Here is a 72,089-nt window from a genome sequence, read left to right on the forward strand (position 1 = left end):
GATGGATCAAACAAACACAGGACTTTCACCCAGGACACTGTGTTTCTATTGTGAAACCAAAGGTCAATGTTGACTTATTTTAAGTAAACTTACGTAACTAGCGATGCACCCATACCACTTTTTTCAGACCAAGTACAAGTACTTGCATTAGAGTACTTGATATCGCGTACCGGTATGAGTACTTAATAATACCATTACAGTTCTTTAAAATCATGTTTTATTTTCATCAGATGTTCTGACTTAAATATCCAACATGATGCTGTTGCTGACATTTTAACATTCAACTTTGTGTTTTCCTGATGCAAACAGAGCAAAGTTCACAGACGGTGGAATGCGGTGGAAAGTTACTGGGGACTCGTACACTAACCCTCGTACCCTAGCTGGTGATAAATGATGGATTCAACCTGTTTGTGCATCGGGTTGTTATGGCAGCTGGTCGGCTTATTCGGCTCTACCGACGAGAGGTTAATGTGATGTTGCTGTAGTGGTGTCAGGTGTGATCGTATCGGAGTAGTTTTACGAGTACATAAGCACAGTATCGGACCCGATACCTGATAACATGTACGTCACATACTTAACTTAGGTAGCATAACTTAAGACCAGGGGGTGGATGGATCAAACAAAGAAGGGAGTCTGATGTTAGTGTCCCGTGCGACCAAAAGTTAACGTTGAGTTATTTTAACTAACATACATCTAGTATGTAACAAACATACTTATCTTAACCCAAACCATGGCTTGGTCAGCGTTGTTCTGTCTGTTTCTAGCCCCGGGACTGAATAGACAGTTGATGTGTTAGTTATGCTCCACACAGGGTCTTGATGCCAACCAACCATCGTCTTTGTTTACCTGCAACACAGATCAAGTATGGAGAATTGGCTTTAGAGAAATATAGACTTACATATTTGGAGTGAAATCTCAAACCGTCTTAAGCGTTCAAGACAAGGGAAAGACACCGTGAGTTTGATGTCTCGGCAACCTTTGACTGGGTCGTTTCTGTAGTTAAACATGGTCAACCCTTCTGTCAACTAGTTATTGACTGAATTAATAGTCAAAGTTACACATTTATAGTTTAGTATATTTTTCTGAGACTACATTAATTGGCTTTCAAAGAAAATTCAAAATAAATAACTATTTTTGAAAATGAATACTTACTTTTGCTAGCCATTTGAATGTCTTATGGCCTGAATAAACCACTACTATGGAGTCAGTCAGTGTACAGAAGATATCACTTACTAGTAAACAGTCCACAGCTGTGTTTGGAGCTGAATCAATGCTGATTAACTTAATGTGGGCTCTGAGAACTGTGAGCCTGTGTTTGTGGAGACAGGTGAGCCCGGACGGTTTTGATCTTTCAAACATGTATTCCATCTCTTCTCTCACCACGAGGGAGCCTCCTACCAAGGTCAGCGCTCAAAAGGCCGGGTGCACCATGGGAACTGAGCCTGAGCAGAGCGTGTGCCAGCCTCCTGCTTCCGTGGGATCAGCGCGGCATCAGAAGGATCGGACTGACACTAGTGAAGTCTCCCGGTATCGCCTATCACTACCTGTTTCTGCCACAGAGGGAAACCAAAGGCCTGTTCTAATTGTATCATTAATATCATTGCAGTGTGAGAGCCAATTATTCTCTCTTTGAGTTTCACCTGCCCCAACCTTGAATCGGGCTCTGCTCCGTTATTTGAGCACGAACTGGCTGTGTTAGTGATCGAGGAGCTTTTCCAGTCATCTGTGATCAAAGCCGTGTGGATACTGGATTCTAGCCCAAAGACGCAGCCAAGTTTAACATGCGACGGTACAACAAGCCTCAAATGGCTCCTAATAAGGAAACAATGCAGTGTGATGTACGGTGTCTAATGATGTACATGCACGTGCTGACCCATGTCTGCGAGCGCCATTCTTGAAACTCACATTTTGGTTCACTTTCTGAACTTAATTTCAATTTTAAATACAAATTAAAAGTGGGTTGATTGATTGAATATGAACACTCTCATGTAGTGTGCGGCTGACCTGCAGTTCACTGACACGCTTCATGTTGACAGCTGAACAGAAACATCAGTCCTGCCGTGTGTTCAGTTCTCTGCTGCCCACTGAACAGTCTGTTTCTATTACAGCTTTTATTATATTATCATATCCACTGCTGGAAGTATTTGTTTTATTATTATTTCTGCTATTACTATGGCAACATTACATTACAGTCATTTAGCAGACGCTTTTTTCCAAAGACACTTACAGTTCAGATTCTATCATATTCCTACACCGTAGGCACAGCTACAGGAGCAATGCTGGGGTTAATGTCTTGCTCAAGGACACATCGACATGCGACTAGCTGAGCTGGGGATCGAACCACCGATCCTCTGATTGAAGGACGGCCCTGCTCTCCACAGTCTCCACAGTCGCAACATATACAGGCTGCGGTCCATAGCTCCCATGATTGTCTTGATTTGTTGTTTTATCACTAATGGCATATGAAAGAATACATTTGAAAATCTGAAAAGGAAGCGTGGGGATTAAGTGCAGCAGACTTTGAGACGATCACCGCCGACGTACCAGCCAGACCTACAGCACCAAACGCCACCAAACTGCCCCAGGAGGAGAGGGAGGAGAGGGAGATCGGTCAAAGTTGAGGGACAATGTTCACTGATGTAGAATTTTGAATGTGAAGATGTCGGCCATATTATCTGCCCAGAGAATTGTTTTTGTTGCTGCTGTTTACAATTATTATGATGCAAATTAACCCATAAGAACCCAAACCAATTTTTCCTTAAAGGAAAATGATAGGGAATATCAAACCGACTAAATAGACCACATGGAACACATTTCTGAAAATGTTTTCTAACTACTACCCCCGAGAGCCAAAGATCTGAAATGTTACATAATATATGTCACATTGGGCGTTTACGTATAAATGTTTTATAAATTTGAAAACCAATCAACTTGGCCTATTTTTTGCTTGGTAACAAAGATATGCTTTTTAAGCTCCACACCCTCCTCACTCTACCTGTCAGCCTCCCTCCTCATCAGCCCAAATCCCCTCACCTGTTCACTCACCTGCCTCTGTCCAGCCACTATATAGACCCCTGCCTCTCAGACACACTTTGCCAGATCATTGTCATGTCTACCCGCCTGTTTGGCTCGTCCTGCTCCCGGTTTCCCCGTCTGCCTGCCCTGCCTCGTCCTGCTGGATTTCCCCCTCGTCTCTCGTCTTGTCCTTGGATTCCCTGCTGTGTCTCTGTAAGTTTCCTGTTGTGTTCTTGGCTCATTAAAACACGCTTCACTCCGCTTCTGGTTATGTCTGCTGTTGAGTCCTCCACCACACCCCGTGACACAAATATGTCAAATTGTTTTTTCTGAAACAATTATAAGTTTAAAAACCTGATGTGACATATCTGTCGCGAGGATATTTTCAGAACTTTTTAGACATAAATTAGTTTGATAAACGTGGTTAGAACAGTTTACATGTTATCAAAGCATTAGAATTGTATTGAAACTTAACTTTAGCAACAAAAATAGCTAGTTCTGTCAAATGTGCTGACCAGCCAGGCAGCCATTTTGGAAGTGATGTCATTAGTACACGAATTACCTCACTGTCACATGACTTCATCAGGATGTTCCGTATGTGTCACTTGGGGAAGTCAAGAGTTAAAATCAAGGATAAAAGTGTATAAGGAACTTTCCAGGATATTTAAAGTGTCTGTGTCACCTGTGTCACCGTGGGTCCTTGTTCCGTGTTCAAAGAATGCTCGACAGGAATGTACAACTGATTTTGTGTGTTTGTTGAGTTACAAATGAGCTACAACTGAATTTTGTTGCGCATCCCTGTGTTGCATAATGACAATAAATGATTCTTGAATCCTATTATAAATGATATTACTATTATACACTCATATGACTATGTTGTAATTGTATAATGTTCATTCTGTACACTTGACATCCATTGCTGTCCTTCCTGGGAGAGGGATTTTCCCAATCAAGGTTTTTTGAAGGGAGTTTGTCGTACAGATTGTAAAACTCTCTGAAGCAAATGTGTGATCTGTGGCATTGGGCTATACAAATGAAATTTAATTAAATATCAGCTTACTAGTTCTCCTCCTACCGACATGAGAAACCACGCCCTATTGATGTGAGCGCTCGGGTCAGTTTGTCATTTGCGAAGCGTTAGTTCTACATATATACATATATGCATTTGTATCAAAAGAGGAACAATTCATATAATTCCGTAGACTCCTGACTGAAGCAGATGATTGATTGCTGGTTGGTTACGGGTAGTTTGGAGTCGGCAGTCAATGACATAAAACAGTCAATCAAATGTTGTCAATGAAAGGTTTTCAAAAAGTGTGAATCACCGCAACAGGTTCTTGAGCATACAGTCATGAATGAGCACGACAATATTATGCTGATGGGACGAGCAGAATGCGAGATTAGCCGTGGACAGACACGCACGACTGAATACATAATCTCCTTGCGGAGATAAAAATGAATGCCCTCCAATCAACACGGTTTCTTTTTAAAAATGGCACTAGCAAAATGCTACGCCGGCCAATTCATCATTTCATGCCGTGTTCTGATTGGCTTGTTTGTAGATGCCATTTGTAGCAGCATCTACAAATAATGTCATATCAAGCATATATATTTTTATTCCCATAACTAGATGTAAAAATTATACTTAAACCTTAGAATTACCACTCACACACACTGACATCCTTCTTCTGCTGTGCCGGCCAATAGCAGCGCTGCATCCCAGGATATTAATAAAAGCATGCACAGAGTATCTTCAGCATGACAAATCAGGGCTGTGACTCATAACGGATAGTCAGGCCATTACTGACACTGCTGTCCCCCGCCAGGCCATTTTTTTCTCCATTATAAACTACGTGTGGGGTGTTGGTGGCTCAGAAGTGTTGTTTTTCACACCTGCTTCAGGCTAAAGAAACACTGATGAATTAAACAACAGGAAACCAATCAATCTGAGCGAGCCGATTTGTCAGGTGTGAGCGACTGGATCGGCCCCGACTGCTGCTGGGTGTTTATCCAAAACCAATGGGAAGCTCTGAGAGAGTGAAAGTGCAAACAGACCTGCACACTGTCAAATAACACACTGTCCAATTCACATCAAAGACCCACTTCAAGTGGTCCAACAAGCTCATGGTGTCCACTGCAGCAGCTCCATTGGAAGGTCAGAAACTTCCTGTTTGGTCAAAATGTAACCGTGTCAGTCGTGTGGCATATGAATGTGAGAAACAAGCTTCTTGTTGGGTAATTGTGAAATACATTTCCAGATTCAATGGTAACATTTGTTTTGTCATTTTAAAGAAGCAGACTGGATTCATCTTCTGGAGCAACAACTGAACAACTGACTCAGTGTGTTCAAGTGTTTTATTCTTGCTTTAACTAAGTTGTCTTTATAGCTGTACTTAGGCTTGCCTCAGTTGTGATTGGACTGTGAGTTTCTGCCTGTCTGAGGAGGTGTGATTTAGTCTCAGCTGCTGAATAGCTTTGCTAATTGCAAGGGAGGAGCCTGCACTCCTGGCAGACAATCAGTAGATTGCTGTCCTTAAGCACTTCTGGAGGTTGGAAGCGTCAGGCAAACAAACGAAGGCTAGGGCGAACAAAGGCAACAGGGCGACTTCGTCAAGCTAAGACTTCTCAAACGTTACCGCGTTTTTATTTGTCAAACCATGTGTTTGCATCTGATTTCGGACCGCTCCTCTGCTCGGTGGTCACGTAGACATTGGGCCACTCCCAGGTGCCGTGATCCCACTAACCTCATTTATCCTACTGTCTCAGCTCATGTTGAGCAAGTGGTGGCGGGGGGGGGCTCTGGAATTGCCAGTCGGCAGTGCCGAAAGCTGAGTTCATCTCAGGCTACGCTTCCTTGCTCTCCCTCAGCTTTCTTGCTCTAACTGAGACCTGGATCACGCCAGAAAACACTACCACACCTGCAGCTCTGTCAGAAGTGTACTCTTTCTCTCACACTCCCAGAGCTGCGAGGCGGGGTGGTGGTACTGGCCTACTACTCTCCCCAAAATGAAAATACTCTCTTGTCTCGGTTCCTCAGTTCTCCCCGTCCTCTTTCGAATTTCATGCGGTTACTGTCACTTATCCAGTCAAGCTCACCATTGCTGTTGTGTACCGCCCACCGGGGCCTCTTGGTGAGTTCTTGGAAGATCTTGACACATTAGTCTCGCACTTCCATGACGATGGCTCAGCACTCATCCTGCTCGGTGACTTTAACATCCAGACTGATAAGTTAGAACCTCTTCTTTCCTTCCTCTCCTCCTTTGACCTTTACCACTCCTCTTCTCCTCCTACCCACAAGGCCGGCAACCAGCTGGATCTTATCTTCACTAGACACTGTTCTACTGCTAACCTCTCTGTCACTCCCCTCCAGCTCTCTGACCACTATTTCATGTCCTACTCCCTCTCCTCTCCCCCCGTACTTCCTCCACCTACCCACATGGTTTCTACCCGTAGTGTTCTTCGATCCCTCTCCCCGGCTGATCTTTCCTCTTCTGTTACCTCTGCTCTCCCTGACCCAGAATCCTTCTCTCTCCTATCCCCCTGATATTGCTACTGACCTTCTCCTCGCCATCCTTTCCTCTTCTTTGGACAACCTCTGTCCCTTCACCTCCAGGTCTGCACGGCCAACTCCACCTGCCCCATGGCTGTCGGACTCAGTGCGTAATGATAGACGGAGCTTAAGAGAGGCTGAGCGTGAATGGAGAAAAGGCAAACTCCCGGAGGACCTTCTTAACTTCCAAGCTCTTCTTTCCACTTTTTCCACCGCTCTTTCTACTGCTAAAGCTGCGTTCTCCTGCTCCAAAATCCTAACCTCTGCTTCCAATCCTAAAAAACTCTCCGAAACTTTCTCTTCACTCCTCCAACCCCCACCCCCTCCTCCTACTTCGTCCCTTCTCCCTGACGATTTTGCCAACTTCTTTGACAAGAAGGTAAACGATATCAGGTCCTCCTTCTCTCAGCCCCCCGGTCCCTGTCCATCCTCTCCCTCACTCTCTCAGTGTCCCTGTCCACCCTCTCCAGCTATACCCTCTCCAGCTCTTCTCCCTTAGCTCTCCCTCCCCTCTCCACGCCCCATCTTACCCTATCTGGCTCCCCTCTCCCCTAACAAGGTCCTCAACCTTGTTACATCTAACCGCCCCACCACATGCTCCCTTGACCCGATCCCCTCCCCTCTTCTTCAGTCTATTGCGACTGAACTCCTTCCTTTCCTCACCCACCTCATAAACAAATCCCTCATTTCAGGATGCTTTCCCACGGCTTTCAAGACTGCCAGAGTCACCCCCCTTCTGAAAAAAACATCACTTGACCCCTCTGATGTCAAGAACTTCAGACCGGTTTCTCTTCTACCCTTTCTTTCCAAAACACTTGAACGTGCTGTCTTTACTCAACTGTCTTCCTATCTCCACCAAAACAACCTCTTGGACCCCAACCAGTCCGGATTCAAAGTGGGTCACTCGACAGAGACAGCCCTCCTTGCGGTGACAGAGTTGCTTCACGCCGCGAGAGCAAACTCTGTCTCCTCTGTCCTGATTCTCCTGGACCTGTCTGCAGCGTTTGACACAGTGAACCACCAGATCCTCCTCTCCACCCTTGAGGGGATGGGCGTCTCAGGCTCTGCACTCTCCCTGTTTGCATCCTACCTGACAGGTCGATCCTACCAGGTGACATGGAGGGGGGGCGTGTCGGAACAACGCATGCTGACTACGGGGGTTCCACAAGGCTCAGTCCTGGGCCCCCTTCTCTTCTCGCTCTACACAACATCTCTGGGTTCTGTTATTCGCTCGCATGACTTCTCTTACCATTGTTATGCCGATGACACCCAGCTGGTCTTGTCATTTCCCCCCGGTGACACTCAAGTGGAGGCACGCATCGCTGCGTGCTTGGCTGACATCTCGAAGTGGATGATGACACACCACCTGAAGCTCAACCTGGACAAAATTGAGCTACTGTTCCTCCCGGGGAAGGGTTGCCCACACCGAGACCTGTCCATCACCATTGACGATACTGTGGTGACGCCAACTCGGACTGCAAGAAACCTGGGTGTGACCCTGGATGACCAACTGTCATTCTCAGCAAACATTGTATCGGTTACACGCTCCTGCAGATTCCTGCTCTACAACATCAGGAGGATTCGCCCCTTCCTCACTGATGAGACGGCGCAGGTGCTCATCCAGGCTCTTGTCATCTCCCGCCTGGACTACTCCAACTCACTACTTGCTGGAGCCCCGGCGTCGGCCATCAGACCTCTGGAGCTTGTCCAGAAAGCTGCAGCTCGCCTGTTGTTCAATCGCCCCAAGTTCTCCCACACAACTTCCCTTCTCCGTTCTCTACACTGGCTACCTGTAAGAGCTCGCATCCAGTTTAAGACTCTGGTGCTAGCCTACAGGGCAGTGAAAGCAACAGCTCCTTCCTATCTCCAGGCCATGGTCAAGCCCTACACCCCCGCCCGACCGCTTCGCTCTGCTGCCTCGGGGCGATTGGTTGCCCCGTCGCTCAGAGGTCCCTACGGCCGATCGACCCGGTCATGGCTGTTTTCTGTCCTGGCCCCACAGTGGTGGAATGAACTCCCCACTGACGTCAGGACAGCGGAGTCGCTGCCCATCTTTCATCAGGCTGAAAACTCACCTCTTCAAGAAGTACTACCCTGAGCCTTCTACTTAGCACTTATTGTATTCATACTAGTTTATTGCACTTATTGTATTCATATTAGTTTGTGGCACTTATTGCATTCGTTTGTTTATGCACTGTACGTTGGCTCTGCTTTATGCTCTTAGATGCTTGTTTGAGGAAAAGAGATGCACTTACGACTTCTGGTGACTAGTTGTTCTCTCGAAAACCGATGTTGAATACACTTATTGTAAGTCGCTTTGGATAAAAGCGTCTGCTAAATGACTGTAATGTAATGTAATGTAATTTTAATAAATGATACTGGTCTTGGTGTGGATTAGATTTTTATTTAAAAAAAATGTTTTGTTGTTGCTATGATTGAAGTGTTTGAGATGAAATGATCTCATCAGTACTGATCATTACAATTTAAATTCATGCTTTCCATGTATGGAGTTCAATACTAGATATAATAATACAGATTTGTCTTTTACTAGCAAATTGGCAAACAATAGAATTATTTTTTTTTTAACTGAGCTCATTATTATGAAATATCTGTAGAGTTTGTAGCAGCTAATTTATTTCGGGCAGTTTTTATTTCAATATCTTTTCCAAAAAAATGTTTTATATCAAAATTTCATGATGCACTTTTCCTCACGGTCAGTCGTTAAAGAATATACAAAAGGGTTCTCAGTCTAAATGATTAGTCACCCATTAACATAACTGGTTAATATTTCATAATGAGGGCCTGAGTCAAAAATAGTTCATGTTATTTCACAATGTCGTTATTTTATTTTATTATTTTCTTTCATATTTTGCCTGAATTTCAAAGAATATAGAAGGTTCATTCATAAAAACAGATAAGCCATTCTAAAAATGACTCAACCAAAACTAGTTTGATTGATATTAAGTTGAGGGCACAATAGAAAAAGGTCTGTTATCCAAACAAGCCAACATGAATTTGATTTGATGATTGGACGAAAGAAAAACATGATTTTGTCAACTAAATGAAAACAGAGATATCTACTTTTGCAAATGAACCCTTGATGTTTTTCATATTATTAATTCATATTTAACACTTTTGATCACTATAGAAATGTCTCAAACATCCTGAAATGACTGCACGATGACCGTCTGGTTGAAAAGAGATGCAAGAGGACGCAGTGAGTATGAAGGCAGTGATACAGACACACTGAGTGAGGTTGAAGTGTGTGTGGGGTGTGTGTGTGAGTGTGTGTGTGTGTGTGATAGGGATCTTTATGGCCGGGAATCATTCAAACAGAATCAAGTTCCAGCCTCTACTGCTCTGTCTTATCAAGTGGCAGTGTGCTGACCGATGATCTACATGCCTTTACATAAGTGGGACTATTCCATCTGCAGGCGCTCACTCCATCAGTCCTGCTTACACACCTCTCAAAGTGGAGCTTTGGATACATAAAGAAAAACTATTTTGCTGCAAAGTCATCGAACAGTTTGCATGATTCCGTTGACATCAGAGATGACATCATACTGTTTCATCCATCCATCCATCATCTTTAAGTGAGGTGCAGCCCTAGACTGTTTCAGTATTAATTAATAAATCACATCCACCTGTAGGCCATTTGTGCAGTTTGCGGATATGAAAGGCTTCCGATACCTGCCACTAAAAGTGACATCGGAAAAAGATCTGGTGGTAAAACTAGGAGAAAGAAGACAAGAAGTCAGCAATGTTGATTTATCTTCTCTCTCGAGCTTTAAAGACTAAAGGATAGTTATGCTTTCTTACAACATGGATCGTTGAGCGTGAAAGGCTCCGGTGGGACGAGAGGTGGTGGACTTTGTGTTTACATCAATGCTGCTTGGTGCTGCTGGTTACTGTCCTCCTGATGCAAATTCATGAAATGCACTCCAGGAATGCACTGTTCTTGTGAACTGCATTCCGTTGTGCAACCCTTTGTTGCTTCCGGCTAAATTGATTCTATGATATCTTGGTTGCAATCATTTAGCTGATGCTATGATCCAAAGCAACTTCAAATAAGTGCATTCAAACATGTGGATACAACCTGAATTGGCAGTAAGGGAGTAGCAAGCTGACTGACGGTAGCAGAGCCTAGTGTACAGGGTTTAAGGTGTAGGGTATAAGCTGTGACCATGTCCTGGATGTAGCCTTAGCCATTCGCACCACGAGTACACTTTGAGTCCAGAGTGTCCCCTTGTGTGAAGTATTCTCTTCAGCTTCCAAATGCAGGAGGAAGACGGCATGAAGACGGATGTGTGTGTCCACGGTGTGCTGGTCTCTGATGGACCTGCATGATTTCATCTGATTTAGTAAATAGACCATCTTCTCTCTGATGGTCTTGTTTACTGATGTAGGTCATATAGAGACATCAGTATTAATTTGAGACTATTTCATCACAGTAACTTTAAATTCAAACTTTGGGATAGTTGTGCATACACTGTAGATAGCACAGGCTTCATCCGTCAAACCACCACCTACAGGTCCTAACAGCATGGCCTCATTCCCAGCCCTTCCACCAGTGTCTTGAAGCAGACCCGCTCCCATGGGTTTTCCATCAAATCCCACATTTCCCCCCCGAAAAGCTCACACCCCCTTCCCTCCACAATGAATTCACTCATGTATCCTCTGTTCCAGTCAAGGTCAAGGCCTGTGATATCTTAATTAAAGAAGAAAAGTTTTCGGTCTTCAAATGAAGCCTCAAATTTGTGAGCTGTTCAATCAGATCTTTTAAACTCACTTAACCCCTGATTAATCCCTCGCGCTCCTCAGTTGGCCGAGCTTCCTGCTAATGAAATTAAGAGCAGAAGAAGCTGCATAACAGATTCAGCACACATCGCTGGGACACCGGCTGCGTGAGCCAGAGGCTTCACGGATGTGTTGGAACTCGGAACATGTCTCAGGACATCCGTCTGTGCTGCCTTATTCTCAGAGTCGTAGTTTACCAACGCTGAACATGAACACAAAGTACCTCAATGAGATCGCACAGCTCCGGCCGTACACAACATCTATGTGGTCATTTGTAAATTACCATCCACCAATTAAAGGACAGACAGATCTTATACACACAGAATGAACATTCATGTTAACAGCCTCTAAAGTCACGATGGCCATTAGGAGTCTCTAACAATAACTATATACAATTATTTAAGATGCGCTGGATTATTCACATGATATTATCATATGTGTATTATTAATGTGATATCAATATTTAATCGTCTTTACCACTATAAGTTTTCAGAACAGTGTGGTGTAATCTGGGTAACATTACATTTCTGCATGAGGGACGTTTACAAGTGATGTCTCTGCTCTGCAAAACAAGTCTGTGTTCAGGATTGTGACCCCGGGTGGAAGTAATGACAACAGGAGTGTTTCCAGATATACACTTTATTTTGTAAAAGATCAAAGAGTTCAAATTAAGACTTCCAGGATCTGAGGGACAGATTGATCAATATTATGTTCTTCACTCTAAATCTCTTTCCTGCTTCACATGAAACAAATGAACTTTAACTCATCACATCCTTCACAATGACCGTGAATGTATTGTGTGTGGAGCTAACTGCTGTGACTCTTGATAAGTACATTATACAGAGCAATAACAGCAGGGTTCTCTGTCTCACAGCACGGAACATGAGTGTGGCTCACAGAACAGATGAGTGCTGCCTGGATGCACACTGACAGGCCTGTGTGGTGAGTCTATGGTTGTGATTGGTCGTTAGAACAGGAAGTCCACAGCTTCAGGCCATAGGCAGCTCATGATAGGCAGCGTACTGTCCGGTCACGTGATGGTAGATCTGTACAAACAAGAACAAATGGAAGAAACTCTTGCAGAAAAGTAGTGTGTGTGCGTGTGTGTGTGTGTGTGTGTGTGTGTGTGTGTGTGTGTGTGTGTGTGTCCTCACCTGCCTCTCGATGTCTGCCAACAGGCTGCTGGCTCCCAGGCGGAACAGGACCGGACAGAGCCAGTCGTTGCCCAGCTCCTCTTTGATCAGAGCGAGCCACACCAGAGACTCCTGAGCCGTCCGGATCCCCCCCGCTGGCTTAAAGCCCACCTGAGGTACACATACAGCTCGGTCAACAGGACGACACGCTGCGCTGAGAGCATGGTTACACTTGGAATGAGTAACATTTAACTGCTGCATAGCCAATACCCGCCAGCATATCTCTAAAGTCTGATCTAAATAGTTTTCTCTCCTGTGAATATGAATATGACTTGAGAACAGGTGAGAAAAACAGTTTTGCCAGGATAATTGTTGAAAGAACTTGTTCCAGGTGATAGTTTTCTTTTTGTCAGGTTGAGTTTTCAAAGCGCCAGTAATTCAATTTCAGAGAAATTAGGAGATGATGGATGTTTATTCTTAATCTAGGTTAAATAAAGGCGTGTCCAAGTCAACCAAGCAATTATCTTTTCTTATCTCATTTTAAATAAACATTATTTACTAAAATATAAATACACAGGCCACATTACTGCATCACTGTATCATGTGCGCGATAGTCACACTGATCTGTCTTTGGCTGTTTTTATTCTATCCTAACAGCCTGTATGGAAGTAATAAATAGAGCAGACACGCGTCATCATTCAACAGGACGGTACCTTGTGGCCTGTGCACAGGAAGTAGTCCCGGATGGCCCTCACCATCACTATGGCGACAGGGTAAGTGGCGTTGACGGACTCCTTTCCTGTGGATGTCTTGATGAAGTCTGAGCCTGTCGGGGTTTAGACGGGTGACATTGAGATAGCGTCATGTTGCACTCATGGTTTCTATCTCCTATGTTCTCTATTGAGACCTGGAGGATTCAACAAGCTGCTGATGGAGACTCAGCAAGAAGGACGGCTGATGCTGGGCTAGTATATCTATCAATTTATACGCCCGATCTAAAAGAGAATCAAACATCTTGTTTTTTCTGGAGCAGATGATGGAAGTAGCTGAGGAGGGAGCATGTCGCTGCCTTCTCCTCTCCGTTGGGAGCTGCACATGCTCAGTCCCGATCGGGCACTCGTGAGAAAATGGCGGCGTGTAAAGACAAAGTTTAAGAGCTGAAGTGCAAGAAAGCATTTGAATTATCCGGGAAACAGGAGTTTAGATAGGCGCCGTTAGAGCATGAGGGTGAACCTTTAGAGCCATTTACTTATATACAGATAAAACATGTCAGAACTAACATTGTTCGTTGTTGCTATTTCATAACTGCTAATATATAAGAGTATTTTGTGAAAACAGACGTGTGCACGTAGAATTGTGTGCCAATGGAAAGCCTTGATGGTTGACCCTGCACACAGTGCCGGTGGGGGTACGGACAGGGCATCACTCTGACCGTCTGGCCCGGACAGACAAGAACATATGCTGCCGATGATGGCGAGCAGAGGGCAGCTTGCACGCTCATCAATAAAATCCTTCATTTTTCCTTCCCTTCCTTCACAGCCAATTATGTATTATCAGCTTTCCTGATAAAAATAGAAGATGAACTGACACTCTAATAGATTACCCACAAACTGCAGGAAAGAAAAAACCCATCCCTCCTGCCTCCCTGGTGTATAATGACTGTTCATTACTGAACAGAACAAGATGAACATTTTCCAGTTCATTAAAGACATGTTCTATGTATTCTTCCAGTCAGGTCTTCCTTTCAGCCTCTCTCCCCTCTTCCTCAAACTGGCATAATCCTTAAGATTCGTTATGGGGAGTCTTAATTACCAGATAATGGATAACGGTTATTAAATGCGGGTGGCGGTAATGAAGCTCTATTCATTTGCGTGGGCAGGGGGATACTGGCGAGGGACCGGCGGAGTAAAATAGCCTGCATCGAAGATTAATAGGTGAAATTATCATTCAATTTTAGGAATCTCATACGCAATTCATAGGAACAAGAGGAGATTAAGGAGCGAGTGTGGCGACAAAAGCAATGCATTTTAATAATGATCTCTATCAGAGCCCCTGACAATTTGGTTCTGTAATCGGCTTATTATGTGATGGCTAGTTAAGCGCGCGTGTGTGTGTGTGTGTGTGTGTGTGAGAAAGAGAGAGAGAGCTCCACTTATCAGGTTCACAAAAGAAAAAGCTGAGCAGCAGCACCACGAGCAGGACGGCTGCAGGAAGTACAACAGCTGGTACTGACTCCACAGCTTCTACAACCGCTTCAGTGCCAAATGAAGATCAGGACGGACACGGACACACACACACACAAACACACACACACACTAACAGACTCTTTTCACAGGCATGTGCAGCGCTGGAGGTAACAAGACTGAAATGGTGGAATGGTAATGAAATAGGGTGGGCTGTGTGGTGTTGATATCCAGGGTTTATTTGTGACATTTCAGTTTCCCCACAGAGATCCATCAGCCTGCAGACAAACTCCTCTGACTGAGGAGAAACAGCCAATCAGCTGACAATAAGGAAATATACCGTATTAAACAGTTCCTACATGGGAGGCGTAGCGTGAGCAGCATCCTCTGTCTGCGTCTACACGGGATGCGTTCAGGCACAATGTTGAGTATAGGTCACCTGTGTTTTGGCAGTGCTGCTCAGAGCCCCAACACACAATCACTGTAGTGATTACATGCGTAAAACAAGAGACAAGAGCCTGTGTTAGCAGCTTGATGTATTCAAATAGAAGCATCTGAGAGCAGCTGAGAGACGGCTGCAACGCCCTCCTGTGTAGACACGACCATAGTTTATTCATTTAAGGGTTAGATGTTTTAAAGTGGGGTTGTATGAAGTTCTTATCCATAGTCAATGTATTGTCTCCAGTAGACGATATCAGCTTATGTGTGTGCTATATTTACAATATGTCACCACTCAACTCTGCTGTCAGACGTCATCTATGCTCTCTTCAAAAGGCAACAGACACCCTTTAAGAAAAAACTCAAATTTGACTTTGCAACACGGAAGTTGCTGGTCTGTCGCTGCATTTGGTGAATCCCAACTAACTCTTTATCACCAAGGTCCCACAAACACACTAACTGGTCGAGAGGTAGACCAGCAACTCCCGTGTAAAATGGTAACGTTTCTGTTTTTGTCTGAGGAGTCTCGTGGCTTTGAAGAGAGCGTAGATAACCGCTTCAGTTGTCTTCTTAAAGCTGTTCCTTTATCTTCCACAGCAGAACATTGCTTTGCTCCTGTCTGTTTCTCCATCTACTGATACACTGACTACGGAGAATACCACATACAAACATGGAAGTCTTTCTTATTCTGTGCACATAAACATGTAATGTGTTATGATTATGCCTAATGTTCTATTAACCAACACATTTGTCTGACAGGAGCCGCTAATCGTTCTTAACACAGACTGATAAGGAGCTCCTCATCCTCCTCAATGCCAACCATTCCCACACTGTGGCGATGATGGACAGCTGAACCATGTCATGTGGTCAGACTCACCGGCCATCATGGCCACCAGGCTGGCCTTGTAGACGTTGGTGAAGGTGCCCAGCTCTCCAATAGCCAGGATGGTCTTCATGTGGCTGTCACCACAGGCCTGCCGAAACTGACGGATCTCATCGTACATGGCTGTATGGGGGGAGGGGGGGGGGGGGAGGGGGGGGGGGGGAGGGGGGGGCAAGTATGTTAATACACAGACCAGAAGTAAAAAGATTTTAGTTGTGATCAGCTGAGAAATTCACGAAACACTTTCAAGACCTGGTTAATATTTCAGTGTCACCACTGTGAGGACAACATTATTTGGGTTACTCAATATTTGGTAACTACTAGTGCTGGGCAAGTTAACGCGTTAATTTCGCATTAACGCATTCATTAATTAACGCTGACAATTATTTTATCACGCGTTAACACATTTTTTAAATTTATTATAATTTTTTTTTTTTATTGAAAGACAAGAGACTATACATATACATAACAACAAGAGGATGACAAGAACAGTGGGATAAAAGCCAGCAAACATCCTATAGTCAGTTGTGTGTGTGTGTGTGTGTGTGTGTGTGTGTGTGTGTGTGTCCTTCAGCCTTTTGAGATGGGAAAAAAAAAAATAATAATAATTAAAAAACAAAAAAAACCAGGTAGTATTTTTAATTTATTATTATTGTAACAGACTGTCTCATGTTTATCGTTTTGTATTGGAGATATAATGTCCCTTCAGGGTTGCCGTAGAGAAAAGGCGACTTCCGCTTCTGGTCGAGGGGGGGGGCAGAAATAAAGAGAGAAGCTGCACCAGCTGTTGCTCTCCCTGGAGACTACTGGACATCGCTGCGGTAAAGTCAGCAGACACTCAGATCTCAGTGGTCAACTCAGCAGACACTTACATGTTAGTGCACCTATATGCTGACATTCACGGTAAACGCATTTAAACGGCACAGATCGGGAGCGAGCGAAGGACTTTGAAAGTTAGCGGAAAGATTAATGTGAGACAACATCCGGTTCCTTCAGACGAACATCCGGTTTTCAGAATAAGATGCCAACAAAGTATGAATTATATTCACATTAAGTATAAAACATGCTACCTGCATCTCGTGAACCAAATGTTATTGCACTTTAGTTCATATAGCAGAACTTTTAAAATAAAAGTGCGCAATACACTACTTTTGAATTCATTATTGAACTTTGCCATAACAATGCGATTAATCGCAAAAAATCCATGCGATTAAATATTTAATCGTTGCCCAGCACTAGTAATTACATCACACAAAACATTCATTTTTGCTTTTTAGTAAGAAGCAGGAATTGTTGTCATGTTCTCTATGGTGCTTAAACCAAAGAATCTCAGAGTAAGACAATGATTCACTATTACAGTTAAAACATTTGACCATTCCGACCTCGACAACAAAAAACAATCTCCACTCAGCGTGCCCTTTCTTATATCACCTTCATCTGCTGATGAAGACCATGTGATGTGATCGAGAGCTTCAGAACAAGCAGATAAGTGGACCTTGAGTGGATATTGTTTCGTCAACTGTCGTTTCCAAGCTGGAGAACGAGCTTTCAACCATCACGGACAATAAATCCTAAACATATACATAACAACCAGTTTGATCATCTACAATTCCATGAGAACCGGGCAATGCCGTCTGCTGCTGAGGAGCGTGTGATACGGACTAAAGTCCTCCCAGAATCAGCAAACGGACTTTGAGCATGAACAGTTTAGTGAGTTGTTATTTTGTAACGGTGGGTCGTACGAGAGAGGCCGGTGTGAAAACTAATTCTGGATCCAATTTCTATGTCGGATCTTCATTTTCTGTCCCGTGTTTATGATTTAAGGTCAGGTGGAAAAAAAATGTCCCCCACTTGTTTCACATATGAAAAAAGAAATTTAAGAAATTCAGAAAGATTATCGTGGGAGAAACTTTTCTTCACCTGCTCTAAAGTCAAAAACACTTTGGATTGTGATTGACCTGTGGGACGCCTGTGCTAAACGTCCTCTCTGTCTTCCTCGTTCTCAGCGTACCTTCCCACTGTCCGCTGAGGGCGAGCGTCCTGTTGATGACGATGTCGATCTCCGTGGCACCGTCAGCCACCGCCAAGCGGACTTCCTGCAGCCGGGTCTCCAGTGGTGTCTGGCCTGCTGGGAAACCAGTGGCCACTGGAAGACGAGACACACGCTCACACACAGTTCATGTCGTTCCTGCAGGTGTGACTGAGTTTCAGGTGACTCACCTGAGGCAACGGGAAGGCTGGAGTTGGCTGCTTTCAGTGATTTGACGGCGTCGGCCACACGAGATGGATACACACACACTGCTGCTGTAGTAACTCCTGGCACATGACACACAACACTGGAAGCTCAGCAGAGAAGAAGAGACATGGAGATGAACTGGTCTGTGTCGCCCTCTGCAGGCTGAATTCAGGTCTGAACAGACAGTGTGACATGATCAACAAGATCTATGAAAGTAAACCGGTGCTATGGTTTTATGTACTGCTCAAACAACTATCCAATCAGTTAGTCAATCAAAAGAAGATATAACTGACCTGTTGTTAAAACAATCGTGTGCTCTTCTCTGTTTTATATATTAGTAAAGTGAATGTCTTGGTGTGAAGTTGGTAGAATGAGACATTTAAAAGGTGTCCGTTTTTCTAAAATACTTACAAACAAATGTGAATAAAGTGATGCAGTGCATTAAACGAGTCAAGTCTTTTTTCACTAAAATCAACTTTCCATATTGAATATAATTCTTTGGTTTCATCTACATAAATAAAATGATGCTGTCTTAACGCGTTATATTTTCAGACTTTACAACATTAAGTTGAGTTATTGTAAATGTTTGGATCAAATGAAACAATGCTACGCAGCCACCACTGTCATGCTACAGTAGTGTAATAGTATCATACTAAAATGATATTTGTTTTTTACTTTATCTGACAGTAAACTGAATGTGGCCGACTAAGTAGTAACATGTCTTTTTAACTTGATTAATACTATATTGACTTTTGTATAAACTATAGAGTAAGTGTGTTTTTAATATTGTTTGTTATAATGTCATAAACATTTCATTCTCCCTGTACTTTGCATAATAGTTACAGGAGGAATGCGTCTCTGGTTTATGAAGTATTTGTGCAGAGGTGTTTGTGAAAGAGTTCTCTGAATCTGTGACGCTGTAACGAAGGATTACACAATCTCCTTGGAGTTAAAGCCGGTTCCTCAGCAGACAGGAGGACTGAGACAGGACCTGGACCATGAAGCATTGACTAAGTCGGTTTGCTCCAGAAGTTATCACTTGCTTATTAAAGCCACTTTAACCAAAGGGTTCAATGATTTCTTTCTTTCAATTTCTTAATCATCATACAATCTACTCAAACCTCACGGTGGCTGTGAAAGTAAACAGTATGTTCACAGTCCAGCTGCAGTGACTGAACACTGGGCTGCATGTGGTGAGTCAGGCAGCAGACCTTTGTCGTGCATGTCCACCGCCCGGAGCAGGTCGTGTCGGACCGGCTGGATGGCTTTCAGGCACAGCCGGTGGACGTTGGACGGCGTGTCGTCTCCAGCGAGAGTCGTCAGGTCGATACATGTGACGGCCTTCAGCAGCCAGGCGGCCTGCAGGACAGACACACCAGACACGGTGCCCAACGTCAGAGCCCACCGCTTTCACTTTGTCTCCATCTGCACAGCTCAGTGTCAAACCAACAGTTATACATACCACCCATGATGCTGTTTTGTGATTCAGAATAGAGAAAAATGAAAACATTAACATGTATATTATGTATACTATGTATACACTTGGCAACATGATAAATGGGTATATATGTCATCTTTTAAAGTAGTACATGCTTTCTGGTCATGGTGTCCCAGTAGTGTGACAGTGGGAGCAGGTGTATGAGGAGTTCTACCTGCCACTGTTTCTTGGGGATCTTCTGTCCTTGTATGTGCTGAGCTCTCTTCAGGACGGCCTGTGTGTTCACCCTCACTTTGGATATCCGCTCCAGGTCTGACGCCCATGAGCAGGGAATGAAGGAAGAAGCGGTGCATTAGTTTGCTAAAGTGTGAATTTGGACCATGAAATATGGCAAATTAGTAGAAACTATGCTCCAACTTCAGTGATTGGCATCAAAATGTAGCTAAACACTGATGTTTAATTGGGCATTTAAGTAAGTACTATTCAAAACAAATGATATGCGCACAAAAATCTAAAACCGAGATTTAAAGAATGTTTTGGCAGCTGTCATGTTTGATATTTAAAGTTTCCCATCCTGCATCTACCCCGGTGTGTCAACTACAAACAAGGAAGTCTTTGACAGAGAATGTAAAGATATGCAAAGAAAGTGATGTATTTGAAAAAGAGTATCTTTACCCTCCACTAACAGACGTTAACTAAAGTACAACAACATGTCAGCCTGAAGTTAAACCAGTGAAAAGAAGAAGAGAGCTACAGTACAGAGGGCTGAAGGAGTGAGCTGAGCACAAAGAGCTGGGCTGTCATGAGTTCTCACAGGCTGCACTGCGTGACTGTATCACACCCCGTTCTGTTTCACTATACGGTGCCTTCATACACGTTGACGTTACAGTAATAAGGAAGTTAGCAAGTGAAATTTGTTTCTAGAACTGTCATTTTATGTCAACATGTCGCACGTTACAGTATGTATTTGACACAGTGTTACAGTGTGTATGCTACATATAGAGTTACAGTGTGTTACAGTGTGTTACACAGTAACATGTTGGTGTTCAGCAGGTCAGCTACCTCCTAAATGTTACTTATTAAACTGAAGTCAAGGCTACGCTGAAGTTAGCTTAGCTAGCCTACTTAACTGTTGTTTTTAATAAAACACATATTTCTATAAAACGGTGAAAGGTGCTATCTATTTTAGAAATTATTAACAAAGCGTAGCGTGCATAAATAATGCTGGTAAAACTAAAAGTTGTGGTAAAGACACAGCAAAATGTGACGTTAGATATCCACATGTGCAAAAGAAGTGACGTTAACGTTTTAACGGGAGCAGAATTTAGCTTTAGCTGTCAGCTTCTACTTACCGAGCTTTGTCCCCGGGTTCCTGGCCGACATGTCAAAGGACAGGATAGTCTTTATTTACGGGCAGATAGTGAAATTAACAGCACGAGCCACTGACCTGTCAACCCTCCACTTCCTGTCTACAAACAGCATGGAGCTATGGGGTTTCGGAAGAGGAATCCCTCCACAATAAAACACAAACAAAAAAACATCTCAAGCTTCCTGTGCAGCTAAATGACTTCCGGGATGTTCTCGTTTCCAAAGAGTACTTATGACCACACATGGCAGACCAATGTGTGTTAACAACTGGTACTTATCTCACAATAAATGCAGTAAATTCCATGCTACATAGCAGAACAGAGCAGGATCAGCTCAGAGAGGCTCCACACATCTGTGGTCAGTGGGGTAGTGGTGCTTTAGTAGTTGGGTTCTTATACTGTGGCTCCAACCTTAATTAACCATCAGTAAAACACTGCCTCCACATTAATGCATCAGTATGCTTGTAATAACCCAATAGTATACGCTGTTATAGTTCTGAATTTAAGTACATGTCGCTGATAATTGCAATGCATTACTTCTACATGTAATGGAGTATGTGTATATTTAAGTGTTGCTACATTCAAGATCTCAATACTTCCTCTACCCCTTACGTGTGTTTATATATTTTGTTACACTACATAATGTGAAAGTTGGCACCTCAACAAAAGCGTGAGAGGTGAAAACCCAGATAATTCTATATGATGCTTGCAACTCATGGACGGCAAGGTATTGGACATTTGTTCCCAGAATCAAAGGCAAAAGCAGCGATTCTTTTGACTTCTTCTTTTACACTGTGGTTGTAAGCCAGCCATTGGCCATGTATCACGTGTAACACCTTCTACCGCATGGCGCCAGTTAAACGTGATTATTTGGATGCTGAGGTAGATTACATGCTCCAAAACGACATCGCTGTACCTACATCATCTAGTTGGGCTTCTCCATGTATTTTGGTGCCCAAGCAGGATGGAACACCTAGATTCTGCACTGATATGAGAAAAGTGAATTCTGTGATGAAACATGATTAATTTCCTTTGCCACGTATGGATTACTGTATAGATCAGGAAGGGTCTGCAAAGTTGGTTAGTAATTTGATTTGCTTAAAGGGTATTGGCAAGTTCCTTTGTCCAAGCGTGCGCAGGAAATTTCAGCATTTATCACACCGTTGGGTCTTTACTCCTATAAAGTGGTGCCTTTTGGGTTAAAGAACGCCAACGCAACATTTCAGCGTTTGATGAATCGCGTTGTGTCCGGGTTAAAAGGTTGTACTGTTTATCTTGAGGATTTGGTCATCTACAGCGATAATTGGCATCCGCGCACCGTTTGAACGTTTGGCGGAAGCGCGGCTCACCATTGATTTGGCCAAATGTGACTTTGCAAGTGCTACAGTGACATACCTCGTCGTGTGGTATGTCAGAAGTCATGTAGCCCCAGTTCAGGCCAAGGTCATGGCAATAGCCGGATATCCACAACCCATGACAAAGAAGGAACTACAAAGGTTTTTGGGTTTATTGGGTTACTACAGGAGTTTTTGTAAAAGCTTCTCTACTATTGTGTTCCCCCTCACTGAACTGCTCAAGGCCAAGGTGAAATTTGCTTGGTCATCCGAATGTTAGAGAGCTTTTGATAATGTGAAATCTCTGTTGTGCTCTTCTCCCGTGCTAGCTGCTCCTTGTTTGGATCAAGTGTTTATGCTCCAAGTAGATGCCAGCCAGGTGGGAGCAGGTGCCATCTTGCTTCAGAGTGACGACCAGGGATTGGTGAGGCCAGTCAAAAAAAAGTAACCATTATCAGAGAAATTAGAAGGATTGATTGAGAAGGAGGCTTGGGCCCTACAACATTTTAATGTGTAGGAACAGGAGGGCCGATTTTGGTGTACACAGATCACAATCCTCTGATTTTTGTGCATTCCATCAGATGCCCAAACCAGAGGCTGACACGGTGGTTGTTGTTCCTTCAGGCTTACAACCTTGACTTTAGACATATTAAAGGAACAGACAACATTATTGCTGATGCGTTATCACGTGCACCTCTGCATTGATTAATCACCAGTGGTACTTTCAAACTGCATATATTGCCATGTCGTATTGTTTTATTCACCTGTTCTTTTTGTGTCTGTCTTCTTAAAATGCTTCTCAGTTAATGGGGTTGCTGATGATGTGGTGGGGTGCTACAGGAAGGGTATTATTTACGAAGGTCGTATATTATTTTAGCTATTTTTCAGCTCCTAGGGAATAAAAGCCCTGCTCCAGTGTTGCTCTGGTCTCTCCTGCTCACATGGACTCATCGCAGCCAGTGTCTGCCCGTTTATGCCTTGGTTTGGTCTTCTTTTGTTTCCGCTGACAACACCCCACACACATTCATGTTTACATTACTGATGTTACAGACTGACACACTTCACAATGGTAACCATTTATTTACTTCCTTATAATTTATACATTTAATTTACCATCCTCCATTGTGTCCTTTCCATATTTGTCATAGCTGGGTTATGACAACACAATTTTGTAATAAATGAGCTGAAACATGCAAAAACCCTGGTTAGTCCATTTATGCTTTGGGCTCAAGAACAGCATGTGTTTGGTGTGATTTATGACTGAATTGTGACTTCGGCCAAAACCACAGATTCACAGAAGTGTTCGGCAGACTTTTCCGTTGCCCAACCAGGACCATTGTTTGGTCCCTTCATCTTTCCCCGAGAAGCAACGGGCAACATCTGGATGCATAAAGATATAACCAGATAATAATCATCCAATGTCAGTGAAGCCACAGCCTGTTTCAATTTAATCCATTTTCATTTGTAACGTTTCACGTACAAGTAAAGGGCCCCTATGTATAGACAGGCTCTCGCCTATGTGTTTTACATGTTCGAGTAATTGTTGCATACCATACTTATGCAGAGGGCCATATAGGATCTGTGGCTGAGGGAGCACAGGGCCTCCGCCAAGCCCTGCCCGGTTACCATGGAGCTGCTGCATAATATTATGGAGACTTATATTGTTATGTAGTCCTTGTGAAAAACAACCTTCAATGGGACAGGAGAGGAGGTGTGACACTCAAAAACTACTTGTTTGTGTGTGTGGTCCAACACCAGGCATTTAACTGCAAAAAGATGCCACAGCATTTAAATGTAAAGATAATTCAACTTGACGAAAGTCCACAATCAAAACTGGAAAACTTGTAAAATAGCTCAAAATAAGATTGACGTCAGTATTCTTTCTTCACAGCTACATTAGCTGCCTTTAGCTATAGCCTTTAAAAACTACAGACACATGACACTTTGAAGACATCTTTTTATGAAGCAGCTTTGACACAAGGGAATAGATGTTAGTGTTGCAACAAATGATGGTGACTTCATAATGATTCTGCTTCTTCTGCAACGAGGAAATCCTCCGTGACGTCCCCTGAGCTTCCACTAGATGCCAGTGCAGTGCTGGATCGCTTCACCTTTTTTTAATGTGGTTCAGAACTCCAGCAGGGAGACCCAAAGTCCTATTTTTGTCTTCAAGTATTAAAATCGTGCTGCCAAACTTTGCTCGAACCCTCAAGACCCTGTTTTAAATTCCAATGGAAAGTCATCACATATCTGATTATATAGCAACGTCGGGCTGAATCTTGGGAAAAAGCAGGAGACACTGTCACTGTAAATAAGGTGTGTGTGTTTTATTCCGTTTGGTTTCAGCGTACTGAATAATCCTAGAAAACCTTGCAACAAGCATTGCGAATGAGTTCAGAATTCCTTTGCATTGGATCAAAAGTAGGTGCTTATGCCGTGTACATAAATAGTGATCCCTCCTGGGTGAGTGGCAGTCTCAAACTCCCATGTCCCGTGTGTTTTGTCACGAGACACATGAGGTGGAATTCCCCTTAAAACCAGATCCAGGTTATCACCGGAGATTGTTTTTTTGCCAACAGCAAATCTTTCTCTGCCAACTTTAAACATCTTTTCCGGTGCATAGCGATCTCATTCGTCATGAATCCACGAGGATGTGTTTTCCCTCCGGGTTGTTGACTCATCTCACTGTTCGGCTGCCAAAGAATGTGCAGACGCATCTTCTGGAATAGCAGCATGTGTCTTTGATCCTTGTGTAAATGTGAGTGATGCACAATTCTGCCACTTTGGAGTGTTTTTTTGAGCGGCAAGTGGAGAGGGGGCGCTCTCGTCGCCGCTGCGGTTTGGTCGGCCCTCTGACTCTGTGCCTCATTAAACTGAGATCATGCTCAAAGCCGAGGAGGGGGGAGAGAAGGGATGACCGCTATGAGATGTGAAGCGGGGGGCAAACTGAGGCCCAAATGAATCACATAAAGAGTAATAGGAGAGGAGGATGTGTGGGAGGGGGGGATTGTTCCTCGATGACTGGGCTCTGGTGAGAGTCACTGAGGAACGGAACCCTCTGGAAGTGAGTCAGTGGGCTCCTGTCTCTGGACTGCGTGCCATGCTTGTGTCCACTCCAAGACTGAAGACAGTCGCCCTGCTGTAAATAAACAGTTCTTCACCAAACCTTGACTTTAGCAGAACTGTTACGCTGTCTTTGTGAAAGCCCTCCACAGGTTTACTCCAGGTTTACATATCTGAGCTGGTTTGTGATTGGCAATCCTGTTTTTTGCTAGTTGGACAGTTTATTGCTCGTGTCTTGTCCTGTATCATGTTGGGCAGCTGCCATGGTACAGTGTCAAGCTGTTTCAGTAGGAAAGGAGAGCAGGATAATCTTTCCCTCGCGATTTCACCAGATCACACATTGCAGGAAAATCCATCTCGCCAGGCTTCGTGCCCGAACCCACAGTGTTGCAGAACGATCGGCGCCCTGTGAGGAGCTACTGGCCGTTACGGGCGTGGCTTAGGTGTGCACGAGTGGACACGGCGGCCCCTGAAGAGGTTAGCATAGATGCTGCAATAGCTTCAGTTGTATTAGAACAGGACCGTCGCACGCAGGTTTTAGAAATACCATGGTCCAAAAGAGGTATGACCCTCAGAAAAGAAAATGTATTTCCCTCATTTAACTCTGTGCATTTTACAATATTTCAAGAGCAAAAATTTAGATAACCAAATCTTTAAAACTATGTCAGAGGGCGGTACCACGAAGGATCTGGCAAGCATGAGAATCAGGTGAAATGTTACAATGAATGATTCACACTACAATCTGAAAAAAAACAGAAGAGGCTAAAATGATAACAAAACATCTGAAAATGAATGTTGACGATGTGTTGTTGTAATATCTTCTCTCTCACCCTCTGCATTCACTGCCCGTCTCTTTCTCAGAGACTCCTCACTTGTCTCTCCTAACGTCTATTAAATATGATTTACTCAAATACATATATGCATTCTTTATAAAGAAAAAAGGCATGATTTTGGCCCCAAACAGCATGTGATTAGCATAAAGTAAATGGACTGTACTTGTATTTCTCTTTTCTAGTCTTCGACCACTCAAAGCTCTTCAACACTACATGTCATCATTCACCCATTCACACCCATTCATACACTAATGACAGGGCTACAATGCAAGGTGCCACCTGCCCATCAGGACTATGTAACTTTCATACAACACACACCACAGGAACAGCCTACAGGGGCAATTTGGGGTTAATTGTCTTGCCCAAGGACACATCGACATGGACTAGTGGAGCCGGGGATCGAACCACCGATCCTCTGACTGAAGGAGGACTGGCTCTACACTCTACATGCCATGATTGCCAATTCTTCATCCTCAGAGAACAGTTTATTCTCTATTGTACAAATCAAACCAATACTGCAATGTCTGCATGGGCAGATATCACAACAGGGAAGACAGAAGACATGCGTGGGCATTACTTGGGAGAAATGACTCTTTAATGTAGTGCGTAAATTAAAAACTCGCTGAACTACAACACAAATGTGTTTGCCGCTGCTCAAACCAGCACACGTTCTTCAGACACCACCATTCCTCCCACCAGTGTAGCCTCAGTGCTTTCACACACACACACACACACACACACACACACACACACACAGAAAAGGTTGCTACGGTCAGTTCTGGAAACCAGAGATGAGAACATCCACCCAGTTTCAGGGTGTGTAGTCAGGAGACTCTTTCACGACACCTGACTCATACCTTTAAACAACTACTCAGCTAACCACGCTGGATCCAGTTACTGCAGTGGACAATGGTACACTGGCATCTTATTCATTCCCCGATGCTTTCATGCTCTACCAAGGAAACGTTGGTCATGGCCCAGGTCCATTCCATGAAGATGTTCTATGACATTTGATTGTTAGTAATGATGCAGCATTTTTCTGTTGTAGCTGCTCAAGGTGAAGCTAGTATTTTTACACACACACCACCACCCTCCTCCATCCTCCAGGCCACTGGTAAATCACTGGAAACAATATATCCCATCCTGGTACCTTTTGCTTTAAGACATTCTTTTTTTCCACCGTTCCACCTTCCTGGAGGAAGTAAGAATGCATAGATGGGCAGTCTGTGACTTATGACAGGACACAAAGAGGGAAGCAGTTATATCCTCTCAAAGGGTGAGGAAACGCATCAGAGCCCGGCAAACATTACCCTTTGAATGGATGTTAACTGATTCAGAGCATATTCCAATAGTTCCTCGCTTTCATGTCAATCGTGAACATGTCACAATGACATATATATGTGTGTAGACATATATACTGTATATATATATACACAATATATGTCATAATTAATAATATATAATATATTTTAGGAGCAGTGGGTTGCCATACCCAGGGAACAATTTGGAGTTCAGTGTCTCGCTCGAGGACACTTGGACATGCAGACAGTTTAGGAGCCAGGGGCTGAACCACCAACCTTCTGGACCCCTTCTGCCTCTACGTAGTTGACATAGTGACTGTGACTTCACCCATTGGTTTTTGAAGCATTGAGTTAAGCATTGGGCTTCACCATCTTGTTTTTCTTGGAACTAGAAGTGACCATATTTGGGCGATAAGGTGGAGCTGGGGGAAGAGTGAAGCTCAACAAATACAAGATTACCTAAAGCTAGCAAGGTGCATCTGTAATTCACGTTAGTGATATCATTTGTGATGCTAACTGCTGAAAATCATGCGATAGGTGGCTCGTTGAAGGGAGACAGAAATTAAAAATTAAAAAAATAATAATAAATTATACAACTTGGCAATATTTGTGTTTGTGAAATATGGAATGCACCCAGTAATATGTGTAAAATATGATATCTGCGCAAAATATATGCTTTTCCTGCTCGTCCTCTCTGGGGCGCTGGAGAAAGCCCCCACAGGAGGCGGGTCTATGAAGCAGTTTAGCCAATTGCTGATTAAAGATATAAATGTGTGACATACAATTTAGCCAATCAGCGCCCTCAAATACATTCAGCATGGGCAGAATCTGTATCGCCCTAAATTGCGCCTACTCCTCCAAGTCTCGTTTGAGAGGAGAACTTTGGCGGATAAACTGCAGTGAAAGAGCTGATCCCAGATCAGCCTAACCTCACAATCAGACAGCAGACTAGCAGGAAAGGGAAGCAGTACATGCGAAGCTTCTCTACTAGCTGAACACCAGACAGGTTTGGCTAGCTGGATGACGTCATGCTAATAACTTATTTAGCTTTTTAAAACAACGGGGACAGATCCAGCATGGACAGTTAGGGAGTGAGAACATGAGAACACCAGGTAGGGAATGAGGGATGAGGAGGTAAGGAAACATAAGAACACCAGGGCACACATGGAGAACTCTGTCAAGCTACATATTAGGCAAAGTGAACATCTTCTTCTACATAGTTGTCCTCAGTCTCATCTGCTTAACTTGGTCATGGAGACATCAACATTTAATAGAGATGGTAAATTAACAGTGAAAACTCATCATAGCTTAATTTAACATCAGTATTCATAATTCATGTTTACTTCTCCTGATCTTTACCTCCTATAACAAGGTCCATAGGGGCATCTCAATACATACACATGTTATATTATATTATATTATATTTTTTATATATATATATATGTGTGTGTGTGTGTTTTATATTATACTGAATATTACTATATGATATATATATATACAGTATATATATATATATATATATATATACATATATATATATATATATATATATATATATTATACTGAATTCCCTGTGAGGGTGACTAAAATAAGATGTCCTGACGTGTTTGTCAAAGTGTTATTTACTGATTCTTTTCATGTTGGAATAAAAGTTAAATATTTAACTGTAAAGTAGTAATGCGTGTTTGATACTTTTATTTTTTTGCATTAAATCATTCTGGGATGTTTGCTGAAATTGATTGGATGTGGCACAGCCCATCTAGAACATGTTCCACCAGCCGCCCCTGGTTGTCAGAGTTAGTTGTAAAGAAAAAGGGTTTATTTCTCCTTAGGGTTCTTTCCATAATGTTGTCACACACTTATATTAACAATCTGAGTCTGTCAGTGGCAAAAACATTGAGAGTGCAGCATTGCATGATTACATTGCAGCCCGTTTAGTCATTTAGACACAAAAACATGGGTTGAAAATATCAACGTTACCCTTTAAATGAGTAAAAACTGTTAATGGTAATACCAGGAAAAGGAAATAATTTAAATAAAAACATTGCAGCTGTTTACTAGATGTGAATAATCTGCTGTTGTTGAACAGCATCTTAAAGGGCACCAGTTAAGGATGATGTCATTTTATTTTGTTTGTGTTCACAGGATTCCTGTGGATTCTATATAAAAATATAATAGTTACAGCTCTAGTTTTGAGAGAATTTATGTTGGAAATAGCCTCAGTTTGAACTGAAGTAGCAGCATGACTGATACGAGGATGTGAAAAACTAAGCATGTTTATCATGACCGTGAAGGTGCTAAAGAATTCAAAATATATAGCTCATAACTGCCGGGTGCAATTAGCCATAAAACATTTCAGTGGATAGTTTGGCAGTGTTGAATGTACGGAATGAGAGGAAGAGAGAAGCCAGAGGAGGGACTGTCTCCTTGCCTCTTCTCTGGAGACGTCCGGAAGTAGCACTTCCTGACACAAGAAGTGGGATATTTAGGTTATTTGCTCGAGAGGTCCGGGGAAGTGTCTGTCTGGAGGGTCTGTGTATATGTGTGTGTTCGGGGCGGGGGAGGGGTGGTGGTGCACTGGTGGTGGTATATCCTACTTTTAGAAAGTGTGTTTATCGTGGGGTGTCCTTGTCAGTGTTCTGCTGGTCTGTTAGAAACAGAGGGTCACACAGCAACAGGGCTCACAGTCTAACGTCCCCGTCCTCAATCCAGATGGACTCAAGATGTTGAGTACAAACACAACACACAATTTCTACTGCATTTACCTTTATCATATGTGTTCCCAGGAGAGGATATCATTACTCAATATGACTCAATATGCAATGAGGCATTTTCTTATCATATGTGCTCATTTGCACACATTTCCTGAACATAATTCTGAACATTGGATAAAACCAGGTTTCATTTAGTTGACATATCAGAGTGAAAGGGTTTTTACAGAGAGACATTTGGATATCTCTTTGCATCACTCCATAAAGAAAACCATAAAGAAATCTATTTTCTCCATGTTTTTAGTAATACAATGTTGTATATGTTGAGACTATGAAGAATATGTGTGAACGAACCCCTCTGTGTGAACCTTCAGCACACAGAGAGGAATGAAAGTGTAAAGTTTGGTGAATGTAAGAGCTGCTGAAGTGGAGATTTATGGATCAGAGTCTGAGAACAAACTCATTTAGAGGAAACGTCCTTTAAAGAGACGTTTAGTTACATTACAGACATTTAGAGACTCTACAGGTGTGAATAGGGTCAAAACATAAAATTAGACATGTCACCCTGAAACCCAGTTGATTTTTTACATTAACACAATATTTTTTTGTTTTACACATTTTCAGAAATGTTCTGTTTGAATATGCAAATTATGCATTATCTAATGGTAACTTTTGGTGAATTTAGGAGAAATTAGACAAGATAGTGAACTAAACACCTAAATGTGTATTTTGGATGTTTTCTTTCCACCAGTCTAAAAGAAGACGTTATGGAAATATAATAGCCCAAAATCTCAATATTGACCGGTGCATGAAAAACTACATTTTTGTCTGGGGTGTCCACAGTTGAATATTTTGACAAGTTTGTGATAGGTTACCATGAACATTTGTATTTCGATATTCATGGCCCCAAAGGTGGACTCCTGGCGATCCCTGGAGGTTCTGGCAAACTGTCGGGGACTATTTTCAGCAGAGGAGAGAGAACTGTGGCCCATCCTCAGAATGTTTCTCGGTTGGTATAAGGAACACTTTGGGGAAGACAAATCCTGATCCCAACACACATGTTTTCCAAAGGAAAGAGAACAAGAACACATGTTTTGTCCTTCACAGGGAGGCTGGGCTCACTCTAGAGATAGGGTGAAATGCTTTCACATTCCCAGTGTGGGTGGGTCTCATCAGCGATGGTGAACCAACTGGTGTAATACCAAACAACCTGTCCTCAAACGTGGACAGCAGATGAGATCCATGCCAACTTCGGGAAGAGCAGTGCCGATCACACACTTAACAACATGTCTATGAAAATAATCTCCTCAAAAATATAAAACTGGCTCTTTCACAGTGTCGCATAGTTGTATTACTCCGCTTACATTTTTTCTCTGTGCATAAGAGACAATGATGGAGATAATAAATGTGCTGATGGACAATGATCTCAGAAGGCACATCCCATATCAAAACAATGCAGAAAACTAGTCCACACATTTGTTACCTCCATGCTAGATTATTGCAAATCCTGATGAAGACTCTTCAATTGATACGGATTGCATATGAAATATGATGTACACTACTTTGCTTAGGTTGCTGCCACTTCCCCCCCCCCCCCCCCCCCCCCCCGCAAAGGAGGCGGACAGTGGATTGATGGATGGACACCTGATGGATGGACAGAATTGCTGCGATATTGTGTTTACTGGTTATATTCTTTTCTAATCCAGGAAGTGTGATGGTTTTATACTATAAAACCTCTGTGGAGAAGTCACTGGGCATCGGCTGGGACCATATTTTGTCAGGGCTAGGCTAACAAAGGTAACATAAAACGGTTCATATGATATGTTACTCTTCATTTTTCATTTGTTTCTCTATGATGCATACGGTCTTTTCAAAATAAACTTCACAAGAAGCAACTCAGTTAGGTTTAGGCCACACAACTACTTGGCTAGGTTTAGGAAAAGATCGTCGTTTGATTTAAAGTAACTACGCAAGTTACATGACCAAAAAATCAACACTGACTCCTCGTTTCCCACGGGGAACGAAATGTGGTCTCCTGCATGAAAGATTACTCATTTTTAGACCCATCCACCTCCACTCCCGAACCTGTTTGGTCTTTTGCGGTCTTTGTACTTCTTCGTTCATGATTACGTGGATAACATACGAAGCAATTTCGTCGGATATTTACAAATTATGGCACAATATTTTTTGTAGGTTCAGCTACGACTGCTTGATGAAACCAGCCGACTAAAAGATGCACGATCTTTAGTATTTTAACCAAGTGCTTAAAGACAGAAAAAGAGTACAATGATGTTACATGCTTTGCCTGCACACTAATGTCCATCGCATTAAAGTTGTATTGTTGTTTCTATGGAGTCAAATCTATGGAGCCAAATCCAGGTCAATAGTTTTGATCATTTGAAAAAAATATTTGAACCTGAAAAATACAGCAATGTATTCAAAATAAAAATAAGTGAATGAAAAGTTTTTTGGGGTTGAATATAATTTTGATTCAGTTCTGGAATTGTTTTGAATAAAATATTTATTTTCATTTTTCACTTTCATATATATTTTGATATTTGAGGTTTTATATTTTTCAATTTCAGATTTTATATTTTCAGATTTAAATCTTATTTTTTTTCACTTTCAGATCGTTTTTTTTTCAGTTCAGACTTTTGTCCCTGATCTGGCATGGGGGGCGTGGCATCAACTGAGAGGGGCATGTAGTCATGAGAGACAGCATAATAACTTCTTTGTCCTCAACCACGTTGCCTTCAGGTAAGGTAGGCACCGCGAGAATTATGTTTCAACACTTTCTATACACCATATTCACGTGAATGCAGTGGGGAAAAAACTCTGAGCGCCAGGCATAGTTCACCATCTTTCGAGTCCTATCGCACAAACTCACGCTCCACCTTTCCGACGGCCGGTGGTGTGCCCGATGCCGCGGGGCCGGGATCCCACCTAAGCCGGCACGCTGGCCCTCACTTTCATTACGCCCTTCACCCTCTGATTCGCGCGTGCGTTAGACTCCTTGGTCCGTGTTTCAAGACGGGTTGGGTGGGTTGCCGACATCGCCGCAGACCCCTGATGCCTTTTACGTGAGCTGATCCCCGCCCCGGCGACGCGGTTGGGGCGCACTGAGGACAGTCCGCCCTGGTCGACAGTCGCGCCGGGAGCAGGGGGCCCCGTCCCCCCTTCAGCGAGAGCGGGCGCAGCGAGCACTTAGTCCACGGCCCCGGGAAGTGGTGAGGTCCGGGCGGGGGGCGCTGAAAAGCACCTTCGCCCCTATAGTATGTTGGATACTTCCGGTTCAGGTAACCGTCATGTTGTGATGATGTCAGCAATGTGCGCCGGAGAGTGTGAAACACGAGAACATTAAAGATGGACGCCCACCGCGCCCTATGAGACAAACTGGTATCATTCATTTTACTTAGACACTTAAATGTCAGTAGAAACAGAATACTACAGCCCCGAGCCTTTCCAAGCCGATCTAGTGCCGGTCGCGGCGCACCGCCACGGAAGATATGCGCCCGGCCAGGGCCAGCCAGCGCCGGGGAAAGGTCCCTGTCCCCGGCTCCGAGTTGAATCCCCCGGGCAGACTGCGCGGACCCCACCCGTTTACCTCTCAATGGTTTCACGCCCTCTCGAACTTGAACTCTCTCTTCAAAGTTCTTTTCAACTTTCCCTTAAACCTTTCAAGCCCGAGCGAGGACCATTTGGGGTTCAAGCGAGACCGTTTAGCGAAGAGAGTGTCGTAGAATGCACTTTTCAGAAACAAATATACATACACAATACACAAATATAATGAATATATTATATTATTACATATTATATACCGATTTAACGAAGAAAGTTCTGGGCAAAAACATCATGTAAGCCATTTTACACACTGCAAACACAATTATACACAAACTAATATCATATCTAGAAGACGTACCACAATATCACGTATTTTTCGCCATGACTCGGCGAGCCATGCACTCCGTACAAAGCTGCGAACAAAAAGCTAACCGCTAACATGGTCAACCGAGATAGCAAAAAGCACGAGCATTCGACACAGAGTCCACAGATATCTTCCAAATGTATCTCCGTGAAACCATTACAAAGATACAGCCAACAAGCACCAAAAAACCAAGCCGCTCCACCGCAGAAGAAACCATAAATGCTTCGTACCTTGAGACGAATCATGAAGAAAAATTATTCATATTCCGTTTTGCCAGCTAAAAACACTGTTGCTACGTATTTCCTGTGTTTTTTCAACTGTTTCCTGGTGAAAGCGGGATCAGACGAGCTTTTTCCGGCTAACGATTCTGTCAATCAAGCCCACGTTACCAACCCTGCATTCCTGAGACTCTGACACGTCAAACAAGGTGTCATAGTCTCGAATTGACCAATCATAGGCTGTTATAGCCTCCACATACACACAGGCAGACGAGAAGGGATGCATGGTTCACAGACACAGAGAGGCCTTAGAGAGGCCTCAGGCTCTCAAAATGATGCCAAACTGCTGTATTTGGATAGATTGAATACTATTAGTGATAAAACAAGTGAAATATATAGTTATATAGTTTAGCTTTCACCTGCATTATTAAAAAAAGATATTCATGCTTTCAGTGCTTTTTTTTCAGGCGAACCTGAAACTTTTCAATTTGAGCTGTGTGCCATCTTCATTCACTATTAACCAGTAACATATACACAATATTTACACATCTGAACACATCTCACAAGTGTTACCTGTATTATACCATCAAAATTATTAAAATAGACCTTGTAGTTATAGAATTACAGTCTTTTTAGTATGGGAAAGCAATTTTCGAGCAGAGGCCTAAAAATAGGGCTAGTGTTTACGTGTTGACTATCGGTCTCGTGCCGGTATTTAGCCTTAGATGGATTTGACCACCCACTTTGGGCTGCATTCCCAAACAACCCGACTCCAAGAAGACCGGACCCCGGGGGCCGTTACCGGCCTCACACCGTCCACGGGCTGAGCCTCGATCAGAAGGACTCAGGCCCCCGAGCGACACCGGGCAAGCGGTCTTCCGTACGCCACATTTCCCCAATCCGCCCGCCGGACGAGGATTTGGCGCTGGGCTCTTCCCTCTTCGCTCGCCGCTACTGAGGGAATCCTGGTTAGTTTCTTTTCCTCCACTTAGTAATATGTATAGCGGTCCTGAGGTGCAAATCGGTCGCCCGACCTGGGTATAGGGGCGAAAGACTAATCGAGCCAGTAGCTGGTCCCCTCACCGAAGTTTCCTTCAGGATAGCTGGCGCTCACAGTTTTCCCCACTGCATTCACGTGAATATGGTGTATAGAAAGTGTTGAATCATAATTCTCGCGGTGCCTACCTTACCTGAAGGCAACGTGGTTGAGGACAAAGAAGTTGTTATGCTGTCTCTCATGATTACACGCCCCTCTCAGTTGATGCCACGCCCCCCACACCAGATCAGGGACAAAAGTCTGAACTGAAAAAAACCGATCTGAAAGTGAAAAAAATTAGATTTGAATCTGAAAATATAAAATCTGAAAGTAAAAAATATAAGACCTCAAATATCAAAATATATATGAAAGTGAAAAATGAAAATAAATATTTTATTCAAAACAATTCCAGAACTGAATCTAAATTATATTCAACCCCAAAAAACTTTTCATTCTCTTATATTTATTTTGAATACATTGCTGTATTTTTCAATGTTCAAGACCACAACTTGAACTTTCAGGTTCAATTTTTTTTTCAAATGATCAAAACTATTGACCTGGATTTAGCTCCATACATTTCCCGTCGTCCTATGAGCATCTGCTCTCAAGCCTTAACGTATATGTACAACAAAGTTACCACGTCAGATTTCTTATTATGTGTATTTGGACTTAAATTGTAATCTGATTCACTTCACTGTGGCATAAATGAGCCATTATCCAGCTTGTAAAACCGGGTGGTAAACTTAAGAGAAGGGTGCGGCGTTACTAAGCTGCTCCACATCGCAATTCAAACCCACACAATTAGCACAAGGCTTCATGAAGAGCTCTGGCACTAACAACGGGAGGTGGGGTGGTGGAGTGTGTGTGTGTGGGGGGGGGGGGGGGGGGACATGTCAGCACACAGCGAGTCGGCCAGCTTTGATGTGTGGGAGGGAGCCCCCTTTTATGTCTTGCAGAAATCCCATTAAGGTCAGAGATCCGGATCTCCAAGGTGGTCACATACTCTGAGAAGAGCAGGAGAGAGATGCTATGGAGCGGAGGAGTGGGAGAGGGTGCAGCGTGGCATTTTGGGGGGGGGGGGGGGGGGGGGAATCTTTAAAAGTCTATTTAATCCTTTTAAAACCTGTGTTTTCCTCAGATTCAGTGAAGACAATGTGAAAAGCCAACATGGCAGCCTGCTTTTGTTCTGTGTGAATACTTCTGTATGGTGGCTTACTGTACTTTCCAGTTCCACAAACACACACAGGAACTGGATAGATGTATACTGAACTATTTCTCTTGTTGACATTTTCCTTCATAACCATGAACACACACGTACACACTGTAGTTGATTTTGACTCAAACCTGCATACAGTGTCCTGCTGCCACTCACTAGAAAACCTATTGTGGATTAATCCGCTGCTGAAAATAGTCCCTGACAAATGCACAATTACTGAAAAAAGAAATCCCGGTTCCAGTAGCATGGACTGAGTGCATGAAGGTCGCACTACAGCCTTCCACAGGTTCCAAATACGGTCAGTCATGCTGCTATAACTTTGCGGTTAATCAATCAAAATCAAAACTGATTGGAACAATTGTCGGACTGTAAATCTCTAACAAAGAAACTTTAAAGTAACTCCAGGATAAAGTTTTGTCCCGTGTGACCAAAGTTGAATCCCTAGAAGCTGCTGCGAGCTATACACAGACCCCAGGCTCAAAGTAAGGGAAAGAGAAAATACTGAACTCATAGCAGATGTTTCCAAGTTGATACAGAAAACAAAGGCCTTGGAGAATCACAGTAGAAAACGTAATCAAAGAATTATTCGACTTCCAAATGGAATTGGAAGTGGCAATCCAATGGCCTGTGTGAATAAACTAAAGAGGTGGTCGGTCGTCCACCACTTACAGTTTCAACCTACAGTTGCTCACCGTACTGGCTTCGCCTCTAAAGTCCAGGGAAGGTAGGGACAGAATTGCCCCTTGTACTAACCAGATAGATATAAGTAGGCTACCCATAGCTCAGTGCAGCTTACCAGGCAGGCAACCAATAATGTTGCAGTTCCTGCTAGGCCGCCGGAGAGAACACTTCCCTATATCCTTTCTTGCTTTAGCGATTTCACCAATTTTTACACTGGGCCTTTCAAACGGAGAGAAACCTCCCAAAAAAGCGGCAAAGTCTCTCTGGAAATTGCAGGTTCTCCCTGGACAATGTCCCAAACACAAAACAAACTTATCGTTGCTACCTTCCAATGATATTGGAACCCCACAACCCACACAATCGTCCCTGGTTTCTCGCCATACTTGACTGCTCAGACATACTGGACGAGCACCTTGAAATCTGCAGAGAACGTCAGCAACCCAGAAGCGATCTCACTCACACTCACGTGCCTTATTCCCTTCACCAGAGGAGGGATGCCACCTCTGACTGGAGGATTTGAACTGTCTTGCACGCTGTTAGCCAACTTTCAAGGTCCACTCTCAGCATGGGTCCCAACAAGGCCGGTTCATGAGTCCTGCAAGCGATGGACCTTTTCATTGTCATTCTGTTGCTAGGGCAACAATTTTGGTCCAAGTCTACTTCCTGTCAGCTACTGCATTAACAAAGATTGCAAGGCCCACTTAGAATGCTTACATTGTTATGTTTGAAAAGGTATATACGCCGGAAAGAAGAGGCACGAAAAGGGCTGCTGGAGGCCACCAGAGACAGCGATGGGATGGTGAGAGTGCGCAGTGACTTTAAACCACAGACAGAAAGATCGAATAACAAGGGAATAAGCAATCTAGGGAGGATTCTTGCAGACAAACACACAAACTAATCCTCGTAAGTAGCTTCAAGGCTGTAACACACTCTCTCTTTCTATCAATACCACAACAAGGATTGTCACACTGAGCACCTTGACTCCAGTGGAGATAAACAATCAGTTGTTCCACAGCTGCTTAGGTGTTTTATTGGTAAATCATAGGGCGTGGTCTGTATCCAAATAGCCTGACCCCAGGAGGATCCTTCGCAACAAAGTGCAGAGATAGTCTTCTAAGGATAGAGAACTGAAGCTGACACATCATTTGTTATGATGTTGTTCCAGACAACCAAACAGGATTCTTCCACCCTGTAAAAAATTCAAAGAACAGAAATCAAAAACTCACTCACACGTTTCTGTTATGGATGCCATACTTGTTTTATTGTGCTGGATAAAATGCAGTAAATATCTATACAGATGTTGTTTAGCAAGCAAGCATAATTTGTAGTGAAATGAAAGACAGTAATACTATGTGGATAGAGAAAGCAACACAAGTTAGATACGGTAGAGGACATTTGAAATGATACAGAAGGAGCAAGGCAGAGGGAGAGCCAGAACATCTCAGCTACTACGAAACATTGCATCATTAGAAAATCTTTTTTCAAAGGTTACATGGCCAGTTTTACCAAACGGTGACTGAGAGGCAGAGAAAAACAATCTTATAAAATTCATCCCCCACAAAAATAAACTATATATATATAAAAAATTAAAATGTTCTCCATATGCTCTTGGACACCTGAAATGTTAACAGTAAGTTTGAAAATGAGGTAAAAGTAGGCCTTTCTGGAGGTAGCAACTTGTATTTGATTGTACTAGAACATGATATCATGAAGAGAAAACTTCATTAAGACTCCCAGAGCTGAAAGCTTGTCAACAGCTTCTACAATCACTCTGCCCAACAGCGAGGTAGCATCGCCTCCAGAGACGTTCAGCAGGGGGTTTGGATTCTACTGAACTCCAAGGAAGGAAAATGACTAACTTTAAAAAGCTCGAAGCCTGGAGCTTGATGGGCTCAGTTGTGTCACTTAGACCCCATTTACACCTGGTACTATCACGTGATGCACGTCTTGTTTCCTTATCCAGATAGATGCAGATCACATGCTAATAGCAGGTCCACATGGGGTCCGTCTGGCTGATGGATGGTGTGGTGTTAAATGATGAAGCCTGCATTCATTCAAAGCTGCTGATCAGCCATCAACAGCTGCACACAGTTCTTGGAGTATTCCTTAGGTAGCTCATTTAACAGCAGCTTGTGATTCTCTGTTTGGATTGGTTGGATTATTAGAAATAGCATTGCCTGCAAAGTCTCTGCATAAGTATTGATGGCACTAGAAATATATTTAGTAACTTGTAATTACTGGCGTAGTTTTCCAAATCATACTGCATTCTGACACTTAAAATACATTTTTTTGGGAGTTAGCTATGTCTCATCTCTGTTCATCCAATTAAGTACGGAAGCCCTGAGAGGGAAGTGAGAAAGCAAAAGGTTATCCTTATTCAAATTCTGATATAAACCATTTGGTCTCCTGTGTTTAAGACCAAAGAACAGGTTTCACCAAGAATATTGTTTTAATTTACCGAACGTTTAATCCTATTTAGAACATGTGGCAGGGCTGCACTTCAGCCTCTTGTGGCTGAAATGAGTATTGCCACAACAAATACTTTCAACTGTTTTGACAAATTAAAAAAAGGAATAAAAAAGAAAATCATCCTGGCCAAAAAAAAAAGTCATCTTGCAAAACGTTTTTTTCCAAATTTTGAATTAATCAAGGTGATAATTTGCTTTGCAGTTTGAAGGCACCTTATGATCCAAAACATTGTGCAGATTGTTGGTTGGTGAGAGTTTACCACAACCTGTGCTAAGTGGCCACGGTTCCATTCTGGTGTTGCTGATGAAGGCAGGTTTGACAGGATCAACGTAGCTCCTCCTCTGAGGCTCTACCTCAGGCCCAGTTTAAAATACCATGTCAACTTTTCAAAGGTTGCCATGGTGACAGGTGAAAAATGGTATAATCCATCATTAAGTAAAAAGCAATTCCATATACATCTGGTTTAACCATATCACAAGAAAAGAAAATCACATTTGTGTGAAGTACACAAAACAGCTAATCAAGTATATCGATATCTACTAATTAAACACATTAACACATATTCATGAATACACTATACAAAATCCAGACATATCTGTTTCAAAACCTGAAAGTCACTTTGAAGGTGAGAATGTACTGCGATTGGAAGCTTCATCTGATACATTAAGTAAGGAGCTTCTGCAGTCCTGATATGACCATAGCATACATGTATGTGAAGAGACTGGAGGTAGGTATTTGTCGATTGATTAGTCCATTTTTAACGGTCTGTTTGAGGTACTGTACATTTACAGGTAGTAGATAACTCAGGATAAACAACTTGAAGTATTCAAACCAAAAAAACAACATTTGTAGTTATATCATGTAGTGCCATAAAGACACTTGATCCTCATTAAACCATTATGTAAATCAGAACAAAATGAATTCAAGTTAACAGAAGTCCCAGTTTGCAGAGGATTCTGTTTCATTACAATGTTGAGATACAAATTAACATTAAGGTAAATAAGAAAAACAATACGTAATATGCTAGCTGCGTTTGTGTTGTAAGTATTATAAACAGGCCACTGAATGGAGGCTTTTTCCAGGAATCTCTAAAGATAACGTCAGGACAGTCAGTGCCAAGTGATGATGGAGACAAACTCTCAAGACTTCACTTCAATTCTAGGAAGAGATTTTGTAGAGAAACAACCAAAGCTGAAGAAGATGACTTTCAGTGTGACTGTAACATTTGATGCACGGTCTAACTATGGACAAATGGATTTAGAAACTGCAAAAGTTGGACTGCAGGCTTGAGAGTCGTCTACAATTAAAGGAAAAATTCAGATATTTTTTTTTACCTGTGTCTTATTTCTAAAGTTTTGACCATCATGTCTGAAGGTTATGATGACATTTCAGTCACATTGCTAATATCTGGCAACTCTTCACAAAAGAGGTTGGAAACAAGTAAAGACATTCTCAGATTAACCGGTGAATGTAGAAAACAGACAAATGTTATAGGGTGGATAACTAATGGCCCCGCATCCATCTCACTATCAGTGAGGAAGTCTTCCTGCCTTATGTAGGAATAAATCCCAACTGTGTCATTAAAGTTTTTACCCAAATATCAAGCGAATTCTAAACAAACTTTTTAAATGTCGCAAAAAAAAGAAATGCGAATTGGGCGTGTTTCCATCAATTGGTTTGAGCAAAAAAAATCTTGCCGAAAGCATAGACCAGTAAACAGAGCAGAAGAAGTAGAAGTTGCGAACCGGAAACAAAAGAAGTCATCTATATGACATAGCTCGTATCAGCTATGTTCCATGCTGTCCGGAGACGAACACGGTATAAATATATATGTAAACAGCAGATCAGTCACGTGAGTTAAATGTTCGCTACGTCAGAATTTATTCGCCAAAGGCGTTTTCCATAATCCAATATCGCGCATCAACTATTTCTTGTCCAAAAAAACCCTCAAGCGAGCGTAAACATTTTTTTTCCACAATTGAGGATGTTTTTTAAATTTTTGCCGTTGCCATACAGATTTTTTTATGCGATACTTCAACGTGCGCATAAAAAATGTCTGCTGTGATTTTTGTACAGCTAATTCCAGAATCTACTTAGTTTGTGGTTTAAAAACACACTGAGCAGTTTAAAACGATATTTCAGGTGTAATCAGGTTTGGTTATCCCTTTTAATATGTTGTTCTGACAATGTGGTTACAGCACCACAACCTTTTTTAGGTAAATATTGTAATCTAATGTTATCTGTATGGATGAGTTTTAATAAACATTCTTCATGTCTGCACTCCTTGTAAAAGCACTTGTAGACCCGTCATAACCAACAGGACAGATGGTCACAGCTGCAGCAAAGACCTTTCCTTTAATGTTGATGCACATGGCTCCTCATGTCTGACTTTTGCTTCTTTCTGGATTACGCAGTGTTTACCTGACTGAATGAAAGGAAACAATCGCAGACAAATTCCCCCATGACAAGACAACAACCAACCGGCATGACCTCGCTTTAATGTACAGTATAAAGTTCGCCCTCTGAAGGCACACTGCCTTGCCTGGCATTGGTTTGTGTGCTGAGCAACAGCTTACGTTAGCTGGTTGTGCTGAGTCAGAGGTAGTTTGAAATCATGAGAGGAGATATTGCATATCAGTTATTAGCATTAATAACTTAGTAAGCGTTTGCATAGCATCAGGTTTTGTCCGATGTCACGTTGCCACTAAATCCAGGTATCAAGTGATCCATGAGGTAATGTGTGGTTTGATCTGGTGGATTTTGTTCTTGAGGTCTATTATCTTTGACAGTGTGAGGTCAATGATGGAATCAAGGTTTTAAAGCTAAGAACAAACTGAATGAAACAATGTACACAAGCTTGCTAATGTAAATCTGAGCAAATGGTAGACAGTAGTTTGATGCAACGTTGAGCTGTTTGGTGGTGGAGCACCAACAAGATGTGGAGAGGTTCTATCGTTTTCTAGAGCAGTAGAAGAGACAGTCCACCAACAGGGTCTATCAACTCACACTGGCACCATCCTGGGTCAAGTCATCAAAAGGAATGCTTTAAAAGCATACTGGAGGCACTGCTGGACTAGACTTTCTACTCAACTAAATCAAAGAATTGCTTGCTGTCTCGATCGCCTCTAGTTTTCAAAGCAAATGTTCTGCTGAATAAAAGTGAAGAACAAGAAAATATTCAATAAGAATAATTTGTTAGCCTGGGAGTTTAGCAAACAGGTATTTTGTCAACCTGGAGCAGGATCCAATGTAGAACCCAACCCTACATCGAATATATCATTTGAAGCTGCATTATGTGGATTTTAAAGCTGTCGTGTTTTTAAACTGCCAAAAGGAAGAGACTCCAAATTGATTGATTTAAGTTATAAAGATTATTAGTTAATTAAATGGTCTTTTCGTTGACATTTAACAACCGTCCTTTAACGTCCTGCCCTGTGCTCTGATATTGTGGTCTAATGCCTCGTAAGTGTACCAGCAGAGCATCTTACATTATTATCTTCATTTCTGCAAGCTAGTGGAATTTACCACTGCTATAATTAGCAGTAATCCATCGAAGGCATTCAACTGATCCTTAACGGATGTTTGATTAAGGGCATGGTTGGTGTTGGCCATGGTTAAATGACGAACATTTACACTGACATTTCCAACTCTGCATTGGGTGCTGCTTCTTCCCTGCATATTTCTAGAGAGAGCGGATACAGGAAGATGGTCTTTTTTATTTAAATGTAAAGATGATGTTTGGGGACTCAGTCTGAGGCAATGCTAACGACTTGAGCAAGTTCTTTTTAAATGGCTTTAAGCCAACATGATGGATAAACCACTGCCCTGAGGAAGGATCTCTGTGTCTCCCTGTGATTGGTGACCTAACAGTCTGGGTGAGGGGTGGGCGGGTTGGTTTGTTTTAGAAATATATTGGAACAGTCTCATTTCTGCATCGATGTCTGGAGAGTCATTCACTGTGTCAGGGTGTGTGAAAAACTGTGTGTATGTGCACCTCAGTACAATAGAGTAGTCTTCAGAATGATGCTCCCTCTGCTAAAGCTCTCACTCGTGTGAAGATGATGATGCTCTGAGGACCCTGAATCAAAAACAGCCAAACATTTACGTACTCATTGTGTCTCGTTGAGGAGTGTAGGTGTGTTGTACAGGGCCGATGTTGTGTCTGTCTGTTGCCTGATTTGTTTGTTTTGAGAGCCAGACTGTGTGGAGCTGAACTCTGTGCTTGTTTGAATCTGTTCGGCCGATAAGAGCTAACACCGATACAGCTACTAAAATTTTCCTTTTGCTGCATTCGGTATGGCCTATGTTAAAATGTATGAAAGGGAATTTAAAGGCTGAATATTTTTGCTGGACATTTTTGCCCATTGAGTGACAGAGCAAAGGTGTAAAATTCTCTAACTGAAATCAAACCAAGTAAAATAGCATGTGGGAAAAAGTCAAAAATAAGTGGTCAAGGCAGTCTTTTCCCTTTGAAAGACCTGACAGCTGAATGAGGTAGATTTCATGGTGTGGCAGCTTAGTCCTCCTCTGGGCTCTCTCCAGCCTCTTCTTCATCCTCTTCTTCCTGTAGATAAAAACAAGATGGTCTGTGTCATTTAAACTCTTTCAACTCCTGTTGTAGAATGCAAGTTATATATGTATACAATATATATGTCTGTGTCTCTGACACTGTGATGAGCAACACAGGGGCCCCACAAGGGACAGTCCTGTCACACTTCCTTTTCACCCTCTGCACATCGGAATTCAGATACAACTCCAAGTCTGTAAAGGTCGTCTGTGCAAGCAGCTTATTACGACCCATATTTACAGTACTTGTTGGGCCATAGTAGAGTTATGACAAGAGCAAAGGAGGAAGTAAGGTAACGTAGTATAAAGAGCGACAAAGTCCGCATAGGGAGGAGGTCGGAGTGGATGGATGGGTAAAACACTGGCGTTATGTTCATGTCCTGTGTGAAACAAAAAGTCAACACGTTGAGTTAATGTTTGTACATAACTAGTAACTATGTCACAAACTTGGGTATAACACAAACATACTTATTTGAACCCGAAACATGATCTTTTCCTAAACCTAACAAAGTATTTTTGTTGCCTAAACAAAACCAATTCATAATGTTAGCTACATGTTTAAAACCATGATGGTGCAAATGTTTCACGTTTAAGTTGCCACAAGGAACTTTCATTTTGTGTTAATGTCGACAAAAGTGGTAGTGTCTCTGAGCACCAGAGTCCCTTCAGAAAACATTCATTTTACTGCAGCAGGGTCTGACAGTCTGCCTCGCTCAGTCCTGGTTCTGTTTCTCCCGTGCCTCCCTTCCTCCAGTGGGCCCAGCAATACAGCCTGGGTCTCCATCAGCGTGGTGTCGGTGTTGGCTCCCACTGGGGACCCAAGGAGCAGTGAGGCCAACCTCTGCTCCTGGACAGAAGAGGAGACTCTGCTTTCATGCAATGAGCTCTCTCTCATCCTGCCGGAGCTTCCAATTTCAGATCGTAGGCGACACAGAAGACGGATCTTGGTCTGTACGTGTCAGGCTGGTCTCTGCTGGAGGTCTGGAGTCTGAGCTGAAGGAGTTTCTGGTGAACCTGCATGATTTCATCTGCTCTCATAATAATATAATAACTATATAAAAATAGACAGTCTTCTTGCTGACTGTCTTGTTTACTGATGAAGGTCAAAAAGAGTCATCAGTTAAAAGCTCCTCACTGTAACTTTAAATAGAATGTTCGTATATGCAGTGTTTGCATGCAGTCATTGGCTATTAACTATTCTGTGTTTTAGGTATGAGGACTCTTCTGCACATCCAGTTCCCTTTGGATGAGTTGTCATATCTTGTTTCATACTGAGTGGCTCGCACTTCAAGGTGAGGAGGACCACAACCAGAGCTGTTCAGTTATCTGTTGATAGGGTTAATGAAGCAGCATGGCCACAAAGTGAATGCTTAATCTCCGACAGGAAACGCTCATGTGCATGATGAGACAGAGCCATCCCTGATGCAGAACCAACATACTGTTTTGACCCTGATTAACAAGTCAAGTCAAGGCCACATTTCATTCAGTTAATGCTTACAAGGTTCTTGGTGGGATTAAATCACAAACTCACTTTGGCCTGTCGTCTGTCCTCAGATCTTTATCCCTTCATTTATGGCTTCATGCCACTTTAACTACGTGTCCTAGTTTGATGGTACTATACAGTATACCAAGTGAGTGTCACTGCGACAAAGTCATAAGAATAATCTTCATTTGTGCTCGCCATGCGTAGCTGTCACCTTTGTTTCCTGTCTATTTGCTTGTGATTTATCTGGTGTAATGCGTGTAGACACCAATGGAGGACTGAAGATCCTGCTGCAGTACTGCTAATGTGCTGTTTTTGCTCTGCAGCCAGTATTGAAGGTGTTAAACTTCATTTATACTTCTGGATTTAGCGGTTAGCAATAGCTAATGTGGTTACGAGCATAGCCTTAATAGCTAGTATGGTAATTGCTGGGAAAATTAAGTTTTGATTCACACACTTCTGATTCCTGACGTGTGTATGTTTGGACTGAAAGAAAAAGAAACTGTGTGGATTTAATTGTTCCATCAATGTGCTGTGTACGCAAGTATCAAAGCACAACATCAAGCACATTTTTTTCTTTCACTCCACTCAGGCATAAAAACATTGCAACATTTACATAATTTTAGGTGTGTATTTGGGGTTTTCTTTGAGATAGAGACTTCATTGCTGCTGTGTTAATGATGGCTCACTAACCCTAAATGTCTCTGTTTTCCCAGGATAAGTGCACGATGACCACTGTGACAACTGGCGGGGTGGGGGGGGAGAGAAAAAACATGTTCCTCCTTCCTCCTCAGATGAAATGGATTTCATTTTCCACATGGCTTCATTTTATTCAGGGAGGCTAACTGACACAATTTATAACCCTCTTCCTTTCCTGGGCCGTGGCGGTGGAGCTCCGACTCCAGTCATTAGTGCTCACACACTTTGGGCTTTAAAGGCCCGCTAAATGCTACCATGTGTGACAAGGGCAAGTGAGCGCAGGAGAGAAAAAAGGTGGTGGTGGTGGTAGCGTGGGTGGGGGACAAAAAATAAACTTTAATCCTATGGCTCCCCACCCCACCCACACAATCATTCTACAAGGAAGAAAGTATTTTTCATTAAAGCCTGCAGTTTACCCAAGCTGGTGATTGTGATTACGATCTTTCCAAGGCTTTTTATATGGTTGATCACTACCTCCTCCTTGATAAGCTCTATTCTATTGGTTTGAACTCAAAATGCTCTCCTTTGGTTTAGTTCTTACTTTTATAATAGGCATCAATGTGTAGTCTTTCAGGGTTCTCAGTCTGAGTATTTCATTGTTGAAAAGGGTGTTCCACAAGGCTCTTCCTTGGGACCACTCCTTTTCTCTACATTTATTTTGACTTACCTTAAATATGTTCTAATTGTCATGTTCATCTTTGTGCTGATGACACTGTTATTTACACTTCTAACTCTGGTATACTACAAATCCAGTATTCTTTACATTCCGAGTATAACTTTGTACAAAACTGGTGTCATAACAACAAATTTGTGCTGAATGAAAAAGGTCCTGCAGCATGGTGTTTACTATGCAACACAGTCATTCATGTTCCTCCGATTTGCATATTACTTATAATGATGGGTCACCCCTTGAGAAAGTTGATTCATCCAAATATCTTAGACTTTGGATTGACACAGAACTTTCCTTTAAGCCACACATTGATATAATATTATAAAAAGAACACATGGTTGTCTGAGTTCACTTTATCGCTTATTTAATTCTTTTACATTTCACATTAGAAACATAATATTTCTCCATTGATACTACCTCTTATTGATTATGCTGACATTGTCTGTCAGAACACCTCTGACACTTATCTTAAGCCCCTTCATGTTGTGTATAATTCTCTATGCAGGTTTGTTTTGAGGTGTCCATATAGAACTCACCATTTTTTCTTTTCAATTAATTGGCAACAGCTTGAATCTAGAAGGCAATTTCACTGGGTTCAGTTCATCTTCAAATGTGTTTATTTTGATTGTCCTTCCTATTTGAAACCATGAAGATTTTTATATCCATATCCATTTTTTTCTTTGTCCCTATGATTTTCAAAGAAAACGGGCACAGGTCATTCCAATGCAAAGCTCCTTTCGATTGAAATAACCTCCCTCTTTCTCTGAGATCAATTGCCTCCTTCCAATGCTTGAGGACCTCTTTATTTTCTTATCTTAAATCAACCTCCTTATACTTTAAATTTGTGCATTATTTCAGTCTAACTGAAGTCAGTTGCTCTTTATGTGTCATTATCATTGTAATCTTGTGTAATAGCTGAGGGCTGAGGTGTGGGTGGGAGAGGGTAAGTGAGCCGTCTGTATCTGTGTTTTTATAGTGTGTTATTTTGTTTTTGTATCTATAGGACCCCCTCGAAAATGACATGCTACATCTCAAGGGGCTATTCTTTAATCAATTAAATTAAATTCAAACTGATCCATCAAAGCATCATCGAGCTATTTTAGATCTAGCAGGACTTAATTGTTTGTCATTGCATTCCCAAACCACTACTGATCAATTTTACAAAAATATTCATTTTTGGGTTTTCTACCACTAGCCTTTTGACTAGACAAAAGTGACTCGACAAAAATGTCTTAATGAAACTTAGTAAAGCTCTTGTGTCAAGATCATGTTGACGTTTGCAAGAACAATAAGCAAAATAAATCATCCCGAATGGAAACATTACAAACTGGCATGGGATTTGCACAGCCCATGACAGGAGGGCACTGCAGTGGACGATTAAAACTGCCTAGAACATAATCTACCGAGCATCAGTGATATCGGTGAGGTGAGGTGCCTGCACAGAGCCCAAAGGGTATTAAAAGACAATACCCACCAATCAATATGCTGTTCACCCTGCTGCCATTGGCAAAAGATAAAGAAGTATCTGTTGTTTTATCACCAGACTTCAGAGCAGCTTCTTTTCTCAGGTTGTGAGACTCCTCAACTCATCCTTAGTACAACATTTTATTTCCGCAGTATAAAGGGACTGACATTCGCATTTCGTTGTGAAACCGTGTTGTAAATTTATAATTGAACATTGGAAAGGGTGAACAGGGGATAACAGCACCCTTTCTGATAGCCGCTCTTCGAAGGCATCCATAGTGTTGCACTCATTTGTGTATGAGAAGTATGTACCAAATCTTGCATATTTGGCCAACTCCACATACACACCTACTACTCGCCTAAGAACAGAGACAGACTGTCATGATGGTGAAACCAACTTGAAAGGAAATAGACAACACATTTCTGTGTTAAAGTTACAATTTCTTGGCCCATCCATCCACTGTTACCTCCTCCAAACTACGTTTTGTTGCTGCCTACTTGTCAGATACCAGTTTTAGTGTTGTTACAGTCATTGCATTTTTCTGTGTACAATAATGCAGCAGGAAAATGGGGGGGGGGGGGGGCATTGATGATTCTGACCATCAACATTTAGGGGGTAGCCATAATACCCAATATAATATATTTTGGTGTGAGATCATTATTGGGAACTGGGACACCATCTCTCCAACCGCATGATGGTTTGCTAACTGCCACTAAAGAAACTGAAGAGGAAACAATTTGTTTTAATTGTTAAAATGCTGGCGTGAATATCTAATGACTGTTTGGTGCAGACTTGGCCTATGCTTGAAGTTATAGCCTACCTCACTCCAGATTCTCCAATACCCCACTTCCATCACTTACACTGTTTGTTAGCCCTAGTTTGACTGAGCCATCAATGAGGAGAGATATTCAGACTTTTGAACTTGTGTTTTTTAAGCAAATAAATAACAAAAAAAACCTGGTTGGCAGCAGTAGCCAAAACTTCCAATAGGAAATTGTGCTTTGTGCATGTGCAAAACTAGATCTTTCTGTTGGGTCATGTATCCACCCCACCCTGAGCACTGGACTGAAAGGGGTCTGAGGTTTTGTACAGGCTGGTGGGAGATAAAGCAGCCTATCAAAGTGGGAGAACTAAATTACATTTTTATGGCTTGCAGCTCCCAGGGCCTCACAGCGCCTCCCAACTGCCTCAGCCCTGTTCCCACACAGCCACAAATCAGAGCTGAGTTATGCATTCACACCAAGAAGTGGCCCGCACCAGTGAACAGACGGGAGGCTGGTGGATTCCTGGAGTGTGAGGGAATGCTGGGGGTGGGGGTCCTGTGTCATGTTGCACTCACTTATTACCATTCGGCTTTCATTCTCCCTCTGATGTAGGTGCTCACACCAGTAACACAAAACAGCATCTAATTATCTGCTACATATGAACAGTCCCACATGGAGGGACCACAGTTGACTTTGGAATTTATCTCCAAGACAATAACTCTCGTCTCATGTCACCTCTTTTCTTGATAAAGTCACTCCTGTATTTACAGATGTGACTTTTGCCACAGTTCTCATCCGGCCTAACCTTTCATGAGTAAAAACACTAGCATTAGTGTAAGCTTCAGCTGCAGGCAGAGTTAATGTTGCAGTAGTCCGACTCCAAGGATGTAGACTGTGCCTATAAGCCGGCCATTTCAGACGGAGTTCTCCTCCCCTTCCGCTATGCGATTGTGATGGGTTTTAAGAAATACAAACAACTCAGAGCCTTGTTTCCCTTAGTGCAGAGTTATGATGGGTTCAGCCAGACCTTCTCCCAAAGTGTGCAGATAGGTCTGGCTATGCAAGACTATAAGGATGTTCAAAGCCTTTGAGAAGCTTGACAAGAATCATAATTCCACCACTTAAACTGATGACACAAGATACCCAAGGTATGAGACCCATAAAAAATAAAAAAATTAAAAAATAAAAAGGAGCAATAAAATATGTTTACCTGTCAAGGTCTTCTGGTTGAGTCAGTCGAGTCAGGACAAAAGTTGGAGGTAGTGTGCAGTTGTTAGTAGCTAGGGAGGAGATTGGGATGGATGGATGGATGGATGGGGCACCAAATCTTGTAACTTTTACAAACTCCCACAGTGAGTTTTTTCACTATGTGGAATAGACTTTAACCCAGGACAACCTAGGTCATATTTTCATGGCCTTCATTAGGGATGTCACGAGAACCAATCCTTTGGTAGCAAGTCGATTCCAAAATTTCTGAAAACGTGACAGTTTTTCTGCATTACCGGAGGTACAGGTGTTGCAATTCTTCCGGGCCTGGCGGGGGCACATTTACTCCGGCAAGTGCTCTAGTCCGCCGTTACATGCCAATGAAAGAAGAAGAAGAATGCCTACTAGCGCAGAAAAACAACAACACGATGAAGATGGCTACAAGTTCAGCTGCAGCTCCTTTGAAAAGAAAAACAGTATGTTTTGTGTATGGAAGTACTTTGTGTTCAAGGTGGATCATCGGGGATTAAAAATAAATGCGTGAAAAATATGCAAGTGGTGACATTGAACCTTTCAGAATTACAACTCAATTTACCTTAACTTGAAGTATACAATAACACTATCCACACAAAGTAAAAATGTTAGAGTCATGTGTTGGAATACAAAATAACATGTAGTCTAATTAGAATTACACAGTCATTTGTCCTGCAAGTGTGTGTGTGTGTATTTGCACAATCTGTGATCTTACCTGAGTAAGCTTTTTCTGGACGACTTGCTGCGGCTGCAAGAGAGCAGAAGGGAGAGGTTAGTGTTGTTCCTCTACCAGATATCAATAACAAGAAGATAGATAGATAGATTTATACTTTATTCATCACGCAAGGGGAAATTTGTTCGCTACAGCAGCAAAAAATATACTAAGCAATCAAAGTGAAGTAAAAATATTAAGTATAAAAAATGCACAGTATATACAATGAAATAGATTAGTATTAATCTATCTAACGAGATAAACAAATCAGTAGTGCAAAGACAGTGTAGCGATGGAGCCCCGGCCATCAGACCTCTGGAGCTTGTCCAGAAAGCTGCAGCTCGCTTGGTGTTCAATCGCCCCAAGTTCTCCCACACAACTTCCCTTCTCCGTTCTCTACACTGGCTACCTGTAAGAGCTCGCATCCAATTTAAGACTCTGGTGCTAGCCTACAGGGCAGTGAAAGGAACAGCTCCTTCCTATCTCCAGGCCATGGTCAAGCCCTACACCCCCGCCCGACCACTTCGCTCTGCTGCCTCGGGGCGATTGGTTGCCCCGTCGCTCAGAGGTCCCTAAGGCCGATCGACCCGGTCACGGCTGTTTTCTGTCCTGGCCCCACAGTGGTGGAATGAACTCCCCACTGACGTCAGGACAGCAGAATCGCTGCCCATCTTTCGGCGCAGGCTGAAAACTCACCTCTTCAAAAAGGCCTACCCTGAGCCTTCCACTTAGCATCTATTGTATTCATACTAGCTTATTGCACTTATTGTTTTCTTATTAGTTTGTGGCACTTATTGCATTCGTTTGTTTCTGCACTGTACGTTGGCTCTGGTTTATGCTCTTAGATGCTTGTTTGAGGAGATGCACTTACGACTTCTGGTGACTAGTTGTTCTCTCGAAAACCGATGTTGAATACACTTATTGTAAGTCGCTTTGGATAAAAGCGTCTGCTAAATGACTGTAATGTAATGTAGTCAAGTGAATGATGATTTGGCCAGAGGTGATTTATTATAAAGTCTCATTGCAGAGGGCAGGAATGTTCTCCTGTATCTGTCCATGTGACAGCAGAGCTGGAGCAGTCTGTTGGAGGAAGTGCTCCCCTGTCCCTGCAGGAGGTGGTTGAGAGGGTGGTTCTGTCACGATTCTGGGGCAGAGCAAAGACTCAAGAGCAGAGACGAGGTGAAGTTGAAAACAAGGTCTTTTACTGGTCACCAAAAAAGTAATAAAACAACTCCAACAGGGAGCAAGCAAAAACCCAAAAAAAAGGCAAAGTCAAAAACCATTGAACAAACACGAGGGATCAGCACGGGAGACACGAAGAGCACGAGGGGATGAACAATGACGATCTGACAACCGGAACAGGGAAAGCAGGGGAGTATATATGTGTGGGGTGATGAGTAGATTGCAGGCAGGTGAGTTGAATGAGTGCAGTGTGGGGTTGGCAGAGGAAAAAGCCAGGGGCAGGTGATTGAGCACAGGTGAAGTGAATGAGAACGATCAGTAGACACTCTCAGGAGACACACACACGAGGCAAAGCCTAATCATGACAGTAGTACCCCCCCAAGGGACAGATTCCAGACGTGCAAAGACAAGGAAGGGTGGGCAGAGGGGGTCCGGAGGAGGGAACCAGTGGGGCTGGTCTCTACTGGCTTAACCTTGGAGATGGGGAAGGGACCGATGAAACTAGGCGCCAGCTTGCGAGGCTCCACACGGAGGGGAAGATCCTTGATGGGCAGCCAGTCCCTCTGTCCCACCCGGTAGCAAGGGGCTAGGGTGCGGTGCCCAACGGGATCAGGAACTGGAGGACGCTGCAGCTCTGAGGCGGCAGCGGTAGGAGCTGCAGCAGGAACTGGAGGACGCTGCGGCTCAGAGGAGGCAGCTGGAGTCGGCCGGACCGCCGACGGGACACGGGGAGCTGGAGTCGGCCGGACCGCCGACAGGACACGGGGAGGAGGTGTAGGCCGCAGCCCAGCAGAGACAGGGAATCGCTGCAGCCTAGCGGCGACGGGGAACTGAACCTTCTTCCCATGTCTCATAAGGTTAAAGGGGCGGCTTAGCCCGAGGTTAGCTTCCTGGAAACTCAGAGGCCCTCCCAAGGCCAGGCGGGTTCCCAAAAACTGGTCAGACAGATTAGGTGCATCGCACACCAAACGGTGGTCTGGTAAGGAGCCCGGAGGCTTGGAAGGCACATTAGGGGAGGCAGATAGGAGACAAGATGATTGACATTTGATCTTTAACCTCCTCAGAGAGTCCAAACAAGAAGGCATCTGACAGAGAGGGATCGTTCCACTGACTGTCCGCTGCTAGGGTGCGGAAGCGGATGGCATAATCAGCCACCCGGCTGCTCCCCTGTCGGAGAGAAAAAAGTCCTCGTGCCGACTCTCTGCCCGGGGTCTCGTGGTCGAACACCCTTCTTAGGGCCCCGGAAAAGTCCAAAACAGAGCGGCAAATAGCAGATTGATTGTCCCACTCTGCTGTAGCCCATTCCCATGGCCTCCCTGAGAGGTTTGTGATGATGAACGCCACTCTGGACCGTTCGGTGGGGTAGGACAAGGGCTAGAGTTCGAAGTTGAGTGAGCATAATGATAGGAAGGAGCAACACGTGGCAGCGTCACCGTTGTACCTCTCAATGTGTGGCACTCGGGGTTCGGGGTGCGACTCGGGTGAAGTCACCGGAGCCACTGGACCTTGAGGTGCTGGTTCCACCGGAGACCGAGGGTTGAGGCTGGCGAGCACCTGCTGTGTCCGGTGGTTGAGATCCCGCAGCTGGTCCATTATGGCGGCTTGAAAAGCATTCTGGCGAGCGTGAACGTCGCTGGTCAACCCGGAGAGCAACCGTTCGAACTCCGGTGCCCCGCCGGCCAACCCGGAGAGCAACCGTTCGAACTCCGGTGCCCCGCCGGCCAACCCGGAGAGCAACTGTTCGTGGTCGTACAGTTTCTTCCCTTGCATCTGGAGAGCGAAAAGCACGCCGGTATTCTCTGCCGAGTCTGTCATGGTCAGATCATTCCGTCACGATTCTGCGGCAGAGCAAAGACTCAAGAGCAGAGATGAGGTGAAGTTGAAAACAAGGTCTTTTACTGGTCACCAAAAAAGTAATAAAAAAAAACTTAAAGCGACTCCAACAGGGAGCGAGCAAAAATAAAAAAAAGGCAAAGTCAAAAACCATTGAACAAACACGAGGGATCAGCACGGGAGACACGAAGAGCACGAGGGGATGAACAATGACAATCTGACAACCGGAACAGGGAAAGCAGGAGAGTATATACGTGTGGGGTGATGAGTAGATTGCAGGCAGGTGAGTTGAATGAGTGCAGTGTGGGGTTGGCAGAGGAAAAAGCCAGGGGCAGGTGATTGAGCACAGGTGAAGTGAATGAGAACGATCAGTAGACACACTCAGGATCCAATGCTGCTCCCCCAGCAGACTACGGAGAAGTACAGTGCACTGACCACAACAGACTGGTAGAACATCTCCAACATCTTGGTGCACACGTTGAAGGATCAAAGTTTCCTCACGAAAAAGAGTCGACTCCTCCCCTTCTTGTACACAGCATTGATGTTGGCCTTCCAGTTCAGTCTGCTGTCAGTGGAGACACCCAGGAACTTGTACTCCACCATGTCCACATCCTCTCCCAGAACTCTCAGCAGTTGTGGAGCCGTCGTCTTCCTCCTGAAGTAAACCACCATCTCTCTGGGCATGGCCACGTTCAGAAGCAGGTGATTTCTACCACAAAGCAATGGTGGGCCGTCAGGGCCAGCAAGGCCTTCTCTGCTGGCCTAAACAGAATCAAAAAGTTATAGCTATTTTATAATTTAATCATTTTTCTTAAATACACTCCATGTATTATAATTTATACAAATATTTTTCCCATTATCTTATGTTCTCATTGCACAGCTACTGTCTTCCTCAGTTGCTCTGCTTCCAGTGCAGCTTGTTTTAAGTAGAGCTTTTATCCAATCAGATTTCACCTCTGTGTCTCTAGGTAAGAACAGAGGCCCGAGGCCTGCAGACTCACAAGTGAATCCATGTGCAGTTTAAGTGAATGGGGACGATATTGTTGATTGTCATAGTGTTCAACCAATCAGATCTTTAGTTTGACATGTTGGGCATATTCTTTGACGTGTCAGAGCCTGCTAGCTGGCCTACAACTACGTCAGCATTAACGTGCAGCTCAGTTTCCAGATGCAGCTCTGTAGTGAGGTGCAGCGTGTGCTGTGATTGGTCAGTGGGCGAGCACGTGACTATTGTGAAACGAAACTTAAAGTAACCATCAGAGGCTTAGTCGAAGTAGTGAGAGTTCAAATTGAAAGATATGGAAGAAATTATGACATTTTTAGCATTTTGCTTGGTGTAGATTATTTTTTTTTACCTAGCTGTGTTTTTTTAACACTCAATGGCTGAAGGAGGAGAAATGGATTTATGAGTTGGGATTTAACCGTGGGATTAAACTCTTTGTCAACAAAGAAAGGAGGATGGAGTTTGTCTTTAAGTGAACAGCATTTGGTAAGTCAACTGCGTTTGTTTTTTTACATCTAATATCTGAATGGCCCTTGAGTGTGTAGATGTTCCGCTGCAGTGTTGCTGGGTTGATTTGTTGCTCTGTTGTCATATGAATATATGTGACTGGTTCTTGTGAGTTTGTTGTTGTCATTGTGTTAATTATATAGATTTGGACTGTATGCATTGTCCGTTAATTACGAAGCATACCGTCATGCGCAGATTTATTGTTTGTTAAACTAGTTTAGCGTAGTCTCCCAGAAGTGCGGTGCCTCAGCTGTCTTTAGTTTTGTTTTTCAAACTGTGTTCTGCCTGTCAGGTAGTCAGTGATCCAGGAGACGGTGGACGTGTTAACCCCCACCACCCACAGCTTCTCACTCAGCAGCAGTGGTTGGATGGTGTTGAATGCACTGGAGAAATCAAAGAAAGTGATTCTCACAGAGCCACCGGTTCCCTCCAGGTGCGACTGAGCTCGTTGCAGCAGGTAGATGATGGCGTCGTCCACTCCCACATGAGGATGGTATGCAAATTGCAGAGGGTCCAGTGAGGATTTCACCTGCGATCGGAGGTGGGCCAAGACCAGCCAGAACAACAATTCTCAGCTGTCATTCAACAAAAAATGTCATATGGTGGATCGGCAGTAACGTAAGCCTGACTGGTTCAAGATTCAACTGGAATTAAAAGTGAGAAAACAGAACCAAACAAGGGTAATATGAAAGGCACAGTGTGCCTCGGCTCGGTCTAAGACAATTTGCAGTGACTACATCTGCAGTGATTGGTTATTTGAGGGTCGAGTGAGATTGATGATTGACAGCGGCACAGTTATCAGCTCTGCACAGGCCTACGTAGGACCTAGTCTTTCAGAACTGAGTGACCCAACCCGACCCGAGACACAAAGCTATATTTTTGCATATCTCCTTCATCACTGATTGTTAGCTCATCAAGCAAATGCAACAAAATGGCTGTACCGAGTATTGTGTATCTACTTGCAACATATGACACATGCCACAGAGAGAGAGAGAGAGAGAGAGAGAGAGAGACCTGTCTGCACACCACTGCTTGAGAGAGTTCAAACCCTCCTTAGTTTCCCTGACCAATCAGGTACATTAATTTGAAGCGGGCAGGACAGTTGGATTGTCAGACGCAGCCCCCAAATCTGTTCTCCTACCCAGACTGATTTGAACCTGCCTTTAGCCTGATCAGTAACAGAGTCATTAAACAGTTTAATGATTGCAGGTAAAGAGCCAAACTGAAGCAGCAGCATACCACAGGGACATTTTGAGAGTCATGCTGGATGATGTATACAGAGGATGCAGCTGCCTCTGACACTTCAAAATCATGACACTTTGGATAACCATCCTTATTTGGATGACAATAATTCTCCTTCCAAAGCCACATGTGAAACTCAAAAAAATAGAAAATGTTGGGAACTCACAATGAAGTCTAATTAGCTGAGGTATTATCCACCAAAGTGTGTGTAAGATTTTGAATGGGACGTGTTTGTGCTTGCCCATGAAAAAAATAACGCAACTACTGTGGCATGCACTTCAAGACATGGCCTCGACTACAGCTCTCCTCCCACTTTGGCATATCAGTGAGTCACCAAAAATCAACTGGAAACAGGTGAAGACCCAGGACATACCAACACTGAGGTAGTTTGCAGCCACCCCTGATATCTCTGAGGCTTCTCCACCACATGTGTCTGCTTTTGTGTGTTAAAGCAACACTTTGCCCCCAAATCAAAACTTAATATTTTTTCGTCTTATCTATAGTTCTATTCATCATTCAAGATAGTTTTGGTGTGAGCTGCCAACTGTTGAAGATATCGGCCATAGAGATGTCTGCCTTCTCGCCAATATAATGGAACTGGATAGCACTCTGCTTGTTGTGCTCAAAAATACATTTGAAAAACCCTGCAGCAATGTTTCTTTCCAGAAACCATGACCCAGTTAATCAAGATGATCCACAGACCTTGTTGTGAGCAGCTTCTTGTAGGAACTATTTTCTTTCTACCAAACTACACCCGCCAACTGTATCAACGTGCAGAAGGAGGTGAGCGTCTACTCACGGACAAGACGCTCGTACTCGTGGTGGCGCCAGGTGAAAATATTAAAGGTATCCTCCTCAGCTAGCGTTACCTAACTCAGTGGTGCTAGATGAGCCACCGGTATCAATTAGCTATGAGCCTCTCGTCCATGAATAAATGCAAGCTTCCTTTTGTGCAGCGATATGGTTGGTGGGTGTAGTTGGGAATCTTGAGTAACCGGGTCATGATTTCCGGAAAGAGACATTGCTGTTGAGTTTTTCAAATGTATTTTTTCTTTGTCGCTTTGAGCAGCAAAAGTCAAGTGTTATCTAGTTCCATCATATTGGAGAGAAGGCAGACATCTCTAAGGACTATATCTTCAACACTATATTGATAAACAGAACAATAGGTAACAGGTCAAACATGTATTTTTTATTTTGGGGTGAACTGTACCTTTGAGTTTCAGTGGTGATGAATTATTTTTGATATAAAGGTCTGTAAATGTAGCGATGAATGGCTATACATTAAAATATTTGTACGCCATTTAAATGTGAGGAACGACAAGTATATACAGTCTGGGTTTGTATTTGACTGAGGTTTCATGTTGGCCTTGAACAGCACACACACACACTGTGGGGTGAAGGAGGTCCTGATCGAGCTCAGAACCGCACAGGACGTCGGTCTGGACTAGGTCCGAACAGCTGAGCACTCCATCAGCTCTGCGAATGTAAAAAGAAAATGCTGGTGTTCGTAAGCACGGCCAGCTGCTGGTCCTAAGAAGAGAGCATCATGTCCCTAACCCCCTCCCACACACACACACACCCACCCAATATCAGTCCAAACAGCTGGTGTTTTCTGTGCCAGCTCTGGCTGGAATGTCAGTAGGCTCAAACACAGTAATGGAGTCCATGTCAACACCGGATAAGTCCTGCATGAGGAATGCAAGCAGCAGTGGAGGAAGAATTTGGAGACTAGTGCACACAGAGAGGATCATGCAGACCCTCTGAACACCACCAGGCTTCAGAGAGGTTCCCCCCTCCTTTGTTATTGGGCAGGTGTGCTTGACTTCTCCTGAATCATAATTCTGATACTTCATAACAAAAGATTTTTCCACAAGTTCTATTATTTTCCTGGCAGCAATGGATGACCATCTAATGTTAAGTCATTGTGAAATAAAAAGGTAAATAGTTCAGGTCAAAAATTTGAATCAAGATCCAAGACAATTGAGGTACCGTGGACATTAGGGACCCTTTGTTATATTTAGCCTGATGCATCTTCCCATGATGGAAAAAGTCTTGGAGTTTATTGGGTTATCCTTGATATTTTTGTAGTTGTGTGTAATTTGATGCCTTTTCAATTCAAAAGAGACAAGTCAGATAATGAAAAGATAGTTGTTTATTATTAACAGATGATATGTGATGATAAAGTATTTGGCGCTTGGACTCTACAGGGAGATTTGTAATGGAGGGGCATCTGCCCTGAGCAGCAGAAGATGGGCTGTGATGGGGAGGTGGAGGGGTATGTAACAGCAGCATAAACCTATTGAAGGTAGAGAGACAATCACATTTAAAAGAGACAGCAGCAAGGTAGGCTAACAATGAAATTGTGTCGTTGTGCTTATTAGATAAAGGAGATGAGCTGATCTAAACAGCTGATATCATGATTGACAGCAAGGAAATAATGAGGAAAGAATGGCAGATTTATGAGAAATAAACTACGGGCTTAGGCATGCAAGAGTATAGTCTTCCTGACTGAACTTGCGGTAGAGCTTCATAAGTTTCACTGACCATGAAGACAAAAGTTGAAGAGTCCTCTATGTTTACAGCCTGACAGTCAAATCTACTATCTGCTGGTAAACCAGCACCTCTCCCTCTATAGCACAAAAGAGAAATGGCAGCATTGTCTTTCACAGGCTCTGGCAGCTCTTTGATGTTGCCTGGGCCGAACACTATGAATCACTAGTAGGCCCAGCCGCTCTGCCCTACGAGTGCTTGGGAGGCAGAGCATGAGGGCAGCGTGGGCTACTCGCACAGCATACCTTTGAATGGTCGGAGCTGGACTGAAAATAGGAACCCATCTCGGCTGAAACCCCATCCCTCCGTTGCTCAAAGAATGCGGCCCTCAAGGCTCTCAGCTATACAGCCACCATGCAGCCTCCTTCCAGATGTCTTTCTCTGATCAAAGGAAAGCCTTCGACAGCTGAGCCGCCATTCACAAAAAGCTCCACCTATCAAGAGAGGTGGGCCACTCGCCCTGCTCTCTCTCCAGCACCAAAGTAGCTGTCCTCATGTCTTTCAAGTTGTCAAAAACTCTTACTGGTTCTCCAACTGGCCGTAGTCATATCATCACTTCCATTGGAGCCCCCACCCCCAACTTGTCCTTCACAACCTACCAGGTGAGAAAAGAACTGAGAAGGATCAAGGTGAGAAAGGCCACGGGTCCAGACGGCATCAGCTCAAGGCTCCTCAGGTCCAGTGCAGACCAGCTGTGCGAGATAATAGAGCACGTCTTCAACTTGTGCTTGAAGCTGGGGAGAGGACCACAACTGTGGAAAACATCCTGCATGGTACCAGTCCGAAAGACCCCACGACCCAAAGACTTCAACAGCTTCAGGCCGGTGGCGCTAACATCCCACCTGATGAAGACGCTAGACAGGCTGGTCCTTGTGCATCTCCGCTCCCTGGTGAGCTCATCTTTGGACCCACTCCAGTTCGCCTATCAATCTGGCATCGGGGTGGATGACGCTGTCATCTACCTGCTACACAGATGCCTTTCTCACCTGGAAAAGGCTGGAAGCACTGTGAGAGTCATGTTTTTTGATTTCTCCAGTGCCTCCAACACCATCCACCCTTTGCCTCTGAGGGACAAGCTGGAACAGACCGGGGTGGACCACCACCTGCATGGATCTTGGACTACCTCACCAACCGTCCACAGTATGTGCAGATACGGGAGTGTGAGTCTGACCTGTTGTCCTGCAGCACGGGGGCCCCACAAGGAACAGTTCTAGCTCCATTCCTCTTTACCATCTACACCTCAGACTTCACACACAACTCTCCTAACCACCTCCAGATCAACTCTGGTAAAACCAAGGAGCTGGTGGTGGACTTCCGCCAGGGTAAACACTCTCCTCCGACACCAGTGAACATCCAGGGAATGGACATTGAGATTGTGAGATCTTATAAGTACCTGGGTGTTCACTTGAACAATAAACTGGACTGGACTGATCACACAAATGCACTTTACAAAAAGGGTCAGAGCAGACTCTATCTGCTGAGGAGACTCATGTCTTTTAGAGTGCAGGGAGCACACCTGAGGACCTTCTTTGACTCTGTGGTGGCATCAGCCATCTTTTATGGAGTGGTCTGCTGGGGCGGCAGCATCTCGACAGCCGACGGGAAGAGACTTAACAAACTTATCAAGAAGGCCAGCAGTGTGCTGGGGTGTACACTGGATACGGTGGAGGTGGTGGGAGACAGGAGGATGATGGCTAAGCTATCATCCCTGATGAACATCACCTCCCACCCCATGCGGGACGCCCTGGCAGCTCTGTGCAGCTCCTTCAGCCACCGGCTGATTCCCCCCTGGTGTGTGAAGGAGAGGTACCGCAGGTACTTCCTTCCTGCTGCTGTCAGGCTGCACAACCAGCTGTGCTCCCAGTAGACCAGTAGACCAACACTAACAACACTAAAAAAAAATCTGTGCAATAATTACACTGTGCAATAAAAAAATACTCTGTCTGTATATATATATATATAATAGTTTTAGTTTTAGTTATATTTAGTTTTTGTGGATTTTTGTACTTTTTTACTTAGTTGATATTCTTTACTGTTTATTACTTATTTATAATACTTGCTGCTCTTGTTTTTGTTTTTTTTACCATGTACCTTGTGTGCACTGTCCACTTTGCTGCTGTAACCCTGTAAATTTCCCCACTGCGGGACTAATAAAGGATTATCTTATCTTATTTTATCTTATTGAGTTCAAATAAAATATAGATTTGCACAAGTGCTTAAAATTGTAGACTGGTCTTGAGGCCGCTTCTAGACAGCGTGGTGTGATCACTTACCTCCAGAACATCTTTCTATATATTTCTGAAAGAGAACAAGTCAAAGCCTGAAGCAAGCTGTGCAAGCGTTCCACAGAGCTATGATCAGTCCACTCAACAATTCAAAAGCATTGGATGAACAAACAACTCGACACAGAAATGAGCCGGCAAGAATGTAGAATGAAAGCACCGATGAGACAGTTTGCCCTGAGGGTGGCGCTACAGGAAACACCATGGGGTCATTGAATGTGTTCAACAAACCTAATGACAGTTTCTCTGTTAGACTGTAAGTTCTGTGTGCAGAGCTGACAGTGTCCTAAAGAAATCATGCTCAAAGAGCACGGAGGGGCTTAATTAAAGTTATTTTTGGCCTCATGTTGAGGCTAGAGAGAAGGTCAAAGGTCAGCAGAGCCATTCATGAGCTCTTAAGACATTCAAATCGAAATCAATGGAAATCTGTTAATTAGATGTTGCGATACCTTGTAGAACCAAAACAATTGGTCCAGAGGTTTATTGGTAGATGATGAAAGGCCAAAGGGTAAGAGAAGCATAAATATTCACACCAAGTTTTATGGAAATCTGACAGTGGTTGTAGCCCAGATAAAGTCGGCAGATAAAAATATTGGCATTGTACGTTTCTGCAAACCACGGATATATTGAATGTGGATGTTTTTGCAGTCGGTCAAAGCAAGTGACGTGCAGAGCAACAGTTAGCTATCACGCGATCGAAACAAACACATGTGAAACCAAAAGTAAAAGATCTCTTTTCTAACCCTAACTTAGTAGTTTTGTTGCGTAACGTATGAATCGTGTTTTAGGTTAAATAACATTAAACGTATCCCATGTTTGCAGAAACATACAATGCCCTACTTTTTTTTTCTGGCAACTGGGTTGGTAGTTTATATTGTGCAACTTTTTATGTTAAAATGAAGCCCAAACCTTTTGATTTTAATTAATAACCTATACCCCATTTTACCCTTGAATTAATTACATTTTTAATCTTAGCATAATTTGACCTTTCCCTTCTCTCTTTATCTGGCGCACAGCTTCCTTTTGAACCAGTAGCCATATTGTCAACGTTTTTACAGTACATCAACAAGCTGGTATCTCAGTGTCAAAGATGTCAAAGATGTTGGTTTTCACCCAAAAGCCAAAGTTTATCCACACATCTCAGTTCAAAATAATCACAACAAAACTTAATTGAATCAAAGCAGCCCATTTAGATTGTCCCTATGGCAATTTTAACACACCATCCTGTCTGCACCAATCAACCAAATGTGTCAACATGTAGCGTATGTAATAGTAATTATTGTGTGCCTGAACGCATCCCATGTATACACAGATGTAGGACAGAATTTACATTACACCACTATTATTCTATTTTTCAAATGTTTGTTATTGAGCCTTCTCCTTCTATGTTTGAACATGTGATTGCATGTTTATCATTAATAAATGTGCATAACTGTATTTTATATCTCTTTATCTGTGTACCTGAGTGTCCTGTTTGTGTGTATATTACGTGTATTGTGCTCCTGCTCTGCAGTCCTTGCAGTCTGAGTGTTAATTATCCCATAAGAAAGGTGCTTCTGCTGTTTGCTCTGGTTAACCGTTACTGGGCCTGCTAACCTTTGGACCTCCTTTGAAGCCAAACGGATCATTTGACCAACCTTCCCTCCACAAACACAAGTCTGCATGGATGAAAAACTGTCACGAGATATACTTCGGGTGAAACGCTGTGTAGAGCGTGAGGCTGTTAGAACCTGGAAGGCTCACCATTGAAATTGTTAAAATGTAACTTTGCCAAATAGAGCATTTATGTAGGTCAACGTTTGACTTATCTGGCAGGCTTGTAACACACTTGGGAATTCACAGACTGCTGAAGCAAACTGTGTGTCTGGGAAACTGTTTGAGATAAAAGTCAATATCTTATGGAGGCTATGCCACAAGAATAATTCATAATATTAATTTGAATTGAATTACTTTAAAGTAGTGGTTAGTTATGATCCAGTACTTAAAGTAGCATCAGACACGTTTTTTGCTTTAACTTATCGTTATGAACAAAATGTTGATTGCACAATGTAATTGTTATAGAATAATGGCACCATCTGTGTTTCACTCTGCAATTCTGTCTGCCTCCAAGTTCAATGGATGATTTTTTACTTGTTTTTTCTGCCTTAATCAAACCACTGAGATCAGGGTTTCCATTCAAATTGGGATTCTTACGGTTGTTTCTTGCATTAATAAACCAAGCCATCAAGTGATTCATCAAATATACATTTCAATTATGCTATTTAGATCTTATCATTGTTAAGGCGACGAATTATTACATGTACTGATTAACATTATCATTATTTATATGATCTGACAATATGGTCCGGACTGAAATATCTCAACAATGATTGGATTTATTGTTTTCACATTTTGTGAAGACGTCAACCGGCTGGATTCTGGTCACCAGTCGACGTTTGGAGACCCTGCTGAGTGAAGCCAATGTGGAAGTGTCTTAAAACCTGCATTCTCTCTAGTGTCCACCAGGGGGCGACTCCTCTGGTTGTATAGAAGTCTATGAGAAAATGACTCTACTTCTCTCTTGATTTATTACCTCAGTAAACATTGTAAACATGAGTTCATGGTCTCAATCTCTAGTTTCAAGTCTTCTTCAATACAGCATGATGTTCATTTAGTACATTATGGTCCATTTAGAGTCAAACAGACAATAAAGCAGGGGATGCTTTAGGGTGCTGCCACTGCCAGAGCTGTATATGGCGTCTGTCGTCTCTCCTCCACATTCCAAATATAGTAATTTCCGTTCATTTGGTGCAAAATAAAAACAACCAGGCATCGCTCCCATTCTCTCTTCCTCTTGTTTCTTTCCGTTTAACAACAACTTTACAAAGCCTTGAGCCTTGTGAGACTTCCGTACATGAGTGGTCAACCAGATTCAGGCAGTGGGGATTCCTGAGTCCCCAACACTAAAGTTTCTTCTGTGGGAGAGTCTGATTACAGCTTGTTATTGTCTAGGTGTCTCCAGATCGGGCACTCCAACGTGTTCAAACACGCAGCTCTTCCTCTAAAGATTATAGTATCGTATTGGAAAAGGTTAAGCGGGGGTTCTTTCAGTTGACTCAATCGCTGCTTAGCCCCGGAAAGCACACAGGAGACAACAATCCATGACAAAAGAACACGCCTTCAATCGACCAGTGCAAATTACACCTAGACACCACGGCTGCCCAGTAGCTCTCCCTCCCAAACAGTCATCATTATCCTGGATAAAAGCCATTTATTGTGATGCCGTATGAAGTGATGGAGATGACCCCCCCCCCCCCCCACACCCAGTCAATGCCCCACCAGAGTTAAGAATTGCACCTATCAGGATCCAACTAAACCTGGCGATTAGGGGGAATTTGCCGAAAGGCCCTTTGTACAGGAGAAAAAAATATCTGTCGTTGCAAGGAATGTGGAAAATTCCTAGCAGACAAGCAGGCTTTTGTTGGTTGGGTTTTTTGGGGGGTGGTGCTCTGAAAGGAAAGAAAGGGCGCAGACAAATTGGATCGGTTCCATTTAGGAGCCTCTGCTGTTTGAAGTGAAATCCGTTACCAGAGTATTTCAAAGAGAAAGAGGGAGTAAAGTAGAAATGCAATACGTCTGCTTGGACTTCACAAGCAGTTCTTTGCTTCTTGTTCTTGTTCTTGCATTTTGCTGCTTACAGAGGAAAAAACATCTCAATTATGTTTTTGTTGTTGTTGTATATTATGTTTTGCAGTCTTTAGTGTCTTGGAACTATTTGATGCAAATGCATGTGGCATGCATGCGTGGCCGCTCTGAACCAGGAAGGACTCTGTATGGCACTCAGCTCTGCCTCGTTTCAACAGAGCGTCGCAGATGTTATGAATTAACCTGTCGGGCCTGGAACAGCTCACTTCCTGCCTCATAATGGTGGTAGAAGAAATACTCTAATGACATAAATGTCTATATCTATTTGAGCAATTTGAAAGAACTACATTGTGAAAAAGGAAGAGGGGGGAAAAATCTGAGCCATCGCTGCACAAACAGCCAGGACACCACAGGACACCCGTGTAACTTCCTGTGTAAAACAAACAGTGAATGTGGGCTACGCTAAGTAAGTGCTCTCCTTCTCCGGCTGCACTACAAACATGCACCTTAAGGTTTGCTCCTTTTGTAACAATGTACCTGCAGAAGCACTGCTAGTCTTTTTAAGATGCTTTTACTGATATTCTACCATTAAGGACTGAAATCAATAAACTTGATTTTCATATACACTAACTAGGACAAACTGCCAATCAGTGTTTAGAAAAGAAGAAGAAGGTATGACTGAGATATGAGTGTGAAAGTGACAATAATGATGCCATCAAATTCCAACAGAGGAATTCTTACGAAGTCATCAAGCCAATTTATCTATTTCTTATATATTTTCGAGCAAGAAAACGCAATGTATATTCAAGGTTTGTACAAAATGTAAATTTTCACTATTTGTTTCCATTTAAAGAAACTTGAGGTTACATCATGTGTGCATGCAAATCTTCTGCTATAGCAAAGAGAAACAGGATTTCTGACAGGAAAGCTGTCGAATTTAATCACTTTTTTGTTGAAATGACGAATCATTAGAAGTAAAAGAGAACTACGATATGGTGTGATGTGACGAATGAGTATGGCCTCAGTGTCATCTCCTAAACTGCTTTTTACATCCAGAACTGTGTAGCAGCTCGTTGCCGTGATGTTTCAGCTGAGGACTCAGAGTGAAATGATTAAACCCTTCCAGCAGTAAAAAGAAAAAGTGGGTGGGAGTTAGGAGAAGGAGGCATAGGTGACCTGTGGAAATCCGCTAAGGTCCCAGAGAACTCCTGATGTTTGTAGAGTCCCCGTCTGAACAAAAGGCCTCTAGTGGCTGGAATTCAGGCGTTCTGCGAGGCAGCAGCCGAGGCTGGAGGAAGGTGGGGGGTTGAGAATGTGGGGAATGAGGCAAAGCTGCTGCCCACCCCCAACTCATTTTCAGTAGTGTCTCCGTGGTCTCTGAGGTTTCTCTTACTCTCGCACTCACAAACAGCCTCGGTAAGGAGTACATTACAGCAGAAGCGATCTAAAAATCACTAAACGCACCTCATGTACACACAAACAAAAAGAAAGAGTCACTTCAAATGGAATTAACTGCAACGTTAAAACAAAGACTCCTGTCCTCTTCATACAAGAACAAATGAAGTTTAACCGGAGAGCGCAGACCTCTTCCGAGGCCATGAGCTACCCTTCACCAAGTCTCAGTCCTGCTGACAAAGACAAAAACAGACAAGACCGAATGCACAACTTCCTTGGTGGAGGTAATAAACACAAAGCGTATTTATGAAAGCTTTTATATTTGCTCTTCTAAGCACTCTACATGTATAGAAATTGCCTGTTGTATAGCACAAAAGAAGACAAGGTGTTTTACATTACCTAGTGTCTGTTTAGAATTGACAGAGGAACAACTGGATGGTTATAATAAACAGCCAAAGCCACAAAGTCATGCAACTTAATCTCCTGCAAATTGCATTCAAATGCATTTTTGCAAACGTGAAACTGAGGGATCCATAATTCCACCGGAAAGACTTCTTTTAACTCAACTTAAGCCTTTCCAGACTTGCACCTTGCTACGTAAATGTGATGGTGCTGTATATATCGCTCTCATGGCTGCAAAAGCCTTCAAGTCCTTTTAGTAGAAAAGACATGAGGGCACTCTTAAAAGTTGGGACATTGCAACATTTCTGATCAAGTCTGAACTGAATGCCGGCAGGAAAGATGATGCTCTCCGGGTGACCTTCACCTTCTCCACTTTGTTAACAGCACTGTAATACTTATTTTTAAAAAGCTATTGGTGGGTTTTTGAAGGCGATTTAAAAAGAAGATACAGAGTTTGCCGCCCTGATTTCCTCAGGCCAGTCCTTCAAAGTCCAGGAGCCGTAACAGCTCTAGAGGCTGGAGTAACAGGAAGAGAAGAATCTGAGGATCTCAGGGATGCGAGGGGAACATAATGTACTAAAAGGTCACATATATAACAAGGCGTCTAGTGTCTGAATTAGAGATTCCAGGCTTTCCACTGACTCCAATGTGAACCCAGCTACATCATTAATAGACTATTTTAGAGAATCGTTCATAACTGCAAAACACATGCAGCTCTGATAGTGCTACGTTCTTATGTCAAGAATCTGATTAATAAATGTAGGCCCATTATTTGATTTTGAAATAGCCATTTTGTTGTTTATGAATGATCTTTTTGTTTAATTTCCACATTTTCTCGTCACTGCATCGATTTCTACTGTGAGATTGACAGTCGAATATGACTCCTTAGATTGAATCGTCAAATAGTCCACTATTTGGGGTCACCGCTAAAGTTAACTCATGTAACGTGCTTAAACCACGTCACGTACATAAGGTGCAAAGTTACGTAACTTAAGTTAAGATCTAGTTAAGTCTGTATGTGCCGAGTTGGGAATAAGAACAGGTCGGTGCGAGTGGAGATGAAATATGAAACTCTGGACAGGAACAGGATGGAGATTTCCTTTGCAGATGCCAGAGGGTTAGGGTTAAAATAGTTCATGTGATAAAGACGTGATGAAGGTGTGATGGAGGCATGAGTAAGTTTCATGTTTTTGATGGACAGAAACAGTCTCATATTTTACCTGTTTCTCCGATTGAGAAAACAGGATTCATCTAAGCTGAGGCTGGTGGTAAAGATGACAGAGTCCAACCATGTAGGGTCACCGAGGAAGACAGCAGTACACTATAAGAATACAACATTTGCACTGTCTGGACCTATGAGCTCTGTCTTATTGCAAGGAAGTTCTGAGACATCCACTTATAAATGTTGTGAAGGCGGTTTTCTAAGACTGATCAATTACCCACTCTTATGCATAAATCAAATCAAATCATAAATAAAACCAGATTAAAAGGACTCCATTTCCCTCACTTTGTCATTATTACAGCAAGTGCCAACACTCCATTCACTCTTTCTTTCTCTCCATCTCTCTCTCCCTCTCTTTCTCACACACACACACACACTGGCACCTTACTGAGAAGTATCCATAATGGACATGTTTATTCCCCTTAGTCTGTCATTTTTCAATTTTAAAGTTAATTCTCAATTTAGGTATTATTTTCTAAAACATGCTTATGTCTCTTGTCTCTGCAGCATTAAGATTGTTTCCCCATGATGTGTGTGTGTGTGTGTGTGTGTGTGTGTGTGTGTGTGTGTGTGTGTGTTCTGACCTTCTTTTCACCTCAGAAATGATCATGTTCATACCTGCTTCAGGGATGTTATCTCTTTTTCCAAATCATTAAAAAAGCGAGCACACACTAGTGTGTTTTTGAATTTTACCAAATATGCAAGCACAAAGTTCTGTGTTTGATCTACTGGAATCTGGCCATGTAGGCCAATGTAGACAGCTGAGCTTTCTCAGTCAGCTCGGGTAGTATACCAGCAGACCCAGTAGAAACTATATGCTATCAGCTTCTGTATTTAAGAGATACATATGTCACCACCTACAGGAAGTCATAGCTCATCTGCAGAAAATTCAAACAAGGACAAATGTTGTGACTTCACCATGTGATTAGAACAAAGGGAGTTGGCCCTACATGGTAGTCAACAGCCTGATTTGGGTTAAAATCACACCAAACCCCATGAGACGTTAAATCTCACCTATGTGTGATTTTTGGTCCAAACTCAACACTGAGGTCTCATTGGATGAGGGCCACGGGCACCACAGGGGGCTCCCTGTGCTACGGCCATGACTTCACTGAGACTATAAAAAGCAGCGTTACCTGAGCTCTGAGCCATCCTACGCGATTCTTATGTAAGGGCTTCTGTATGTATTAGTTCTACATTCGCTGGTCGAACAATAGACTGTTTTGGATCCGAAGGAGAAGCGGATAACTTGGCCCGTACTCTACCATCTTTAACCTGCAGAAGGAAGAAGAACATTCTTCAGATGAAGAGAAGGACAACTTCTCTTCCCAGTCAAGTCGACATTTGCTGGTCGTAAGGAAGAATTCCCGCTGCCATACGAAGGATTTATCGCCATGCAGCTTGAAGCTCCGGATCCCGAATTTGATGAAGAAATTCGAAGAACCACATCGACCGCTACAAAGGTATCTCAGAGTAAGAGGCTTGTGTCTGGGTAGAGATAGGTCATAGTGTGTTTGTTAATTTGTTTTGTTCTATGTTTACTGTAATGTTAACATGTTATTGTGTATGTTTACCAACCGCAGAGCTCCGTTAGTGTTGTAAAGAAACTACTGTTGTATTACATGCTGCTGTAATAGTGTTATGTTTAGATCAGTCACCGCGAGTAAGGTTGGGAACTGTAACTATCAGTTATTTTTGTAGTTTTGGCTAGTGTGATCACGTACAAGAATTCTGCCATTTTGGTAGTCCTATCTCTGTTCCGCCATTTTTATAGTCAAAACTACATCCCCCATTTTGATAGCTTTCTCTCCAAAACGCCATTTTGTAGTCTCGCGTGGCGTGGTCACATACAAGACTACATCCGCCATCTTGGTAGTTTTCTCGCTTCTCCCCCTACACACACCCACACACACACACACACACACACACACACATACACACACACACACTCTCTCACTACAGATTGTTTGCTGATTTTAGATAGTAGGCTCATAATTGCATAGTAGTTGTTGTAGGTTTAGATATGATTTGATCAATATTATTGGAATTTAATAAACTCTGTTGTAGTTTAAAGAGCAGCTGTCTGTGATTACTTTGTGCATGTGTATTGTGATAATAGCTGATATGTGGTCTGTGCTCGAATTCAAACCTTCACTGTTCACTCTGTATGTGGAATAACTATTGACATTCTGAGTGAACACCAATTTTGACTCTTCATTTATAGTTTGGTTATTGGTCCCTGATCTCAGAGTGGTGCACCGTTATTATTAATATTTCTTAATAATGTTGTTGATATTCATAATTTTATTAATGTAAATAATTTAGTTTTCATACTTGCTGATAACCAAACACGCTCCTGCCAGATCCCAACACAAAAAAGAACAAAAATGAAGTGATGGGCATGAATATCCAGTCGAAGTCTAATGCTGTGTTCACAACAAATGAGAAGCTGTTTGGTATCTACACAGAGGGTATTACCTTCATGTAGATACCAACGTTTCTTTCCGTCATCAACCATGGTAGAAATAACCACTTTTGCTGCTTAATATCAGAGGTATCAACTCAAAATACTACATTTAGTTGCAATAAATGGATCAAAAGGATGCCTAAATAACTGCATAATAATGTTGATTTGTAAAAAGTCTGAATTCATGCTTTGTCAGGTCTGTCTGCAAGAGGACAAGCAAACTACTTTTAAAATGCTTGTTTTCTGAATGGAGTTTGGATTGATGAGGGCTAGGCTAAGATAACGTTAAGCTGCTCCATCAACACTCAAACACTCATCTTAATTAGGGAAAAATATGGAAGCTACGTTAATGTTTATACTCATAAATTTAAACACAAAGAGTTTCGTCCAGGTTATGATTAAACAACTACAAGAGAATCTCAATGTTCACTGGGTTTCGCAACACAGTGTCACACAAATTTCTCACTCAAATATTTTGACTCTTGTTCCCTTCGGCTGGCGCTAAATTTCGTATTTGTTGTTAAAATTAGTTTGGTGTGAACACGTAAGGGAACTGTTACATATGCACGAATGCAGGCGGTATTTGTGCTGAATGTGGGCAGTGCCAATCAAAGTCAAACACAACCACGTCTATGCTATTGGTTGAGGCCGTGAACTGACGGTGAATTTTTGCCAATGTTAATTTCCCACCTGTGTGATCGCGCCAGAGGCAGGGGTTGCGTTATCAGATGACGTAAATATGGAGCTTTGGATTACTGATGTTGAAAGCAAGTAAGTGGACCTTGAGTTAAGACCCTTTTGTTGAACTTATAAAGGTCAAGAATGAGTTATTTCATGCTCTAGAATATATTGTCCTAACAATTCAGACTCTTGTTAGTCTTGTTTGTGCCCAACAGCCCTGATTCAGCCCCTGACTCACTCTGGAGACCAACTCTCCTGGAGGATCTGTTGCCCA

At 42.9% G+C, this 72,089-nt stretch overlaps 1 protein-coding gene and 1 pseudogene across 1 annotated transcript; one reads left to right on the forward strand and one right to left on the reverse strand.

Annotated features, from left to right (window-relative positions):
* Positions 1–5,672: 5,672 nt before the first annotated feature.
* Positions 5,673–52,157, forward strand: LOC142931877 (uncharacterized; annotated as a pseudogene).
* Positions 11,986–21,158, reverse strand: dera (deoxyribose-phosphate aldolase (putative)). Its single transcript, XM_076076070.1, has 9 exons — positions 21,026–21,158; positions 19,888–19,985; positions 19,447–19,594; positions 18,220–18,315; positions 18,011–18,145; positions 15,994–16,122; positions 13,209–13,321; positions 12,517–12,666; positions 11,986–12,408 (listed from the first exon to the last, which is right to left on the reverse strand). Exons 1-9 carry the CDS (start codon positions 21,054–21,056, stop codon positions 12,352–12,354), a joined length of 957 nt encoding a protein of 318 aa, XP_075932185.1. The 5' UTR covers positions 21,057–21,158; the 3' UTR covers positions 11,986–12,351.
* Positions 52,158–72,089: the final 19,932 nt, after the last annotated feature.

The sequence above is a fragment of the Anarhichas minor genome, unplaced genomic scaffold (assembly GCF_050575085.1).
Source record: "Anarhichas minor isolate MPS153535 unplaced genomic scaffold, ASM5057508v1 ptg000055l, whole genome shotgun sequence".
NCBI classification, from domain to species: Eukaryota; Metazoa; Chordata; class Actinopteri; order Perciformes; family Anarhichadidae; genus Anarhichas; species Anarhichas minor.

What these genes read in the sequence shown, in the direction of transcription:
- dera (XM_076076070.1), bottom strand. Translation starts at nt 21,056, where the DNA reads ATGTCGGCCAGGAACCCGGGGACAAAGCTCG. An exon ending in TCCCCAAGAAACAGTGGCAG is followed by an intron (nt 19,595 to 19,887) that starts GTAGAACTCCTC and finishes TCTGTCCTGCAG; the next exon opens with GCCGCCTGGCTGCTGAAGGC. An exon ending in CCTCAGCGGACAGTGGGAAG is followed by an intron (nt 16,123 to 18,010) that starts GTACGCTGAGAA and finishes CCCCCCATACAG; the next exon opens with CCATGTACGATGAGATCCGT.